Source organism: Chelonia mydas, chromosome 1 (assembly GCF_015237465.2).
Source record: "Chelonia mydas isolate rCheMyd1 chromosome 1, rCheMyd1.pri.v2, whole genome shotgun sequence".
Classification (NCBI taxonomy): Eukaryota; Metazoa; Chordata; order Testudines; family Cheloniidae; genus Chelonia; species Chelonia mydas.
The window spans coordinates 122,183,512-122,255,600 of NC_057849.1; the positions used below are offsets into that span (position 1 = coordinate 122,183,512).

Sequence of the window (72,089 nt, forward strand, 5' to 3'; positions counted from 1 at the left end):
ATGGCAAAAGCAGCAGGAGAGCCAAAGAAAACTCCATGGCTTTGACGCTTCTTTTGCAGCCCCTACACTGAGACAGGTATAGAAGCCCATGGAAGTGGCAGTGTGTGTGATTTTCCAACCTTACAGCTATTCTGAGTTCCATGACAAAAATCTCTGGATCTTTGGACAGCTGTAGATGGCCAGGGAGTTCATGTGGAGGGTCACACACTCTGTACATTCCCCAGACCACCTGTATGGCTCATCTATTCTTCTCTTTACCTACTTCAAACCTCTGTGTGGATTTGAAGGCAAGGAGTGGGAAGCTGCACGATACAGACGTGGTCAACATTAATTGCCACAAGCATTTCTCTATGGATTTGCTTGGGGCTGACGCTGAAAATGAACTGTTTCCCAGAGTTGTCTTCAACTTTCAAATTTGGTTACTTAGTTTTAATTGGACTCATAGGCCACATTATATTTTTGTTTCCTGCTGTTAACCCCGTTGAAAAGTGCAGTGTATCATTGTGTGGGAAAAATAGTTTTGGGTGTGATTGATAAGTGGTTCTCATCAGTTTGCAGATTCAGTTTGGTTTGCTTTGGATGAACATTCAATGATTTCACCATTGATCTGAAGCTTACCTAAAACCATCTGGCCTAGAAATTGGCCTAAAATAGCTGTCCTTTTCTGGTTTTGGCCAAGTTATAAGTCCTGCAGAAGTCTGGCAGTAGGTATTTCATTGCCTCTACTGGTCCAGGCTAGATTAAGAAAGTGCAAAGGCTTAATGATTATTTTTTAAAGGAAAAGTTTACCAAATATTTGGAAGAAAGTTTGGGTTAGTTCTTCTTTTATCTGAACCGGTTCTATTAGCCCTGTTAGGGGCTCTCAGTCCATTAAAGGAAAGGAACTGTGTCTCTATTGAATTTGTTAATATATTATGAACTTTTGTATTAGCTAATCTCTTTTTACAAAAGTTTGAGACCCTGTACAAAGGCTCATAGTATTATATTATTGATGTTAATTGTTTCCCTAATTCTGCTCTAATGTAGTATAGTGTATTCTCAGTGATACCAATCAGTGATTAGTTTCTAGGGATTTCCCACAATATAAAAGTGGACAGATAAAAACCCCTAGGATTTAATTCTTCATACTACCTTTTGTTAAACTATCATCAGGATATCAACAAAAACAGTTGCAGTAATGATAATACACTGAATAATAGGGCTAGTGACTGTAGGCATGGGGGAAAGGTTTCATTCATTAAAAACAGTGTATAATTTTAATGTAGTAGTTAACAAGCTGATGCGGAAATACAAAGAGAGCTATATATTATCTACAGATCAGTCAATTTATAAATTCATTTCTATTATGTACCCTTTCAAACACAGCAAGGCATAAAGGGTCAGTTCACTAGCTATAGTATGAGGTTGCCATGTTTAAATCGCTCATTTAACCTCCATTGTTATTTCAACCATACCAAAGTGAGTGCTGGTGTTCTCTATTGTGACATTCCCGTAAATGCTACTCTAATGCTCTCACTCATCATTCAGCTTTGATTTGGTACTCGGAGGGCAATTTTCATTGGATAAGAGTCAGTGAATATGGCAGTAGTATATGGAGGCACTGGGCTGAGCAAATGGATGGATGGCTGACGTACCCAGAAAGAGGGTACTGCAGCTGCTCCACTCAAGGATTATGGTTGGGCAGCTACGTGGCATGTATTAATGAGCAGTTTTGCAGAATTTGGTGACTAATACCAGTAAATAAGGTTTTAAAATGCTGCAGCTAGGAGAGGCGAAGATGCCGATATGCCGAATGTACTCCTGTTCAGGCAGTCTATTAGTTTCCAACTAAATATAACGGAAGTAGCTTAACTCATCCAAGGCCACTTTACACTTTCACACTGTGTCTGTCTTCTGCAATACACTGTTACATGATCTCGGTGGGTTAGCACAGCCGTGCAGATTCCCTGGAATAAGGACACTGTCATGATCTCAGTTTAACGACAGAACAACATGTACTTATTACTGTGAGATGGCACAGATCCAGCTCTCCTCCTGCTGCTGGCACAGACTATTTCCCTCTCTCCCCAAGGCAGAAAGCACACACCCCTCCGCATCCTCCCAGAGTTGCTTCCTGAGGCAGGGTCCCTCCTCCCTGGGAGAAGCTGTTAGCGGCTGTCTGTGGATGTGCCACACACACAAATCCAGCCAGCACAGTAACTGTTTCTATATTTCAGTGCAAACGAGCTCAGCGTCCAATATGGTGAGTTCTTTGAAAATCTGACCGCTTAGTTTGGTGCCCAAGTGGAGCTATATCCTCTTGAAAATCTGGACCCAATTGTGGGTACCCAACTAATTTGGATATCTGGCCCCAGATACTTCTGACAGGGAATGATTTGAACTGTAGCAGGAGCTCCTACCAGGCAGATTGCATGCAGGTGTTTTGTTAGCTTCCCTTTCACACTGCAGTCCTGACCTGAGATACTTTGTCTCATTCCTTTCTAATTGTTTTTAAAGTGGCATAGCAATCTCCCAGCTTGTGCTGGGCTTGGGGAATATTGGGAAGCATCTCCAAGGGGAGAGACCACCAAACTCATTTTCACTTGGCAAGCAAAGCAAAAGTTCAGCTCACATCTCCAGAGGTGAAAGGCCAGTGCCTTAACCCATGTCTACTCTTTTAAACCATAAACCAAATGTCTGGTTACAGAACCAGCAGTCAAACATGATCAATCCACCATTCAGCTACTTTAAACATTTGTCACACTCTCCCTTTTGATAGGTTGTGTAGTAGACAATGGAGGAAAAACTATACAACTGTCAGTCTGAATTAGAGAGGAGAGGGTTTTGCTGCACAGGTTTCTAACTTACCAATTACTGACTAACAGGCATGTCATTGTTTCCAGTTGATGTTTCTTGCTTCCTAATGAAGCAAGTATGTGCTCACAAGCTCAAGGGTTTAGTGTGCATGCAGGCACCAAGGGTTTCATGTCTCGCAAGATAGACAGGTACAAAAGCAGCCTCATTGCCTATGACAGACAGAGACATGCACTTGTATTTAACTGGAGGTTGCCCATGTTCACATTGTAGATAAATAGCAATGCACCTTTGCATACGATTTACAAAACACTGTACCCAAGAGTGTCGCCCAGCAGATGATTTCTGAATGGAGTGCTGCCCAGCAAATCTGTAGAAGAATTGCTGTACTGTGTTCATTTCTAAACCTCAACCCCAAGTCAATAACAGCTATCTCGAGAGAGCTGGTAATTGCAAAATGGGTTTTAGACAATGGGAGATAAAATGGTCATTTGCATGCTATATTTCCAATCAGAAGATTATGTGGTAGTGAAATCCTGAATGCTTTTTAGTGTTGGTGGCCACAGTTCAAACTGAGTCCGAGCCAAGGCTAGAGGGGAAAATGCAGTTCTCCTTGCTAAAGCAATTATTTTAACACGAGTAGGAAGAACAGAGGGGGAGTTTCTCTTTGTTGAAACTTCAGTCAAGTCCTGTTCACAGGTGCTGAAAAAAGTTATACTAGCTGCAGATTAAAGAAATAAAATAAAATTGAATAGTTTGGTTCAGTGACAATAGGACTCACTAGTTGCTTTAATACATGTAGGAAAGGCAACGTTGTCCAATGATTAGGGAGCTGGTTGAGGACTCAGGAGATCTAGAGGCTATTTCTGGCTCTGCCACTGACCAGCTGCAGGACCTTGGGCATGTCACTTCACCTCCCTGTGCCTCAGTTTCCTTTCTTGCCCTCTTGCCTCTTTAGATTGTGATCTTTTTGGAGAAGGGACTTTGTCTCACTATGTGTTTGTACAATTGGGGCGTCTAGGTGCTACTATAATACAAATAATAATAAATCTTTCCACAAAAACTTTTGGGAAGCTGTTCAGCTGGCAGTCAGGAAATGCAATGTGTGGAGGAAATCACATTAAAAATAATCCTTTAGTTAGGTGACAGTAACCACTGTAACGTGACCATATAGTAAATCATAGAATCATAGATGTGTAGGACTGGAAGGGACCTCAATAGTCATCTAGTCCAGTCCCCTACACTCAAGACAGGACTACATAATAACTAGACCATTCCTGACAGGTGTTTGTCTAACACATTCTTAAAAGCCTTAAATGACAGAGATTCCACAACCTCCCTAGGCAATTTATTCCAGTGCTTAACCACCCTGACAGTTAGGAAGTTTTTCTTAATGTCCAACCTAAGCTGCCCTTGCTGCAATTTAAGCCCATTGCTTCGTGTCCTATCCTCAGAACTTAGGGAGAACATTTTTTCTCCCTCCTCCTTGTAACAACCTTTTACGTTCTTGAAAATTGTTATTATGTCCCCCCTAAATCTTTTTTCCTCCAAACAAAACAAATCCAGTTTTTTCATTCTTCCCTCATGGTCATTTAATTATTTTTGTTGCTCTTTGTTGCTCTTCTCTGGACTTTCTCCAATTTGTTAACAGCTTTCCTGAAATGTGGCACCCAGAACTGGACACAGTACTCCAGCCGAGGCCTTATCATCTTCAATATGTACCAGCAAGCAGGGGAAGAAGGAACCAGTATCGGAAATGGAGAAAAGTTAGGTTTGGGAAATTCAGCTGAACATAATAGTACCTTGTCCTACCCACCCTACATTCTTATTTGACTGGAGGTTGCTTATCTAATAAACTGGACAATTGTTGATGTTGGTGCTAATACAGAGCACTGGGCTTTCCCACTGGTGTTAGCAGATTATGACATAGCTGATTTGCTCCAAAAAGTGATTCTTAGTTCATTCTAGTTACTGTCTGTAAGTCTGTATTCTCCTATACTCTGGAAATGGGGAAGTGTTTTTAGTTGCAGTCTTAGGAAAGTGAGACATTAAGTGGCTCCTTCCAATTGCTAGTTATCAGCTAGTAACAGTGCCATCTGCACAGCTAAAATACATATATTCAGCTCTCTGTGTTTTCAGTATGTTTAAAGTGTTTGATCCTCTGTGCAGGTGGAAAAACCACCTGTGAAGAATGAAGAAACAGAAATATCCAAAGGCAGCAAGCAAGAAAGACATTTTTAGTCCTTTCCACTTGCTCTGAAACCTAAGATGTAGTTGTGTTTAGAGTGTCAGTTTTGCACATGAGAATGATAATATTTTTGGTTGCAGGAGATCTTCTGAGATGAGTATTTACTAGATATGGTCCTGAGATCTGGAACTCTGAACCGTGCCCAAATTTCTCTGAAGCTTGAGGTGGCTTCAGATCTGGGATTGTAGTTTAAACCTTCCTTACAGTTAAATTATGCCTCTAAGAAGCAGAGCTGCATAGGGAGTGGTAGGTCTGCTGGCCACTGGAGAAGATTGGGATTAAAACATAATCCCTGTTGGGGTATGGGGCAGGAGCACAGTGAAAAGTGGCTTTTGCTACACTTTTGAAAAGTTCTGTCATGCACTTAGTCTTCTGCTAGTGCTGTCTGGTAGATGGGGGGTGGAGCCCTAGCATCAACATCCCAACTAAACACTGTCCTGGTTGCTAGTGTCGCATGCAGCATGAGACTGCCTCCCTTAGTGCAGCCAGCCAAATTATGGCTTTGTCCGGGGTGGGAGTGCTTGCTGACTGAGTGGCTACTTATGTCCCCTGCTCCCTACACTGTGCCTAAGCAGCATCAGCCATAAACTGACCTGAAACATTTATTATTTACTACTTGAGAGAGAGAGAGATTTTGTGGAGAGCAAAAGTAGTACACAGTTCTACATTTTTTGGTTTTTGTTCTTTAAAAATCAATAATTCTGCTGCTAGGCATCTGCTGGTATTGTCAGTGAAAGTTAGGTGTATGGAGGCACTGAGTTTCCAAGTGCCTTTTTGAGGCCTGTTCTAGCTTTCTCTGCATGTGTATTTAGTACAGTGCTTAAGGCTTGCATTCAAGCTCTTTTAATGCTTGTGAGAGGTGTCAGATGAACATCACTGGATATTGAGAGCATGCTTTAGCCCTCACAACAGGGACAGCAAGGGCAGCATCATTGTAACCTTCCCCACACTCCTGACATAACTGTTCTGGATTGATCCCTGCTTGGGGTGAGACTGCAGATTAATCTCCACGCTCACAAAGTCCTTGACCTTTCTGCTAACAATACCAGCCAGGGTGCCCTTTTACTGACAGTTGTAGCAGCAGAGTAGTTTTGTGGGATAGACCCCATCCGGTAGGATCTGGACTGAAATCACCAACTCCTTTTCTCTAAGCCACTGTGTAGCTATCAGAATGGTAAAACATTTTGGCCAATCACAGCTGCTCAGGGTTAGCGTGTGTCACCTAGAAATGGGGAGCTCGGATATCCTATTACCAGTTCCCCAAGCCATCTACCCCTCAGAACACATGCACACTTAAAAAAACAACTGCAAACAAATGTAAATGACCCGCTAGTGCCAAGTGATAGAGACATGACCTTCATCTGGGCAGGCTGAGACAGAATGAACCTGCAGTAACCTGACACCTACAGTCATGTTGTGCTGGCAATTTGGAGAAACAGACTTTTTCCCCCAAGAGAACAAAAGTGAGACATAATACATCACTGCTCTGATGGGCCTATTTTCAACTGATGTGGGAGATCAGTATCCTGTAAGTATTCCTGAGATTTATATTCAACCACAGTGATGTTGCTAGGCTGTAATTCTGGTCACTTCAAAGTGTTTTTCTTTCATACAATGAGCCAGATCCTCAGATGGTATAAATCAGTGAAGCTCCACTTAATTCAATAGAGCTGATTTACCCCAGCTGAGAATCTGGCTCAGTATCATTTGGCTGATTTTATTTTTTAAGTTAAAAATGTTATAATGCTGCTTAACACAGTGGGTCAGGCAGATATAATAGCCTCTGTGGGACCGAAGGAGACCGAAAAGTCCTTTTTCTGCCAGGCCCTTGCCCTTCCTTTATAGAGATATTTATAGAGAATTACTACGATATAATGTATCCCTTCATTTTCTTTGGATTCAGCTCTGAAACTTTAATGAATATCAATGAGATATGCACAGTGAATGCCCTGCCCAGCACTTTGAAAGTCTGTCCCTTAGTACTTACTAAACTGTGATTGCACTGTCATATTACTTCCAGGAAGTTCTCTTTCCTTCTCTCTCCTTTGCCTCCTGGCCTCTGTCTCCTCTCTCATTCTTTATCTGTTGTTATGCATTGCCAAGAGACTCCCAACAGGGACACATTGTACAAAGTGCTGTATGAACATACAGTCAAAAGACAGTTCCTGTCCCAAAGATGTTACAGTCTAAACAAAGTGCCCCTTGTGATCCTAGCCACTGTATTCTCACCCTACACACTACTGCACTAATATTTGTACAAAATATGCTTTGTGAGGGATTGTATGAAAGCTAACAACACACTGGTTATTAATATAATTGTAAAATGCATGTTTTAATGGTGTATGTGAAGTTATGAATTCCGTTTGCATGAAGTTAATAGAACACATTTACATCCAGACAGCCTAGCTTAGGTAGAGGTGATCAAACAGTCTGCCCTAGACAAGGAATGTGGGCTTACCTTAACTTAATATTAGCAGTGAAAAAGCCTTTGAGCTAAACTGGTGGGGGGTATCCTTGGTGGAGGTTAGCATGAGCCTGAACTCGAGACAGAGAATTAACATGGCTCCTTCACCAAGAGAGACACAGGAGACTGAATGCCCAGGAGGCCTCCCTGACTTGTAAGACGAAAACATCCAAAGGGATATAAGGAACGGAGAGAGACTCTGTCTTGATCCTTCACCTTAGAGGACAAAGGAACCAAGTGGTTTGATCTCCAGGCTGGCCAGTAAAGGGCTGGAAAGGAGAGTGTGGGTGAGAGAAACTAGCTTAAGTTTTAGTCTTTTAGGTTTGTGTTTTCACTTTTCTTTGCTTGTAACAATTTCTATCTTTATCCCTTCTACTGGCATCACTTAATCCATGTTCTTTTGTTAATAAACCTGTTTTCTCTCATTATAAGTGCTGCCTAAGTTCAGTCATGCGTGTGCTTCTAGAAGGCTGACAGGTCGGAGTGTTTTACTGTCTCAGTAAAGGCAGCTAACCTAACATTTTCTCAGTGAGGGTTCAGTGAGAGGGACTGGTCTCTGCAGCAGGATGATTTGGGGGTGAATGTGCGGCTGGAAGGGTACTAAGCTCAGCCTGCAAGCAGTAACCATGTTGGGCAAAGCCAGGGTAAGGCTTGTGGGCGGCTGGTAGGTCAGTGGGGTCAGAGGTCTGGACTCAGGCTGCACAGCCACAGGACACCCAGGGTTACAAAGCAGACTGTGACCAACCCCCTTACTGGCCTGCGTGAACCCCAAAATGTCACATCTCTGCTAGCGCCTCACTTTATTGCTCAGCTGAGTAAGCGCTCACTCCCAACACTTCTTTGTGTTGTGTCCACTGGCTGAGCATGCTGCCGTCTGACGTAGTTGAGGCTCGCTTGCTTTCCCAGTCTGTGCTTCTCTTTGTGCTCGATGGGTTAGCTGTGGAAGAAGGAATGCTTTTCCTTCGAACACCTCATGAAATATGGACTTCAGAAAAGTTGAATTATCTCTAAATATTTTGCACGTCATGGATGTATAATTCCCAGAACAGGTTCTTACATGCAATGACATACAGCACCGAATCCAAAACATTTATAATGAACTCCAGTATACATAGCAACAAGGAGTAAGGACACGTATCATTAATAAAATCATAACACATTGTTATACTGCTCACAGAAGAAAAGCATCATCTCCAGGAATTTTTCAGTGTAGAACCAGAGGTATAGCCCAATTTAAGAGACAGTTGGGTGGGGCTGGGGATTCACCTATAACTTTCATAGGTGGAATATGTTTGTTAGCCGAGCAGACACCAGTATTGCCAATCCCAAATGTTCAAAAATCATGAGCCAGGCTCACCAAAAATCCTGATATTGGCTTTAAAATCATGAGATTATGTAAATATAATGGACTTGTTTTTACGTGTCATCTGCTTTTTGAGCCTATTGGGTGCACTGAGGTCACATTTTGAAGCTTTCTGCACAGCCATGAGGGGCAGAAATGTACTTTTGCTTTAAGAATGAAGGCTGAAATCATCACAAATCCACTTGATTCCAGAGCTTGGGCTTTAAGGAAAACAATATTTATCATGAGACTCATGACAAAATAGTTGGTTTGAGAGACTCTTCATTGGGAGTTGAGGGTACTGAGGACCTAAGAGAGCATGCTTAGTAACTTGCAGGACTGAGCCCTAAGGGAACGCTGATTAAGTTATTTCTAAATAGACACAAAAGCAGGTTGAAAATGCCCATTTTCTGTGAGGCAATTTAAAAACTTGTAATTTAAAAACAATTTCTTTTAATTTTTTTAAATTAAAAATGTCTGATTTTTAAAAATAGAAAAAGGAAAAAGGGGGGGATGACTGAAAAACCAAAATTATTTTGATTTTTGGCAGCTGAAAAAAATTGGTATTCATTTTTTCATTTTTTTTTGTTGAAAAACAAATTTTTTAAAAGAAATTAAAATGTTCATTTTGGGGGGAAAAAAAGAAAGAGGTCATTTCCTGTCAGAAATATTTGTGATATAAGTTTTTTTATTAGCTGTAATAGGCACGTGGCATTTAACTGTTTCTCACAATGTAAACCACCCCTTTTAAATAAAAAACAGGGGCAGCCCAGTCTTGCCACTTTGTTGCTAAGTAGCTATGAAAAAACATTTCACTGGCATGTCTAAAAGTTCAGCTAAAAGCCTGCTTGAGAAAATGTACCCTGAAGCCTTACAAATCTGTGATTCCACAAGAACCTCTCTCTCTTCATCCCAAATTGTCAAAAAGTTCACAAAGCTGGAGGCCTGATTCATTTCTCACACTGTTTTACATTGGTATAGCTTTATTGGCTTCACTGGAACTGCTCCTGATTTACATCAGTGTGAAGAAATAATCAGGCCCTAGGTTTTTAACACTGAACTGCGCATTGTTTTGGTGCTGGAGAACTACAGGAACCTCATTTACAAAATCTGCACCAGTCTCAATCTAGACATCAACTAATTTAGCTCCTTGATACCCCTTGCTTTTAGGTACATATTATATTCTCCTCCCCTTAGTACAGACTGGGAAAGTGAGACACAGATATGTTAAGTAGATTGTCCTACATCACACAACAAATTTGTGTCAGAGCTTGGACTAGAACCCAGATCGCCTGACTTTGTGAATATACTGAAATAAGAGATACCAATATAAGCACCTTTATACGCATATAACTATGCCCGTGTTAGAAGGTTGCACTGATTTAAATGTGTCAGTTTCTAAACCTATATAGGTGAATCAGTACAAAAACTTGTAAGACCGGCCCTCGGTTCAATTTTTAACCACAATAACATGCTCCTACTACACTTCAAACATTCTTCATTCACTTGATAGGCAGAACACCTTGTACTTGACTATTGCTCCCAACTCATTTCCAGTGCGTATGGGAGAGTTTTCTATATATGTGGCTATGTGCTTAGATTCACTTTTACAGAACTTTTTATGTCCATCTGAACCTTTTTTTAAAATGTATTCTTTTAGTACCATTAGAACAGCAATACAGTGCCATTTTTCTAGGGTCCTGAATGTTTACCTCTCCGGGTAGGGCTATTATGGGGATGATGGAATGCTGTCTTTAGTCAAGTGTAGCTCTTATCTTCCCATGTAACAAGGTAGCCTAATGAAATGAGTTTTATTCAAAGAACTTGTCGCATAACGCTTCAGGAAAACATGATAAATTGAATGATTCTTTTAGCAAATGCATCACACAAAGCACTGGCATATTGCTTATGAAGTTTAATTTTGTAATAATTCATGGGGGATAATATACCTGGAGCCATTTCAGTGGAATGAATCCTACAGGCTCATTACAAAGGCAGAAGTGTTGTCCCAAAATATTGCTTTCCTTGTTGCACTGTAGCTGGGATGCAGAGCAATTTGCATGTTTAACCTCTGTGGAACCATTTGCAAAAAGAACAGGTGTACTAGTGGCACCTTAGAGACTAACCAATTTATTTGCGCATTGAGATACCATTGTATCTCACTTTTTAATTTTTTTCTTTTATAGCACTGTTGTTATGAACTAGGGTAAAACACTATTTTATGTAAATGGTAGAAGTCTAGATATTATAGTGGTTCTCCTGACAGAATTTGGCAGACCAAATCTAAGGTTCAGACTATTTATTTAGATATTTTCAGCACACTAAGGAAGGGTTTGGTTGTTTACCAGTAATGGGAAAGCAAACTAAAACAAAAGGAGAAATGTTGTGGTCTGAACACTTTCTTATACTCTTATAATATACTCTATATCTCAAATCCAATATTGTTTACATTTTGTAAGCCATTTATTCACATTGTCGACGCGCTGCACAGAGCACTGGGGGAGGGGAGGGGCAAAAATAAAAAAGAGAAAAATAACTGAATAAATTTGGATTAAAAATATGAGACAAATGTGCTGCACTGATGCATGTATCTAAGGTACTTAACATGGCTCCCATTCCTGTAACATCTGCGTGCCTAACAACTGTTCATGTACGTTTCTTCACAGTAGCCCTGTGAGGTAAGGAAGAGCTATTATCCCCATTGTACAGATGGGAAACTGAGGCACAGTGAGACAGTGACTTGCTCAAGGTCGCACAGGAAGTCTGTGGCAGAGCAAAGACCTGAAAGCAGGACTCCCAAGTCCTAGGCTAGTGGTGTAACTACTGGACCTTCCAGGCCCGGATTAAAGAATTTTGGGACTGCGCGCATTACGGAAATCACTCCTCCTCCTTAAAGCACCCCCACCCTATACATACCCCACCCCACAAAGACTCCCAAATGCCCCTTACACCCCACATATATTTCAACAACCCTCCACTAGCCCCAGCTTATCCTGACAGCCCTCACACATATCCCAGCAGCCCTGACATACATTCTGCTCACGGCTGCCCCCCACACCTCCCACCAGTCACAGCCCCCACTCACCCCTCACCCTTCAGCCCCTTAACACTCCCCACTCACCTCATAGCCTACTCAGCAACTCAGCTCCAGCCCCTCATCTGCTGCCCTGGGACCTTCCTGGCCACTCACCAGCAAACCCCCAGGCTCAGTACTCCACTCTTGTCTTGGGCTAGGGAAGCGTCTCTTGACGCTGCCCAGCTGTCCAGCTCCTCTTGCTCCCATTACCTGCCTCACACTCACATGCCCCTGTGCCGTGCAGGTTTGTTCCAGATGCCCCTCCAGCATTCACATTGGTTAGCCCTGGCCTGGGGCCATCGTTCTTTTCTGATATGTGAGACTATACGACCTCTTTGGTATTAGTACAGTCTCCTGCGTTAAAAAAACAAAAACAACAAAAAACAAAAAGACACTTTCCCCAAAGTCCACTAATTTACCTCTGACTTTTCCCCTTTTACATCCCACCCACATCCCTGGAAGCAGAAAGAAGTAGAGACAGAAGGATGAGGCCACGGAAACAGACAAGAAGGACCTGATCCAAAACTCACTGAAGTCACTGGGAGTTTTCTAGGCCCAGAAAGCGGAACCTGCCCTATTTAAAGGGTGCTGGATGCTATGAGATTTTACTCATAGAATTCTTTTTCTTAATTGTTTGACAGCATAGCACAGCATAGATGAGACTGGGGCCTCAATGCGGTAAGCATTGTGTATACACATAGTAAGAGACACTGGGACAGATCCTCAGCTGGAGTAAGTCAGGGTAGCTCCCTTAACTTCACTGGAGCTCCTCCAGTTTATACTAGCTGGCAATCTGGTCCAGTCCTTGCTGTGAAGAGTTTGAAAGTGGCTGTATAGCATCCAGCATAATGAGGTCTCAATCCTGATTAGGGCCTTTGGCTACTACAGGCAAAGAGTAAAGGGGAAACATAGATGCAGAGAGGTTATGGAACTTGTCTGAAGTCACAAAGCAGGTCATGGGTAGAGAGAGCCACGTAACCTAAGTCCCAGTCCTGTTCCCTACCCATTGGACCATGCTGTGTCTGACGTCTGTATAAGGGATCCCTGTATCTGAGAACTGTGCTTTTTAAGAAGCCAGATATAAAATTAGCCGGTTAATAATAAGATATGTTTTCATTATTTCCTGACTTATTTTCCTTGAAAAAGAATGGTTGCTGTAACCTGTTCTTGTTTTTGGCCCCTGAATGAGTAAAACAAATAAGTGTTCAATATATTTAATATTTGAATAATACAAATAGTCAGGTATGTGTTTTAAAAATGATTGCTTTTCAAATAAATTAATAAAATGTTTTGCTTTGAGAACAAAACTTTTTGAAATAATCTATGGGTATGTGACAATGTGGGAATTTTTAAGATTGTTCCATCTCTTTGTGAATTTGTAAATCTTGTTTCAAAACATATTTCTTCATGAATTAAAAGATCTGTATCTTTTACAATTTGAAATCTATTTCTCCTGCTCTTCCAGAAGGTTATTGGTTAAGATGTCCATGAGATTTAGCCTATAAATCTTTGTTAGTGAACTTTCAGTAGCACAAATTGTTGCTGAATTTATCACGTGATCATGAAGTTCAAAGGGCTCTATGAAATTGAATTTGCAATCTATATAATACGTGTATAGTATTGTACATACATACCACAGTCAGTGTCTTTAATCACATTTGGTGTTTCTGTCAGTCTGCATATGCTTCACAATTTTTTCTTCTGTAGCTTCAATTAGTGTTAATGAACTTAGAGAGAGTTAATTATTAAAAAGTGACTTCAGGGGTCAATCCTTTTTTTACCAAGATCCACAAAGAGTCTTCATGAATCCAGTTTTGCCTCTATAAAAATTGCAAAGAAAAGTTGTTGTTTTTTAAAATCAAGGAAAAAGGTAAACATTTCCCCATCTTATATTCTTGAACAGGGCTTAATTATACTACCAATATTAATTATTACTATATATATTTATAAGGCAACAATGCACAGTATATGTGTGCCATTAATATAAACTTAGCTGCCAATGTTCATTTAAGGTTGACACCATGTTATGCTCTCCTTCTTAGTGATTTAAAAATGCAATAAAATAAATGCAGACTTTGATAACTATTATAGTATTCAGAGTAGCAGCTGTGTTAGTCTGTATTCGCAAAAAGAAAAGGAGGACTTGTGGCACCTTAGAGACTAACAAATTTATTTGAGCATAAGCTTTCGTGAGCTACAGCTCACTTCATCAGATGCATTCAGTTAGCTCAACAAGTAAAATGTGGTTTTACATGCCCTGCCTCAACAGGTCATGGTAACCAAATATTAGGAATGGAAGCCAAATGCAATCATTTTTTCAACTACCTTATATGTCCACAATATTCATTAGCAATGGGCCAGAGTCAGATCCTGGACATGAAGTTTAGACTTTGAGTGGAGTATACTGATCATTCCTCTGCTAGCTCAGAGAACTCTCTGCTCTGTCAAGATCTGGTAATTTTTTAGTCACCAGACCCTCCATTCACTCCTCCTGAAAGAAGAAGACCCTCTTACTCTGTCTGCTGTAGGGACAAAGGAATGCTCCTGTACTCCTCCCACATCTCTTCCATGGGAGGAAGGGAACATGCCAGCAGCCACGTAGTCTGTTCCCTCCATGGGGGAGGGAAGAAAAGAGCCTCTGTCATCTCTTAGCTCCTCCCTGAAGTGGGGAAGTAGGATATGTCAAGTGGCTGGAATGTTCCCTCTCCTCCATCCTAGGGGTGAGGGAACATGAAGAATCTACTGCCCATCCACCACCATGGGGCTAGTGGAGATGGTAGGAAGAGAACAGGGTCATGTTATCTCATGAGAACCAGGTTTTAATGTGTCAACCCTGCAACATTTTTCCTTCTGTAAATGCCACCTTAGATGCTGGTGTAGAACAGGAATCTGACTCCTCCCCTTTTTCTTTAACATTTTAATTTGGGCATGTTCAAAAAGAGCCCTGGATTTCACTACATTTTTCAGTAACTAATTAATGACTGGATTGTGTCTTGGACTATATGCCCACACAGGAGAATAAGAATCCTTGTTATACCCAAACACAAAATACCTGGGTCTTGGGTCTGGGCAGACAGCTGCAAGCAGGATTTGTATGGCTGCAAACTCTTGCCCTAGAGCAGGTAAGAAGGTGAGCAGGGAAAGGGTCGGGTTCCATTCACACCATTTGCTTGCCATCACAGATGAGCTGATGTAATTTGGCCATCCTTGAAGCAAGAAAGTAGGGAAGGCATTGTGACACATAGGTGTGTCTCCTAGTCACAATGCCTCCCAGGGTGATGCAATTTAGCCACTGCCCCTTGTAGAGGTATATGCCTACAGTCACAATCTGGCCCTAACTAAACAGGAAATGTTGTTTGGCTGGTAATAACATTTGAGACATTCAGATTTAGGTTACTGCTCTCTTGATATTCTGCTAGAAACAATAATATTAGTGTACTGAATGTTAATATTGACTAGAGATATCTGCAACAATGAGCTGTGTGTCCTTGATATTCAAAAGGGTCAAGCTCTCATTAATCTTCTGATGTCTTCAGAGCTCTGTGTTGATCTCCATTTGAAAGACCTGCAGCTGATAAAGGCAGAAGCAAATAACTTCGACAACCAAAGAGCCATTTGGGTGATGCACAGAATTGAGACACTTACCTTTTACCCTTAGGTCATGTAAGTCACATTTCATCTTGAGTGTCCCAGTGATAAAGATAAAGTCACATTTTGAGTTTATTATGATGTTGTAGGTGCAACTCATTCAGACGGATGGTATGTGTATTGCAACAATAGTGCCTCAGTAATTTGACATGAATTATTAAGCGCTGACATAAATGAGCATCAATATGCAAACAATTAAATAATGACAAGAAAAGGAAAAAAGGAAAAAAAAATGGCAGGGCTTCCAAAGCTTCCTGAGGAACAGACATTGATGTTTCTCTGGGATTATTTTGACTGGTTTCAACTCTTCTTGTTATTTCGGATGCGATTAATATGAGAAAACTTCATATTTATTAACTGTTAATTTTACCCTTAGGTCTTTTGAGCTAAAAGTTCAAAACACAACACTGGAAATACACAGGCTCCATCTGTTCATTTCCCACTGCATGCTTTGAAAAGTTCACCCAAAGCTTTTATCGTTATTAAAATGATCATTTCAGGTTTTGTTGCTTGTTTCAATACATATAAAATGCACAGTAACTAAGTATGCATTCATCCACACGTATTCATTGTAGATCAGGGGCATCATACCATTCTAGGGAGAGGGAACTCCATTAATAATTATGGCTTGTGGGCCAGGGTCTAAATTCAGGATTTTGTACTCCCCTCAAACCACAGCAGATCTCCCACTGGTATCACTGGGAGATTTGGTGCAAAGGTCAAGGCTAAGAAATGTCCTTATGTAGTAACTAAACTTGTAGCTGTTACCGTTATTTAAGTGTTGTACTGTGACATTCAGCCTACTCAATGGGAAACATGCTCACAGTTAGGACCACCACTCACTGTGCCCTTTTGTTTCTCTTCCTGCCCCATTCTCCTTTCTCAGTGTCAGTCCCACCTCCTATTTTTGTGTGTTTCCTTATGTCTTCTCTCTACATGTTCCTCTGGGCAGCAACTCTTAATTCCTACCCTAGTGGTCCTTCCGCACCGTCTCCATACCATCTGCTTAAATGATCAGCAATAGAATAATGAATGCTGACATTTAAAGGATCTTTGTTAGGGGTTAGACACAACACTCCCATGAAATCAGTGGGAGCTGGGAGAGTTCATAGCTCACAAACCCATTGTCTGCAGACTTAGAAAGACAACACTGCAGGGGTCACATTTTTCTCAGGTGTAGGAGGGTCCCTTTGTAATCATGAAGGCAATTTAAAACAGTGGTGCGCGAACTTTTCCAGTTGCACCCCTCCCTTACCATTAACTTAATCTGTCTCTGCCCCATCTCCATTATTGCACAGCCAAGGCTTCCTCAGCAGGAAAGTTTGAGAGGAGGGACGGAAGCCAGGCACTCCCTCCCCACCCCCTGTGGGGGCTGGTCCGGGCCTCACCATATGCCCCCAAATATTCCTCTGCACTCCCTTAGGGGGGCACACCCCATAGTTTGGGGAACACTGGTTTAAAGAGGAAGAAAGATTATGTTCTGCAGACTCTTGATCTGTTATCCAGGTCACATAAATATACCAAGCAGGCCAAAACTGATCTGTGGGCAGGGTGTTCCTCTTATTGTTGAATAATGTTGGCAATGTTTTTCAAAATGGGGTGCCCCATTGCAGTAAATGGGAGCTGTGGGTGCTCAGCACTTCTGAAAACCAGGCCATTGATTTAGTTGCCTAAAGAAAGATTTAGGTGCCTAACTTTAGGTTCGGGAATCTGAAAATGTTGGCCTTAGCCTCCTTGTGCCTCTTCTTTTCTATCTGTAAAATGGGAATAATACTTCCCAACCTGCATGGGATGTGACTGGCTGTGGATGTTTGAAATTATGTATATTCTTGGATTTTGCATATGGTGATAATCATTCTCACTATTGTAGAGATGGAAATCCTGAGATTCATTCCCACTGTTTAACTCAAACTGTGGGTCGCATACCCTTCCTTGAAAATGGTACAGCAGAGCACAGAACACACAATTGGGAGGCCCGGAACTGCCAGCACCACCTCCAAAAGTGATCGTTACTGGCCAACCAAGGAGCATGGCCTGGGGACCAAGGAGATGTGCTAATTGAACCTCCACTAGTGGGCAGCCACCATCATATTGTAAACTGTGCTCCAATGGTGGAACTCCAGGAAAAGTGGCAGGCTAAATGCCATCACCTTCCATTGGAGCATAGTTTACAATACGATCCCCATCTTCAGTGCTGCTTCCCCTTCTGATGCAGGGCATATGTGTGCAAATTTCACCTTCCTGCACTAGGAGGCTGAATCAGTCTCATTAGCTACTTCATAAGAAAGGTGTCTTTTTGCTGGGGAGAACTTTGCTTTGATTTTCAGTATCCCTTTTTATAGTGTGCAGCACAATGTCGATAAGTCAGATTCAGGTTATTGATGACTATTAATCATTTATATTGCAGTAGTGCCCAGAGGCTTCAGCCAGGCTGGGGCCACATTGTGCTAGGTGCTATACACACATATAAGGTTCATATTTAACACCTATTCTTTTGAAAATCTGGCCTTAAGTGTCCTAATGGGAGCTGCAGGGCGAGGAACACTTAAAATTCTTGTCCTTATTTAAGTGTCTAAATGGGAATTATACATGTCAGTCAGTGGTAGAACTGGGAACAGAATCTAGATCGCCTTATTCTGAGTCCATTGATTCAACCATAAGACCTTCTTTCCATCTTCATCAATAACAACAACAACAATAACAATACATATTTTATCATAATTTCATCTTCAGAATCAGTGGTGAGAACATACAGGTGAAAAGATACGAGAACAGGTTACCTTGACTCTGGGGGAAAAGGCTGCCTCAAAGCAGATTTTATTTAAGTACCATAAAAGCAAACACATGTTTTTCTTGTATAAGAAAATATTTTATTTTATTAACAGAATTGTAGTACTGTGTATTTTATTTCTGGGTATGGAAGCCTTTCTCTACTTCTCAACCACCATAAAGACATGACAATCCTGTTCTCTCTGCTGGCCCTCCTATGCCCCAGTACCACCCCCCACTTTCTCCTTCCCCGTGTGATGTGGTAGCATATTGAGTTACCAGTCAAGCTGTTCAGCTGGCTGTAAGTATTTTTATCAAAATACCACAAAATGATAGAAAAAATATTTGAAGGATGATGATTTGATCGTTTTACATGTATTAGAGATTCTGAACATGATGCACAAATGGTAAATTCTGAAAAGTGATCTTCCATATAATGTCATTTTTGTAGAGCTCTCTTGCCTCAGGGTTGTGAATTATTGTGCTGTGAACATTATAGGAGAGATTATTTTCAATAAATCGTGTAAAACCCCAAATGTTTTGCAATCAGAATATGTCAAATGCTGAAGAATGAGAAACCCACTTTGGTTTATAACTTCCTTCAAGTATGAGCCAAGAAAACTACAGCACAGTACCTAATGGAAAACCATTCAGACCGATCTCCATAAATATTTACCACAGTCCCATAAACTAACCTATTAGAAGTGTCTGACATTTTCATTTATATCTGTAAAAAAAAAAAAGTTACAGTGGCTGAGTTCTTTAGTGCCTTTTCACCATCTCTCATGTACAAAATATCTTGTACTGTACTCTAAAGAATACAAGATAGTTTGACCAACTAACTAGTATCTGAAATACAGTTTATCTGAACAATGGGGGCTGTGATTCTCTAAGGTCCCAATTTGGTCTGTTACATGAATGCCTGTTTATCTCCCTCTTGCAGTTTGGTGTGCTGCAGTGGTGGATGAAGCCTCCAGATTCAATGGGTGCACTATGAGAGAGCCCACTGAGGACGTGTTGCGGGAGGCAGCTCCGCTCAGCATCCAGATCCAGCTACTCAGAGGGGATAGAAGCACCGCCCTGCTCCATTTCTCCGCTGCCTGGAGACGGGGACTTAGGGGGGCATTGTCCTGCCACTTCCCCAGGCTCCCTCTGGCAGATTTTGCTCTTTGTGCCTCCATAGCAGCACATGACTCTGACATCACTGTGCAGCAATATGGCCCCAGAGCAGCACCACCATGACACAGGAATCAGGCTATATTGCTGTGCCCAGTTTCTCAGCAAAGGAGTGACCACAACTTTCCTGTGAGGTGTTACTGAGCCCTAGGTTTCATGATTTCTGAGTACAACTGAACCCATGAATTCAGGCTAAAGCTGCCCCTGATGTGCTGGATATACAGTAAAATCATTCTATACCATTCCCGAGGTATAATGTTCTGGGGGTAAAATGTAATAATAACAATACCTCACTCTTATATAGTGCTTTTCACCAGTAGATCTGAAAGAGCATTATGAAGGAGATCAATATCTTTATCCCCATTTTACAGACTGTAATATATAACACAATGTCAGTCTTCCTAACTATGGTCGCATTCAAGTAACACAGAAAGTTACATTAATGTCATGTTAAGGTTACTTTTACAAATATTCAAATGTCAGGAAATGAAAAAGTTACAGGTTCTCATTGTAATGGTAGTTCTGCTGTGTTGTACATCCCCAGTAGTTTATAGTATGCATTCAACAGAGATCATAGATTCTAAGGCTAGAAAGGACCACTGTGATCATCTAGTCTGTCCTTCTGCATAACACAAGGACTTCCATAAATTCCTGTTTTATAGACTATAATATGTAATATGAGACCTGTTAATGCAAACATTCATGTTTATGTTATGTATTGACATACACATTGGAAAAGAGAAATAGAAAATAGGCTCTGCTGGAAAGGATGTAGGCAAATAAGTCAGCGCACACATATTTTCTTGGACTGCCCAAAGGTGCAAACACTTTGGTCACACCTACGTAAAACTTACACAAAGTCTTTGGGAGAGTTTTTGATAAAACACTCAATATGTTATGTTCTTGGAGCAACACCCCCAAACCTCCAAAAAACAACAAAGACAGACATCAGTTCAGAATATTAACATGAGCTGTAAGAAAGTGCATAACAATACATTGGATCACAAATGAAAACCTTGTGTTATTGTTTGCCTAAACAAAATATGAGAAATCTGACATATGGCACAGATCACAGCTCATATTATTAAACCCCAGAAACATTTTGGGGAGCATTGGGCTTTAAACCAACATGCAAAAAAACCCCAAACAAACCCTGCTCTGCTATGAGAACCCCCACTCTGTTCACGCACAGCGTCTGGAATGTAAGCTGCTTGGATTGTGCAACCAAATGACACTAGCCAATATCTCCGACCCTAGGAATCTCCATCTTGCAGTGTCCAGTTATGCCTGCTGGATGCTGCAAGCTTATATGAGTTTGTCAATTTAACAAAGAAATTGATATGTACCAGGCTTGTTATCTCCAGGGGAGTCTCTGATATGCTTCAGACCAAACACACTGCTTCAGGTAGAATAAACAAACAAATTTATTAACTACAAAGATAAATTTTAAGTGATTATAAGTCAAAGCATAACAAGTCAGATTTGGTCAAATGAAATAAAAGCAAAATGCATTCTAAGCTGATCTTAATACTTTCAGAGCCCTTACAAACTTAGATGCTTCTCACCACAGGCTGGCTGGTTGCCCTTCAGCCACGCTCTCCCCTTTGATCAGCGCTTCAGTCGCTTGGTGGTGGTGTCTATAGATGGAGGTGGAAGAGAGAGGAAGAGCATGGCAAACGTCTCTCCCTTTTATCATGTTCTTTCTTCCCTCTTGGCTTTGCCCCCCCACACTCCACTTTAGGGTCAGGTGAGCATTACCTCACTGTGGTCCCTGACTGACCATGGGAAGGGGGGTGACTCACTCGAGAGTCCAACAAATCCTTTGTTGCTGCCTAGGCCAGTGTCCTTTGTTCCTGTGAGGCTGGGCTGAGTTTGTCCCATACATGCCCTAATGAGGTGTGAACTGCCCCTCTGTTCCTGGAGAGTTTTGCCTGGGCTTGTTTTAAGCCAGGAGGACACATTTTCAGCCTCATAAGTATATATATAAAATTACAACCTATAACATTACTATAACAACACAGCTCAGTGCATCATGAGCCTTCCGAAGACACCTGACATGACAAACTTTGCATTGGATACCACACAGTCATATTGTAAAGATGAACATGGGGGTGCAGGGTGTTCCCCGAGATACAGTGTCACAATCACACACATTGTTCTTACATTGGAATCAAGAAACTAAAAAACAGAAATGAGACACCTTGACTTGTATATTCTGTACTATTTGAATATCGTTGTGTGTGCAAACATAGCAGCATATCTAAAGGAATGGTCTGGGTGTTAATAGGTCATACCCTTTTGCATAGTCTCTGGTTGCAACTTGGCCCAAAACACTCATTTGCAATACAATCTTTTATCTTAATCTTTCTCCAAATCTGCTAACACTAACGGGTTGGTTTGGAAGTGTGTTACACATGTCATTGTGCTGCAGTACAATGAAAAATGTCAATTTTTGGAGAACTGATAGTGGCTTGTCATGTCTATATACCCCATGCTGTTTCAGCAGCCAAAGGGTTAAAAAGGCAACTGCCTGCCTGCTCAGCCAGAGTTGATTGACAGCCCCACAGCAGCTGTGAAGATAAAAGAGCTGCAAGGCAGGAGCGTGGGGTGGCTGCCCTGCCAAAGAGACAGGGGAGATTGCAGAGAGAGAATCCTCCAGCAGAGGGGTGAGAAGCTGCCAGACCAACCAACCCACCAAAGAGGGAAAAGCAGGGCAAGAAGCTGGGGAAAACTACAGAGGTAGGCAGTAGCTGACGGAACAGCAAGGGACTGAGGAAAATTGGTTCTGGATGTTCCAAACAAGGGCCCTGAGCTGGAAGCCAACGCAGTAGGTGGACCTGGGCTTCTTCACCTACCCCAGGGACTCTTAGAGAAGAAGTTCCTGTGCTCTGGAGAACTGATTCGCCCCCACTGGAGCCACAGAACTGCTTCTCCATTATCCTAAAGGGGACAGAGAATATTAAGGACCTGGCCAGGAGGCGTCAGTCTTTGACAAGGACTTGACCAATGCAGAGTCAGGTGCGATGGCAAAGTGTGCGTGTGTGGGGGCGGGGGATGGAGCCAGGTTGGTGTGGCTCCCTGCCCTGCCAAAGGGGGACACTAACAGATAAAGACTCTCATATCACAGTGTCCTGTTTAATTTAGCATGCCCAATTCTGCATCTGAGTGCCCAGATTAGCTCCTAGATGCCTACACATGAGTATGCAGGCACGTAATTATCAATTGGAACATCTCGATGCAGAACTGGGAGCTTTAAGTGAGGCATCCATATTGGAAAAATAAGCTCATGATCTTTATTTATATCAATTTTGTATCGTTTCCAGTGGAAAATTCAAAAATCAGGTTTGGTACGAATGTACTAGCCCATGCCTACTCTATGTACATATTCATGAATGCATTATGAATGAAACATAACTGCCAAATTGTACTGTCATTTGCCCTGTACAATCCCATCTGATTTCAGTGGGTATAACTGAGACGAGTGTTTGGTTCAATATTTTTCAATTTCCTGGCCTCTCTTTTGAGTCCCACATTTCAGACCCCTACTAATGAGCCAGTACAGAAAAATTGAATAAACATGCAATTAATATGTTTTAGTAGAGGGAAGAGGTGCACACACACACTGAGGTCCTGGTATATTGATTCCTCTTTGTTCTGTTATTTCACATGACAAGCCAAAGGGCAAATGCCAGAATATGAACATATTTGAAAGAGAAGAGTACACTGTATATTGGCAGTCATTGCTGCAAAGGTCAAAACAGAGTTATTTCTGCTAGGTAGAGCCAATAATCACTAGAAAAAGATTTTGTGAGCATTCTAATAAAAAGAGATTGCCTCTGTTTTCACTTCTTTTCCTTTCCTTCCTGAGCTGTCCCATCCCAAAAGTAATCGGAGACCGAACTTTGGCACGATTCACAGATTTTAAAGCCAGAAAGAACCATTATGATCATCTAGTTTGATTTCCTGCATAACACAGGCCATAGACGGAGCTTACTCAGTGGTTCCTGCATCAAGCACATTAACTTCTGTTGGAACTGTAGCATGTTTTTTTTAAAGATATCCAGTCTTGATTTACAGACTTCAAGTGATGGAGAATTCACCACAACCCTTGATAAGTTCATAGAAATGTAGGGATGGAAGGGACCTTAAAAGGTCAAGTCAAGCATCTTGTACTGAGGCAGGACCATGTAATTCTAGAGCAGGTGTTTGTCCACTCTGTTCCTAAAAATCCTCGAATGGTGGGGATTCCACAACCTCCCATGGAAGCCTATTCCAGAATTTAACTACCCTTATAGATAGATATTAGTAAAGTATTTCTAACCTAAATTTCCCTTGCTGCCTATTAAACTGATTCGGCCAAATTCATCCTTGTAGGTTCAGGTTATGCAGATTGCACTCACCTCTACCTGTGGGGACAGCTGTAATGGAGGTGGGGATAGCACTGGCTGTCTTCCCCTGGGTTTATGCCAAGGGAAGGCTGCTTTAAAATCCAGGCCTGTCAATGGAGGCTCCCTTAGGAGATGCATTGAATCAACACATCTCTCAACTTGCCTAGTCCAATCCCCTCCCCAACTTGGTCCTCCCGCTTTTTGGGTAGCACTGGCTGGCTCTAGCTCCCCTATTGGTGTTAAAGAAATTCTATATATGAGAGAGATGGTGTTGTATATGTAGATAGTTAATCTAAAGAGCTCCATCTACTGGCACCTAAAAATATGTTGCATTGTTCATAAATTTGTAGGACTGATAAAGTTGTTGTTGTTTACAGCACAGAGGGTTTACAGATTACTCAGCACTTAATTTGAGGAAAAGAGTTGTAGGTGGCTTGCCCAACTATGTCATCCTCTCCAAAAGAATTTCCACAGCTGGTGGCCCCACGTTTGGCCTATCAACTGTTTTGCCGAAGCAGGAAAACATTACTTATTGTCTCTGCAGATGCTCCAGACTGCTATGGCTCTAAGTGGTTTCTCTGAACGTGCTTTGAAAAATGGTTTCAGCCCTTTCAATCCTTTTTGAAAATGGTGGAGCAAATGCAAAGCTATGGTATAAAAAACATACTTTACATTCTCTGTTTGGAAATTTATTCCAGAGACAAGATATTGTATATTTGTGATGCAACCACATGCTGGGCTCTTTACATTAAACATTTGGTGGGTCAAGTTTACTTTTAGGAACAGCTTTCTTTCTTTTCCTTTTTTGTGTTTTTTTTCCTTTTTAAAACCACTGGTTTGCTTTCATTACATCTTGTCCTTTTAAGAAGCATACAAATCTTCTTCCAGCTACTACTGTTTATTTAATGTTTCATGGAAATATATAGATCATTGTCACCCAAATCCCATCAGCAGCCTGTCTGGGTTCTCTTTGGCACCATAGCGTTTAGTAGCATGATCTTAGTTCATTAAGAGTTTACATAGTTTTGAGTCTTGAGTGTAGGGCTGAAAGGCCCAAATGCCTGAATTTTAATCCTGGCTCTATAACTGGCTCATGGGGTGGCCTCATGCAGGTCACTTAACTTCTCCAATGTTGAATGCCATCTATCAATTGGATGATAAAACTTATCTGCTCCGTTGGGGTTGTAAGGAGCAATCTGTTAACATTTCAGCAGTGCTTTTGTACTGTGAAGCACTGTATAATTGTTTCATATTCAAAATTATTTTTATTATATTATTATTATGACTGACAGTAACTTGGAAGGTAAACATCGTTGGAGTAGTTGTGAGCACGGCCATTTGGAATTAGGTTCTGATCTAAAGCCCATTGACATTAATCTGCTCTCCTACTCCACACTAATTTACCTGTACTAGATACATTTATTCATCACCTCTCATTTAACTTACTCCACTTCTAACAAGTAGGTGTTTGACCTTTTTGTGATTTTATTCTGAAGTTGTCAAGAGGATCAGAGCTCAGAGCTGGCCTTAGCATTTTGGCACAGATCTGTGAAAAGACTCTTTGGTGCTATCACACCGAAAGCAACTGATGTCTATCCACCATCATCACAGCACTGTGCACAAATTTAGGCCTCAGGATTTGGGGGAGAGTGATCTTTTAAAACACACCCCAAACTGAACTGACTAATCTTACCTAAAATGTCTCTATTTTTTGGAAGGGAGCTGTCCCTCCAGCCTCCTGTGGCAGAAGTGGAGCCAAAATGCTAGTGATTGGTTTATATTATCAGGGTTATTGTCACAAGGAAAGGCTAGAAACTTACTTTTTTATAATCTTGTCTCCACACAAACTTGCCCTGTTTAGTGAAACTGATGCAAACTGAATATAGACACGTGAATTTTGACTTGACTGGTTTATTGCAGTTTAGCTTGAACCTATTCCTACTTGACTTCAGTTAAACCAGAATAGGCCTCAAATAAAATTGTTCCAATGGCCTTTTGTACCAACTTACCCCAAAAGGTGTGATTTTTTTCTAAAAAGTGCTTTTACTTAAACCAGCACAACTCTCAATGAAAGCTCAGGAATCTCCTTTATATGTCTAATTTCCCCATATCAGTGTGCTCAGGGACAGAGCTGACTCTCCTGGAAGTCCACATAGTTCTAATCTGTTTTTCTTTCTCTAAACCATAAGCACTATACTTGTTTTGCAGTTTCACTAGTCCAGATTATTTTTGTATTATAGATGCTCTCTTGGGATCAGCAAAGCAGCATGTGAACAGCATTTCTAGGTGCCTTAAAGATATGACAGGTTGCTCTGCCACTGGGAGATCTGGGAATGGATCTCAGTGCATCATGGGGGCATGCTCAGCATCCCATGATGAAGTTCTTTCTGTCCCATCAATCCAGGGGTTTCTGACTTAGTTTCACACAGTTTTTGAACAGCCCCTGTAAACTGTGTGCTGCCATCTCTGCCTGAAAGTATGGATCCTGAACTGCTGACCAGTCTGGTGATGAGCGTCATGAACACAGTGCGGCTAGTCCTGCAGTATTTCATGAGCTGGGAAGCAGAAAGTGAATCTGTGATGCCTGCCATGCTGTGTGCAATGGAAAGGAACAATTCATTATTGCTGCTGGCATTCACAGAGCAGCTGCACGTGGTGGACCATTGGTACTGGGCTTGGGAAACAAGCACTGGGATTGCATTTTTACGCAGGTCTGGGATGACGAGCGGTGGCTGCAGAACTTTTGGATGCACAAAGCCACCTTCCGGGAACTGTGTGAGAGATCTCACCCCTGCCTTGCAGTGCACAGACACCACAATGAGATCTGCCCTCACAATGGAAAAGCAAGTGACGATCGCTTTGTGGAAGCTGGCAAATCCAGATGGTCAGTAGCAAATAGTTTGGAGTTGGAAAGTCCACTGTTGAGCTTGTGGTGATGCAAGTGTGCAGGGTCATTAATTGGCTCCTGCTACGAAAGACTGTGACTCTTGGTAATGTGCAGGAAATAATTGATGGCTTCGCGGCAATGGGATTCCCTAAATGCAGTGGGGTGATAGATGGCATGCATATCCCAATTTTAGCCCCAGACCATCTTGTGTTGGAGTACATCAGCTGAAAAGGCTACTTCTCCAAGGTCTTGCAGGCATTCATAGAATCATAGAATATCAGAGTTGGAAGGGACCTCTGGAGGTCATCTACTCCAACCCCCTGCCCAGAGCAGGACCAATCCCCAACTAAATCATCCCAGCCAGGGCTTTGTCAAGCCTGACCTTAAAAACATCTAAGGAAGGAGATTCCACCACCTCCCTAGGTAACGCATTCCAGTGTTTTACCACCCTCCTAGTGAAAAAGTTTTTCCTAATATCCAACCTAAATCTCCCCCACTGCAACTTGAGACCATTACTCCTTGTCCTGTCATCTGCTATCACTGAGAACAGTCTAGATCCATCCTCTTTGGATCCACCTTTCAGGTAGTTAAAAGCAGCTATCAAATCCCCCCTCATTCTTCTCTTCCGTAGACTAAACAATTCCAATTCCCTCAGCCTCTCCTCATAACTCATGTGTTCCAGACCCCTAATCATTTTTGTTGCCCTTCGCTGGACTCTTTCCAATTTCTCCACATCCTTCTTGTAGTGTGGGGCCCAAAACTGGACACAGTACTCCAGATGAGGCCTCACCAATGTCGAATAGAGGGGAACGATCACGTCCCTCGATCTGCTGGCAATGCCCCTACTTATACAGCCCAAAATGCATTGGCCTTCTTAGCAACAAGGGCATACTGTTGACTCATATCCAGCTTCTCGTCTGCTTTCACCCCTAGGTCCTTCTCTGCAGAACTGCTGCCTAGCCATTCGGTCCCTAGTCTGTAGCAGTGCATTGGATTCTTCCGTCCTAAGTGCAGGACTCTGCACTTGTCCTTGTTGAACCTCATCAGATTTCTTTTGGCCCAATCCTCCAATTTGTCTAGGTCCCTCTGTATCCTATCCCTACCCTCCAGCGTATCTACCACTCCTCCCAGTTTAGTGTCATCCGCAAACTTGCTGAGGGTGCAATCCACACCATCCTCCAGATCATTAATGAAGATATTGAACAAAACCGGCCCCAGGACCGACCCTTGGGGCACTCCACTAGATACCGGCTGCCAACTAGACATGGAGCCATTGATCACTACCCGTTGAGCCCGACAATCTAGCCAACTTTCGACCCACATTGTAGTGCATCCATCCAGCCCATACTTCTTTAACTTGCTGACAAGAATACTGTGGGAGACCGTGTCAAAAGCTTTGCTAAAGTCGAGGAATAACACGTCCACTGCTTTTCCTTCATCCACAGAACCAGTTATCTCATCATAGAAGGCAATTAGATTAGTCAGGCATGACTTTCCCTTGGTGAATCCATGCTGACTGTTCCTGATCACTTTCCTCTCATGTAGGTGCTTCAGAATTGATTCCTTGAGGACCTGCTCCATGATTTTTCCGGGGACTGAGGTGAGGCTGACTGGCCTGTAGTTCCCAGGATCCTCCTTCTTTTTTTTTTTTTTTTTAATGGATCTGTTGAGATACTTGATGAGGGTGGACCACTGGGGCCATTTCACTGACATCAATGTGTGTAGGTCAGGGAAAGTGCACAATGCATGCATCTTTAGGAACACTGGACTGTATAGAAAACTGAATGCTGGGACTTTCTTTCCAGGCCAGAAGATTCCAACTGGGGATGTGCAAATGTCCATAGTGATCCTGGGAGACCCAGCCTAGCCCTTACTCCTGTGAGTCACGAAGCCTTACACTGGGAACCTAGACAGCAGCAAGGAGTGCTTCAACAACAGGCTCAGCAGGTGCCGAATGACCATTGAATGTGCCTTTGGCAGATTAAAAGACCTCTGGCGCTGCCTGTTTTGGCTAACTACATCGCAAAAAACTCCATGCCGCTCATTTAGGTGGTTTTATTTTGTTGGTGTAGCCAGGAAGTTACGTTGGTGGGAGAAGTATTTCAGTGTGTACACCTCCACTGTTTTGTCAAAAAAAGCTGACTTTTTTTTTTGACAAAACTGTAGTTTAGAAAAGGCCTAGTTCTTTTGTCCTTTAAGGTCCTGTACCACCAGAGTTGAAATTTTGTTGCTAACTTTTATTTTCCATTTTCAGAGTAAATTTCAGATAACTGTATTGTACAATTAACAATTCCTACACTAGGTAACATTCTGGGTTTTTCCCTTTTGTTCCTTCAATTAACTAACCCTGTCCAATACATTTTAGAGTTGTGTAAATAATAACTTATGAAGAACAAGTAACAAAAGCTGAGAGAGCATCTGTACTCACTAAAGAGTAGGATGAAACTAATTTGCATGTCTCATGAAGCAAGCCACCATATACAGGAAGAAAAAATGTCTGAGGTGACATACATTATTCATTAGATCCAAAGCTGGATTTCTACTATGGGAGTCCTGGATTCTGTAACTTCCATGTTCTAAAAAACTATGCATGACTTGATATATTATATTATAAATTCTTCTGTGTGTAAGTGGGTGAATGTTGCATAAATTTCACTGAGGGCTGGAAACTGAAATCCAAGGCCAGAAGGGACTCCAGTGGAGAGCAGGAGCTCAGCAGCAAGACTGTGGCAACATTAAGAGAAACAGCAGTGGATTATCAGGGGCCACAGATTCATATAAATGAGAGAGGGGCAAAACCTTGTACTCCGAGGTGGGAATCTGGGGCAGGAACAGCAGATTCCAGGAATCCAGAACCCAATGGGATGAAGTGAGAACATCCTTCCTCTCCCAACTTGAGAATTTTGCTGCCGCTGGCTATCACTCCTGTCCCCCAAGCTGTTGCTGGAGCCTACTAGAACATCTGCAGCAGGAGGGTCCACCAATGGTGGAGCCAGATTTTGCAGCCAGGGAGGATGGTTGTTGGGGGTACTACTTTCAGATATCTCTATTGACTTTCTAATTTCACACGTTATCATGTCTGTGTATTATGACCACCAAATTGTGCATGGAGCCTCCCTAGTCAATGGGTGCATTCATCCTCCTCCTTGCTGCATCAAAAGGGCATTGACGACCCACAGCAGTATCCTGCCTGCTGCACCACAATCCTAATCCTGGCCCCGAGGGGAAGGTTGAGGGAAGGGAGGGGAAAGGATGGAGAGTGAGCACACCCTGCTCTCACCTGGCAGCAGTGGCTCCTGTCCCACAGGGCTAGGCCCGGCCGGCTCCCCACTCTAGGCATTGTAACCTGCACACAGGGTCAGAGTGCCATTCAGGAGGAGTGGCTGGGCCAAATTTGAGTGGGTGGTGTTGCAACATGATGTGTGGGGTCACAGTGCCACATGACCTGTGTGCAATATCACGATTAGGGTTGCCAACTTTCTGACTGAATAAAACTGAACACCCTTGCCCCGCCCCCTTCTCTGAGGCCCCACCCCACTCACTCCATCCCCCCTCCCTCCGTCACTTGCTCTCCCCAACCCTCACTCACTCGCTCATTTTCACTGGGCCGGGGAGGGTCCCTTTCCGAGCGGGTGTTCGGTTGAAAACTGGACACCTGGCAACCCTAGTCACAACACCTGGAGTGGGGAGCCAGGCTCAGCTCTGAGCTGCAGGAGCCACCACTTCTGGGTGAATGGAGGGTGGGCACATTTTCCAGCCCCTCTGACCTCTCTGAGGCGTTCCTTCCACACCAGGCTCAAATTAGGGTTGTGGTGCAGGGGCACAGGGTGCTGCTGTGGTTGGTTGGTGCCCTCAGGTCTCAACACTGAAGCGTGTGAAAATTTGTGTCTTGAACCTCCTTTGTCAATTGCATAATATGCTTGCAGTGGCATCATGCATATACCTAAAGGCTGCTGTGGGGGGAAGTGCCCTTTCTGCCCCCACCCCACATGTTAGGATCAACATCCCTATTCTCCACAGCATGCACCCTGGCTGGTGCTGCAGGGTTATAAGTTCTTCTCTCTCCTACTGTTCCCTTGTAGGTTCCCTGGTGAATCCCAGCTGACACCTGCAGAAGCACTCTTCACCCACCTCTGCTGCATAGCATGGATGTTCCAGGTGGGGGAACAAAGATGGACCCGATCCTTGGCAGTCACTCACTCCATCTGTAGATGGAATGAATTCAAGTACGATGAGCCCAGATGAGTTCTTCTGGGATTGGGGTAGCTATGCAGGCAGTGGAGCTGAAGAGAGAACATGCCTACTTTCTATGGATCATATCCCCTTTTGTCACTGCACTTAGAAAAAGACAGATGTGAGAATTTGCTGTATTCTGTTTGTATAAATAAAAACAGACCTTGCACAGTTGTGGAGATATGCCCTTTTCCAGAAGAAGTGCTGGGTTAGAATATGGTCTTCTGAAAGAGATTCCTCCAGAGAGAATGAAGTGGAGTGTCAGGTTGGGTTTACTCAGTTGGACTGTGGAATAAAAGCCTCACATGCAAAACTGTTCACACAGACTATGCACTGTTCCAGTTATCTCCATTGAATCCAAACTGTGTAATGATACAGTGATATTTATGTTGTCTACAAATCACGCTATCTGCCTTGTAAAGCTGGAATCCTTTACTCTCATTACTCTGGGGATTATTTATTGAGTATGGTCATCTTCTTGACTGGACAATTCCCCACATAGCTGTTTATACCTGAAGCACTGGCCAGAAAGACTCTTCTGCTTTGGTATTGTGATTTCCTCTTCGCATCAAAACATCACTGCCAACATGCATTGCAGAACCCCTGAGTAAGGGCCTGATCTTGTGTTGATCATCCTCATGTTCCATTGAGTTCAACAGGACTTGAGGAAGCTCAGCAACTCAGAGCATTGCACTTAAAGAGTTCAGTTTAAATGAAAAAAAAAATCAGAAAATTGAGAGATCAGGCTGATTACCTACACACTGTTAGGTCTTTTCCCCTGAATATAACACCATGTGTTAAGAATTGGGCATCAATGTTCACACAGCCTTTATATTATTGCAACATAGGGCTTGGGGTTTTCATTTATAAACATAAGAAAAAGAGCTGCTAGTAACATACATAATGAAGCTGTCTCATGCTCTGTGACACTTGTCCGTTGGCTACCTTTTAAAGTGGCTGTTAATCATTTTTGTTTGTCTTGTTTGTTCCCAAGGTTGGGGTTTTGTTTTGTTTTAAGATGTCAGTTCAGCCAGATTCTGAAATCACCAATACTGTCCAGGGCTAACCTGTACTTTGACTAATGATAGTTTGAAAATGGCTGGTGCTCCCAGGAACATATGTTTTGTATTGAAGAACAATGATACAGTTTTGTTTGCGCTCATAAATAATGATTTTTTTCTCAGACCACAAGTAAAGATTGTCTGTACTAGTCTCCCCAGTTCAGTAATTGATCTGAAGAGTATGCTGTGTTAGTGCTATCAAGATACTGATGAGTACATGCCGCATAGAGAGCTGAAGGGCATTATAAAAAAATAAAGAGGGGGTAGAAATTAGCTTTGTGGATTATCTTCAGTTAATGGCAAGGCAAATGTTGTTTTATGGACCTAATTTACTGAACATTAATAATAGTACAGTTGTGGTAAATCATTCCAATGGCAAGATTTATGTGAATGGCTCTAGCACTAATTTACCAATGGAATTTACAAAATCCATTTAGCTCTCCCACAGAGGTGCTAAGTGGATGGCAGGGCTTGGTTTTAGACTGACACTATTGCAGGAGCAGGACTGCTTTGTGTTTGTCCACAGCAATAGCCAGAAAGATGGGCTCAGCAATATCACTTTGATGAGTCCCAGGTTATTGTTGAAGAATCTCTTGGGTTTCTCAGTGCACCTACCCAATGGGATGAAAAGCAGCTGCCTGAGGAGACGCTGATGGGAAGAGAGATAGCTCTGGGAAATTTGCCTCCTCTATAACATTCCTCCCCAATCAAAGGCAACTGCCCTCTGTTTATTAAATCAGTCTGCAGCCTTGGACTCCTTTTGGACTCTTCAATGGTACTGGAAGCTCAAAGTAGCCATAGATGCAAAAGACACCCATTTCTATTTGACTGGCTAGAAAATCATACTCTCTCCTGTCAGACACAGAACTGGCCTTGGCATCCATGGTTTCATGATCCATGTCCAGGCTTGGTTATTGCAACTTATTTAGATGTCACCTCAGCTGTTGAAATTCAGTATGGTTCCACTGAACTACCTAGGAATGAAACCCTGAAAAAGATAATCTGGTACAAAATACAGCAACCCATCATCTTCGGAATACAGGTCACCATGAACTCATCATGCTGGTGCTCTGCACTGAGTCCAGACAGTGCAAGGTTTTTATCCTGACATTGAAAGCCCTCCATTGGGTAAGCCTTAGCTAGCTGAGAGATCAGTTCTCCCCCTGTGACCATGACCTTGCATGACAGCTGCCTTCCACTGGAACAATGAAACTGTTCTCCAATGGAGAGAAGAGGCAATTCAGAGTGCAGGAAAGAGACCTTCCACAGGAACGGGACTATGGAATTCACTGCCACTAGAGGTAAGGATGACAAGTGAACTAACCATTTTCAGAACCAAAAGCAAGACTCCTTTCTTCAACTTAGCTTTCCCACAATCATTTCCATATGCACCCATCCACAGAGACACAGCTCACACACTTATCCATGCACACAAATCTGCACAACCAACCAACCTATAAAAGAATCAAGCTGGTTTTCCTAGTGGCTGGGAAAAAGAAAGAAAAAATTGTTGTTTCTATTTTTAAATACATGGAAATTCTTTGCATCTTATGGTGATGGGGACCACATTAGTAGCAGATAGATGGCTTCTGACAAGAAAAAAAAAGCATGCAATACAGTGTTGGCTAATCAGATATCCAAAGTAAGCATATAGGCTGATCAAATAGATATTCATAATTATCAGTTTAAAAAGGATTACATGAAGCATTTGATTATTAAAGGAAAGCTATGGGCTCAGTTGGGTGAGAGATTTATGCGTCTCTGTTGGAACTGGTTGTTTATGTGACACTCTATAATGGTAAAATGAAAAACGGCACCGTTCTGTGCCAGGATGCAGGAGGGTCATGGGGAAAATGCATATTTATGAGGCAAAATAAATACAAAGATGGAACTTCCAAATCCCGTTCATTTTTTTAAAATGCAAGGTAAATTACATGGGATTTATACAGCCTTGTACTCACTAAGGAACAGATGGAAACTTTAGACTCAGCCCTGATTATGAGGAGGCATGTAGATGCCCCACTCTTGGAGAAGCCCTGGAAAGAATTGTATCTCAGAGAGTGAACACTCTTGACCAGGGTGTGTTGGAGGGGTGGGAGGTGGGGGAATAATTTAATCTCCATCCCTTTATGGGGAATACATCTCTCCCCCCCCCCCGCCACAATGCTATGCAGTAAGCCATTTTTACAGAACTAAAGCTCCACACAATCATCCATCTTAGGTAGGCTTATATGGCTGCAGTACCATAATTTCTGAGCACCTCACAATCTTTAACATATTTATCCTCACAACGCCCCCCCATGAGGTAGGGAAGCGCTGTTGCCTCCATTTTACAGAGAGGGAACTGAGGCACAAAGAGAACAATCAGCACACATGACTCAGCAGTGATTTGAACCTAGATCTTCCAGGGTCCCACACAGCAACCTAACTACCAGACCATCCTTTCTCTCCATGAGAATGTTCTCTCAACAGGGACCACCCACTTCCTGCCTCCTCCTCATCCATTTGCTGATGTGGGATAGATTATTTTACACACAGCCCCTGCTACCCTGCCCAAACTCAGAGCCCTAATCTGGTCTGATTCTATGTGGCTCCACTGGAGGGCGGAGGGGAGGGGGCTTTAATCTCCCTGGATACCTTGCATGGCCTTGTAGGAGCAGGACACAATCTAGCACTGATGTACAAACAGAAGTGCCTTTTAAAAAAGTTAGTATGGAGGGGGACTCAGTACTGCTTAGACAGATTCATTCATGGAGCATTGTGCAGCTCTGCCAACACACATCAAAACTGACCTTCCCAAACTCGGCTTTTTCAATCCTGAGCAGGGACAGTTGCCAATTGTCTCATATAATGAGGTGTTTTTTGTGATGTGCACAAATGAAGATGAGAAAAGGCCTGTCCTTGTAAATACATTAGCCGGGGGGAAAGGAAACCAGCAGCCTGAGTGAGACACAACACCTGAAAGTACTTAATCTGACTCATGTTACCTCTAGCTCATCATCACCTTCCCCAATAAAATCAAGCTGCTTAAAAGTGTGTTGAATATTTCTTCCCAGAGAGGAACACACAAAGAACAATATCTCAGGTAAGACAGAGAGAAAGCAGTAGAAGAAAAGATTTCAATATGAGTGAAAGATTACATTTCTACTCCAGAGTTCTCTTCAGTGCCACCTGGCTTCTTCTGCATTCCTTATTGGCTGTGTTTCTAAGGAATAAAAACAAGAAGCAAACGAATTTCAAAGACAATCTGATAAGTGACTTTTCAAGCAAGCAAAAAGAAACAGACTCCACCTTGGAGTTCTGAATATCTGTGGATTAGCAACATCTCTATTCAGAGAGTTCCTACCAATTAGAAATAGTGCTGATGAAATCTCAAAGAGGAGACAAAGGACACATTCTGGAAAGAGCCTAGACCCATACTGGCAAAGTCAAAAATAACTCTTTTCTAATCAAGGTCCACCTCACTGGACTAAGAAACTCTCTTAACACACTATTTATCTATCTTTTGGTCCATTAGAGTTACTTATGTTTACAATGCTATTGAGAAATAAGAACCACTGTCAATACATTATTTTTCCAACTGCAGCTATGAAAATCACATCCTATAATAATTAAAAAGGACCAGACTGTGTCTGACCCATTTGTAAACAGGCCAGAAGGAGTCTTCTTTCTGTTTGCTCCCAACTCCCTCCCGCAGAGAGGCAAGCACACTTGCCATCCCTATCGGCCATCTGCACTGCCCAGCAGAACTGGCCATTTGAGCAGGGTAGTGAGTGCATGCCGCACCACACTGGCCCTAACATAGGGTTGTGACTTAGGGCTAGTCTACACTAGAAGTGCTACATCAGTGCAGCTGGTGAAGACGGTCTATGCCCACAGGAGAGCGCTCTCCTGTCGGCATAATAGCTTTCACCTCTCATGGAGGTGGAGTAATGTCAGTGGGAGAGTGTCTCCCTCCAACAGAGAGCTGGTGTCAACAGCACTTAGGTGGCTGTAGATTGCGTCCCTCAGGGGGGTGCCTGTTTCATACCCCTGAGCGACGTAAGTTAGATTGACTTAAGCGGTAGCATAGACATACCCTTAAACCCACAATAGAGCCCCATGTGTCTTCTGTTTTGGTAGAAATATGGTATGGGCCAGAATTCAGAGTAATATGGTACAACCTCAGTTGGCAAAAACCTTCAGAAAAAACAGGGCAAGCAGGTGTGCAACACATGGTAGGTATTACTGTCAGGAGACAAGAAGGCCCTTTGGGTAATGGAGAGTTTTGTTTAAATGGGGGTTGCTCCGTACATTGCTTCATTCCTTTGGAATGAACAGGGATAATTCACTCATGGCTTAGTTTTGTTCTGTCATCAATAAGCAACAATCACCCTAAGACAGGCGTTCTCAAACTTCATTGAACCGCGACCCCCTTCTGACAACAAAAATGACTACATGACCCCAGGAGGAGGAACCAAAGTCTGAGCCCTACCGCCCTTGGGAGGATGGGGGGGGGAGGCAAAGCTAAAGCTCAAGGGCTTCAGCTTGAGACAGCGGGCCTGTAACCTGAGCCCTGCCACCCAGGGCTGAAGCCCTTGGGCTTCAGCCCCAGGCAGTGGGGCTTGTGCTTCAGCCCCAAACCCCAGCAAGTGTAAACCAGCCCTGGCAACCCCATTAAAATGGGGTCACGACCCACTTTGAGGTCGTGACCTACAGTTTGAGAACCGCTGCCCTAAGACATAAAAAACAAAGGACATGGCTCTGTCCTCTTAATTGCACATTAGGCTATATGTACACAAAGGGCTTGGATACTGCAAGATGCTGAATGCTCTGTCCCCAATCCAGTGAGGCACGTAAGCATGCTCTTTAAGCATGTGCATAGTCTCACTGAAGCCATGTGTTTAAATGCTTTGCTGGACTTGGGTCAGAGTGCTCAGCACCTTGAAGGACTGAGCCAATATTAAGGTAGGTTTAGGTCTGTTTGTTACATTAGAGTGGCACAAAGCAGCCAGTGCCTAGTGATGTATCTGGCCCATTGTTTTCAATTCCACGTATACATTAAAAAATTTCATAGATGGAAAGATTATACAACAGAAAATCCTGGAGAGAATTAACATATTTTAGAGAAAATGACAATTATAGTTTAAAGAATGAAGGGAGAAAAAAATTGATAAACAATTTTAAGCCAACAAGAGGTGTATTCACATGACATTAGCTATTAGTATAATTTATGTCATGTAAAAAATATATGCCCAGAGAGAAGCTACAATATAAACAAAAATGAGGAGGAGGAGGAAGAGCTACTGAAATTCTGTGTCAAAGAATACCTTTTGGAAAACGTAATGTCAACTGGATCTGTCAACACATCGTCCTCCTCTGCGTGGGCTGGAGAAGCAATGTACTTAGCTTCTAAACACGTTTGTACCTCATCAAAATGAAAAATAAATTGAAATTACCCTCAATTACTACTCATGATTTAACAGGATAGAATCCAGCGAGCATTACTCAGGGTGAGTATAGGTGGCAGAAGCTAGACTTTCATTTGTAAATTTCAGTCATTCTGCACACTCACTAAATGCCAAGTTGTCACAAGTAGCACTTACCATCTGCACCCATTTACACTGCATTGTGTAACACACACCACTGCTTAAGTCACCAATGACTAGAATGTACCTTTGAAGCCACTGTCCGTTGCAATGAGCTGTGTAAAGCTGCACTGCCACAAGGGAAGCACAGGGAGGATTTATCTGCAAATCTGTCTTAGGGTTTTCCACTGTCACTGCAGTTTCTGAGCACCTTCCATGTAGAATCAATTATAGTGAAGTGTCGGGTGAACTTCATGGGGTCTCTGGCCCTTCTCTCTTTTTGGGGTATGAAAACTCTGCTTGGGTTATCTTGTTGGTTGGCTGGTTTTTTGTTTGTTTATTTTTATGTTAGTTTTGGATCTCTGTCTCAGAGATGCACAGTGCCTCCTGGAGATCTCTGAGTAGCTTGCCACGACCTGTTAAGGAGTGCAGCATGTCCCCCCTGTGAGGCTGGACAGCTCTACTGGCTGGTGTAGAGAACAGTGGGTGGGTGGACAGTGGAGCTATGGCTCTTTCTACTCTCCACCAGTTCTTGCTCCCTCTTTTGGCAAGTTGCTCTCAGAGCAAAAAGAATTTGGAAGCAGATCCTGTGCTCTCTTGGCAGCAGGGCCTGTTAGAGTGGATTTTGTATGAGCTATGCAATGGGTGGGGGAAGGTTATGCTACTTATGTCCTCCCCACTATGGACCACATGAGATCAGGCCATGATCTTGTTCCAGTGAATCTGCTCCAGATATTTCTGTGGGAGCTGTACCTGCTTACTGATGGACTGCATTTGGCCAGGTATGTCTAAGAACATAAGAATGGCCCTACTGGGTCAGACCAAGGGTCCGTCTAGCCCAGTATCCTCTCTTTCAACAGTGGCCAATGCCAGGTGCCCCAGAGGGAGTGAACAGAACAGGTAATCATCAAATGATCCATCCCCTGTTGCTCATTCCCAGCTTCTGGCAAACAGAGGCTAGGGACACCATTCCTGCCCATCCTGGCTACTAGCCATTGATGGACCTATCCTCCATGAATTTATCTAGTTCTTTTTGGAACCCTGTTATGGTCTTGGCCTTCACAACATCCTCTGGCAAGGAGTTCCACAGGTTAACTGAGTGTTGTATGAAGAAATACTTCCTTTTATTTGTTTTAAACCTGCTGCCTATTAATTTCTTTGGTGACCCCTAGTTCTTGGGTTGTGAGAAGATGAGTTGTTTACCACCTTGTATACTTTCTCTACACCAGTCATGATTTTATAGACCTCGATCATATCTACCCTTAGCCATCTCTTTTTCAAGCTGAAAAGTCCCAGTCTTATTAATCTCTCCTCATACAGAAGCTGTTCTATACCCCTAATAATTTTGTTGCCTTTTTCTGAACCTTTTCCAATTCCAATATATCTTTTTTGAGATGAAGCGACCACATCTGCACACAGTATTCAGGATTTGGGCGTACCATGGATTTATATAGAGACAACATGATATTTTCTGTCCTATTATCTATCCCTTTCATAATTATTCCCAGCATTTGTTCACTTTTTTGACTGCCGCTGCACATTGAGTGGATGTTTTCAGAGAACTATCCACAATGACTCCAAGATCTCTTTCTTGAGTGTAAAAGATAATTTAGACCCCATCATTTTATATGTATAGTTGGGATTATGCTTTCCAATGTGCATTACTTTGCATTTATCAACATTAAATTTCATCTGCCATTTTGTTGCCCAGTCGCCAAGTTTTGAGAGATCCTTTTGTAGCTCTTCGCAGTCTGCCTGGGTCTTAACTATCTATAGTAATTTTGTATCATCTGCAAATTTTGCCACCTCACTGTTCACCCCTTTTTCCATATCATTTATGAATATGTTGAATAGGACTGGGCCCAAAACAGACACCTGGGGGACACCACTATTTACCTCTCTCCATTCTGAAAACTGACCATTTATACCTACCCTTTGTTTCCTGTCTTTTACCAATTACCAATCCATGAGAGCACCTTCCCTCTTATCCCATGGCAGCTTACTTTGGGTAAGAGCCTTTCGTGAGGGACCTTGTCAAAGGCTTTCTGAAAATCTAAGTACACTATATCCACTGAATCCCTTGGTCCACATGCTTGTTGACCCCCTCAAAGAATTCTAGTAGATTGGTGAGGCATGATTGCCCTTTAGAAAAACCATGTTGACTCTTCCTCAATAAATTATGTTCATCTATATGTCTGACAATATTGTTCTTTATTATAGTTTCAACCAGTTTGCCTGGTACTGAAGTCAGGCTTACAGGTCTGTAATTGCTGGCATCACCTCTGGAGCCCTTTTTAAAAATTGGCGTCACATTAGCTATCCTCCAGTCATCTGGTACAGAAGCTGATTTAAATGATAGGTTACAGACTACAGTTAGTAGTTCTGCAATTTCACATTTGAGTTCCTTCAGAACTCTTGAGTGAATATCATCTGGTCCTGGTGACTTACTGCTGTTTAATTCATCAATTTGTTCCAAAACCTTCTCTAATGATACCTCAATTTGGGAAAGTTCCTCCGATCTCTCACCTAAAAAGAATGGCTCAGGTTTAGGAATCTCCCTCACATCTTCAGCCGTGAAGACCAATGCAAAGAATTCATTTAGTTTCTCCGCAATGGTCTTATCGTCGTTGAGTGCTCCTTTAGCACCTCGAAAACAATGAGGAGGCCGGTGGCGCCTTAAAGACTAACAGATTTATTAGAGCATAGGTTTTCGTGGGTAAAAAAACCACTTCTTCTGATGCAAAACCTATCCCAATTGTTGGATGAAATGGTAATCTTCCTTCCAGAGAAACCTTTCAAAAGAGTATTGATGATTTAGGCCATAAGTAGTCCTTCCTAGTGGTATTTGCAGCAAAAGAGTTCTGTACATAGATGCACTGTTGTTCTAGACCCTCTTCTTTTGCCATTTTAATCAGCACATCTTGTGTCATAAGGGGATTTTGATCTCTTGAAGTTTCATCGGTCTTCTTTTGTATTTGTAGTACCCTTTGTTAATCAGACAATCCAATAATCTTCTCTGTGATCCAAGTCTTCTTTAGGACCTGTTTCCCCAGGATTTCATTCATGGTCTCTGCAATGTAGCAGGGAATGCTGTGCTCTATCTGATCTATGCTACCCCTGCAGAGGTCCACAGCTTGCAGCTTTTGTTCAATCGTCTTTTCGAATTCAATTACATTTCACAGACTTTCAGTTTGTCAGTGCTACAATGGACTCTGAAGGTACTTGCTCATTGTTTCTTGTTTTCCAGTTTGATCTTTGTGTTGGCTATTACTAAGTTATGATCGTATCCTATGTCAGGCTTCTTCATGGATCAGCTCCCCATCACACCAGAACAAGATCATTATGAAGTTGATCTGGTTCTTAGTCTGCAAATCCAGCAAGGTCCAAGTCCATCACTTTGACAGTTTATGCTTGAACAAGGTATTAATTAATACTAAATAGTTTTCACTCACAAGTTGCATAAATCTCAGTCCTCTGTCTTGCCAAAATCTCAAACTCCCCAACATGGCTGCTCTGTTTTAGGAAACTCTTGGGACCAATACATACATTCCAGTCATCTTGTGCAATTAAGGCTTGTCTACATGGCGGGATTAAACCAGCCTAAAATGAGTTAAACCGGTCTGAAAATGCTAGCGTACGTACAATGCAATTCATTATAATGCACTAATGCTGTATCTATCACAAACTCTGGGATTCTCTTTTAAAGTGAACTATGATTTAATGTGAATTGAGTTAGTTTGGTCTCTGCCTTCTAGTCACTCACCTCAATAGAACAGCAACAAAAGTCCAGACATCCTAAAGGGGATGTAGAGGGGATTACTATCCAGCTCAACCCCTGAGGCCTCCTGCTAGCTCCTCTGACACCATATAACCAAAACTGCAAACCCAAACCAAGAACATAATTCCCGCCCACCCCCCAGCCTCCAATGCATAATGCTAAACCCAAGCAAAAATCTCAATCCAGCCCTCCCCACGTGCAAACCACTTAGCAGGAGAGAACGGAGCACAAACTTTCCTGCAGCAGAAGGCTGCAAGGGGGCAGACAGACTCCAGAGACCCCCCTAGACTGGGGAAGTCCAGACCCTTTAGTTACCAGAGGCCTGAGGGCCCCAGAATCCCACTTCTGCACTTCCTTTTGTTTTGTATTTGAGCATAACTGAAGCCCTCAAACAAGAGCTACCAGTGGAGCTAAGTGTGGCTGATTGTTTGTCCCTGGCTGGTGATCGAGTCCTCCAGCCTAGGGTGCATTTCTAACTTTCCCTCCCTGAGTTGCTTTCCACTCCTGTGGCAACCTCAGACATGGTAAGGGCTGTGAGAACAGCTGTACCTCAGAGCCGAGCTCTTTTGAACCCTCTAAAGCCCCTAATAACTTTACGCCTCACCAGAGAGCACAAGAACAAGAAGAGGCACGGTATATACTTGCCTGTGACTTGAATTCCACCTCCCCTTGTTGTGTTGGACCCTCCATTGCATTGTGGCACTTTGAATTTTTGTTTCAGAACGGTTCTAAATAAAGGTTTATTTCTATTTGCTGTATAATACATTGTTGAATAATAAAAAGCATTCCTTTTTTATAAAGAGTCATCAGTGCATTTCACACAGAAACTCTGTGGAGTATAAATAATTAATATGGTTTTACAAAAGTGTCTAAGCACAGACACACGGTACAATAAGGATTGCCAGAACATTCCACTTCACTTCCACCAGCAACACTACACTGCTTGGAATCCATCCCACGCCTCTCCCCCATGGCTTAATGGTTGGATGCACAGCTGCACATTTTCAGGCCTGGGTCTCAAAGGAAGAGCTATAGGTACCCTTCACACCATTGCCCAGACTGTTTCCATTTTGTATTGGATGCCTTGCTCGCTGCTCAAACCACAGAGTAAGTCTCTACACCTCAGTCTCCCACCCATCGCTAAGGCTTTCTCCCTTACTCTCACAAATATTGTGCAAAATGCAACGTACAGCTATAATCTTAGACACACTTTTTCTGAAGCTTCCAATCTATTCCACAGACTGCAACACCTTCCTTTCAAATGGCCACATGCACATGCCACTGCTGTTCTTCAACTACTGAGCCAGTAGTTAGACAGTTCCTTCCTTCTGTCCAAGAAGCCTGTGAATGACTTCCTTAACCAGGGGAACTGAGAATAAACTGGGATTTCCAGGATAACCAGAACAATCTCCACATCATTAATGTACATTGGGATCCTCGGAGCAAATTGTCCATAATCCATTAAGGTAAATAGAACTGAGCTCCATATGATGCTAGCATTATGAATCCCTCCAGACCACTCTGCACTTATGTTTGTAAACCTGCCACAGTGGACAATCAGCCTGTTGAGCACCATGGAGAAATTCCCATTTCTGTTTACAAATTCTGAATCCTCATGGGAGGAGGGAGAGTCAAATAATAGGCCCAGGGTTCCCATGAATTGCCCCAATACAGTCTAGGAACCCCATGCATGCAAAGCCATCAATAATCTCTTGAGTATTATTGAGCTTTATATCCAAGTGCAACAGTACCTTTTCCATGGCATCACACACCTGCATGACAATGACCCCAACAGTTCATATCCCCATGCCAAATTGGTTGGCTTCAGCCTGGTAGCATGCAGGGGTGGCCAGCTTCCAGAAGGCAGTGGCGACTAGCATGTTGGCATGCGTTCACTTTAGCTTCAGGGTTAGTTTGGTACATAGCTCAAAAAAGGTTGCCTTTGCCATCCTGAAAGTCTCCTGAGCCCAGAAACAAAGCTGCATAGTGTGAATCTGCTCCTGCAACCATTCCTTTAGTATCAGTTACTCAGTGTTTTCCGCTTTTCACTCCTCCTCATCCCTCTTCCTCCTCTGCTGCTGCTGAAGCTGCTAGAGGAGTTGATGCTGCCACCATATCTGTTTGGTGATGTGGCAGGTGAAGCCTAAAACCAAATTCATCTAATGTTGAGTGCTAAAATACAGCCCAAGTGGCCTCTGTGAATTCACAGTTGCCGGCATAACAGAGCAGAGCATTCTCAGGTTCATGCTTGCTGACAGCAATTCAAAAAGGGCGCTATCCCACCCAGAAAGGAAGTGTGGGGAGGAGACAGCAGAAAGATGGGATTTTAAACTAAAATTTGAACCCACTTGGCTTCTAGTATGTGTCTGGCAATGCAGAGCGAGAACCCTCTGTGTAAACAACCCCTAACATGTACATATGGTGAACAACTGTAACTCCTTGATGTTGCCATAGAATTTTTCAACCTCTTCATCACTGTCACTAGTTGGGGTGTAGTGCTGGAAAACAGTTACATTATAGGGATGAGTTGCCAATCTGAGGGTCATCACCTGCTGCTAACCGGTCTACAGGTCATTACTAGAGGCTGATCTACTTTCTGATCTGCAGCACAACCCCGTCCTGTCTTATTCTGTTGTTGCCACTCCAGATCAGAGTGTTTCCCTCCACAGTAATCATCATTCCATTCCTGGTCTCTCTGGACTCTCACAAACCAGTCATGTCCAACATATCTGATGAGAGCTCATTTTATATTGGTTGGAGATATCCTGCTTTCAGGGTACAAATGTGCTGATGGAAAACACTTGTGTAGTCATTTTGATTTTTATCATTATTTCAAGAGAAAGAACATTTTGAGATGCACCTTATAAACCTTTTATGGACTGAGAAAGTCAGCAATGTTGAGGATAGGAGAATATGACATAATTTTAGTTCCTATCCTGTATTGTTTCCATGTTTTTGAGTCCCTGTGGGATACTTATTTTGTGGTCATGAATGCATTAAGTATTATGCATGATGCTATTTTCATTGTAAGCATTCTTTCCTGTGTGGTGGATAACAGCCCTGTATATATTTGGAAATTAAATTTTAATGCAACTTTTACCTTCATTGGTAAAATAATAATAAAAATAAGATTAGTGCTTCCTTTTTGCCTTAATCATGGGGTATTATTTCCAAAACACTTATTCTAGTGTGTGATATCTAGATTACGTTTATTACTGTAATGGTACGCAGCTGTTATAACATTAAAATTGAATCATATTAATAGTTATCCCTGAGATACATGTGTTCTCTGCTACTCATGGTATCTATTCAGACAGGAACTAGTACTGTGTGTTTCTAGCTGGCAAAATAACAGAACAAATACCTTTGGATACACCCATGAGTTTCCCGAGAGTGGTATAAGGTAGCTAGAGCATATCAGTGAATCAGGCTGATTGATATTTCTATTTGTAGTACTCAAGATCATCTCAGTAGAAACTGAGACGGAGGTCATATAAATACCCAGTTACATCTAGCTGCAATATGGCAACGTTTTGACACAATAATGTTTTTTCATTGAAATGCCATCACCACAATGGAGCACGTGGACTTGATATCACAGTATGCTGGGTTTGGTCTGTTGGACCAGTTCTCATAAAATTGTTATATAATTCCCTACTGTGATCCAGGCAGAAACCTTGTAACTAACACACAGTGAACCAAGCAGTCATTCATTCACTTTGTTTGTCTGTGGCACTTCATTCTCTGCCTTTTGAGTTTGTCTGCTTAGCCTGTATGCTCTTCAGGAGAGGGATTTTGGGTTCATACTTGTCTGTAAAGTGCCATGCACACCAATGATGCTATGCAAAGAAAGCACACGCTCTTTAATTCTAATTGCGGCCTCAGACCACACCTCTCTCTAGGGAATTACAAATCCAAGATGAGTCTCCTGCACTGCAGCAAAAAGCAATACCAAGAGGTTAGCTGCTTTTTATTTTTTATAACCCCCTCCACCACACACACACTTTAGAGAACCCAGCAGGATATACCTTCTTTTGTCTAATTTCAGGGTATGCAAAACAATCTGTCAGGTGACGATACAGGTAATTTTGGCAAGCCTATTGCTGCCGCGACCACCGCTCAGGACCCCTGTGTGAGCTCTTTTACCTCTTACCATCTCTCAGTCTTTAATAGTTAAAACAGTGGAGAATGAGGAGGCCTATGGGACAGACTGCACATTGGTGCTGTTCAGTAATATCACTACTTATTTTTAGATTAGTAACTTGCACTTCTCTAGTGTTCATTAGGGAATGTTCTATTGAGAGGCAGTCCCATGTTCACCGTGATAATAACCGAGGTCTGGATCTTACCTCCCATAAACATCCGCTCGGTACCTCTGGGATCTAAATCCCCAGCTGACTTCAAAGAAGTTGGGAGGGCTCAGTACTGCTAAAAGTCTGGTCACTTATTCTGTCCAAGACCCCAGTGACCATAGCGTCGGAATGCCTCACAATCTTTAGTGGGCTGATCTACACAACACCCCTCCAAAGTGGGTGAGTGCTATGGTCCCTGTTTTACAGGCAGGGAACAGAGGCACAGACCGACTAGTTGTGACTATCCCAACCAAGTCACACAGGGAGTTATGTCAGAACAGGGACTTGAACCCACTTTTCCTAGGACTTAGGCCAGTGTCCTAGCACTGGACCTCTAGCTGCTTAAATATGGCATTTGGGGCCTCACCTGAGGTTCAAAAATTGTAGCTAGTATAATTTAACACCCCCTCCATCCCTGTGTGGCTCCATCCCACAAGAAACATACCTGAGCACATAAAGCTCGATTTTGCCCTTATCTACACAGGGTGCAACTCCCAGAGCTGGACCCACATTGCTTAGTGCTCTCCTTATAAGTAGAGTCCAGTCCAGTCCATCCCCCAAATTCCCACCCCCCAAATTCCCACCACCCTTGAAAGAGGTAATCCAACCTCTTTTATATCTTGGTTGGAGTCAACAAGCTGCACCTGCCTCTTTGACTCAGAAGTAATTAACCTGCACAGTTATGCAGTGTTGAAGCCCCTGACACCAGGATGACTCAGTAGACAAATGTTGCATTCCCGTGCAAGGTCTCTGAACCCACCCCCATGTTATAGTTCCCAGTAACTTTCTAAATCTGACTTAATATATCTTTAGGGTACTCACTTTTGTTTCCCAATAAATATTCTTTTTGCGACCTCCTAATTAATAGGATTAAGGGAATTTAGCCTGGCATTCTGACAAAAGGCAGTATTCTAGGACCCTTACTGAATATTAATATCCATCTTGTAGCAAAAGCAGAACACTTGTTTGTGTATATTGGAGCCCCACTGGTTTAGGTCTTTAACAGAAAAACAACAAAGACGAGAAAAAAATTACAAATTACAGCTGAAATAAATCATTGGCATTGCTGTTTTCAAATTATTATATTTCAGGGGAATTTCAGTCAGTTACATGAAAAAGAAGACACTAGATTCAATGGAGCTTTGATAGTCAGGTTATGTTAATAATGGGGACTCATGTAAAATGCATAAGGTATACCTTACAGATGAAGAAGATTGCTAATAATTATTCTGTATGCTAAGAGTGTAGCTCTTTCTGAACTGATACATAAAGACTCCTTTACATCCCAGCCTAATTACTTATAGACAGTTGAGTACAAAATTACTTTCATCTGTTTGAACATGTGGAAGGAAAGAGATTAGAGATGTACCTTTCAAAACAGCTGGTTGGCATGTTAAAGAAGAAAACCTACTGGTTCTTTGGTACTGATTGAAAAAGTGCATTTCCTTATAATTAGACCTATTAAAGTAAATGTCATGCAGGGGGATTTTCAAAGGAGGCATCTGGGGTATGCAGCAGGAAACTCAGGCACTCTGGGCTGCTCTGGAAATTAGAAGAATTTTCAAAGCTGAGGAAGGGTGCTACTAGACTTTTGAGAATTTGGTTGCTTTTCTAACCATTCCTGCTTTCTTGGTGCTCTAGTTTCAGCATAACACCCAGGCTTTGGCATTTTCAGAGGGTAGCAAACATTATCTGGCTATTGTATGCAGCCATTTCTATGCCCACTTGATTGCATATACCAGAGCATTCCCCTATTGCTCAGGGCTTCTAGCATTCAGGAAGAAGCCATGCTTGGCCATGTGATGAACCTGAGACCCAGTAATGATGCAAGACATCACAAATAGCTGTTATGCATGTATGTGCTCTATGAGAGTAAAAAAGGACTGTAAAACCTATGCCTGGGGACAGTACATACACATGGGGAATAGTGTTTTGATATAGCCAGTGGACTATGGGTGGGAAGTAGCGGGGCTTTATAAATAGCTGACACTAAGTCATACAAAATGGAGATCTTATTACTGCAGAGAATAGCAGATGTCAAAAACCAAAGCTGAAAAAACACTGCATTTGCTGTTTTACCAAACATATCAGGGTGCAGCGGCAGGAATATCCCTCACAAAGCACCCTTACATTGCACCCAGTCTACAAGGCTATTCCATTTTGCCTCTGGGTCATACCCCTCTGCCCCCAAACGTTCAGCAGACATGTGCCAGGATGATTTATAACAAGCAGGCATAAGAGCTACTAGGCAGAACTGCATACAGCTGTCCTGCCTCTAATCCACACATAATCTCCCCCTCTCTGAGGCAAGGCCAGACTCCTTTTCCTCACCTGCCTCCAGCCATACCAGTGTGGCATGTTTGGGTGTTCTGCTGCAGCCAGGAGCAGATGCAGCCCCATCCTATGTACAAAACTCTAAAAGCCTTGTCCTTTTGGCCCCATCCCATCCGTTCCTGTCCTTTCCCTGTAACTATCCTGCCATCCTCCTCCAGCCCCGCCTTAACCCCAAAGGCCCCTAGAAAATGTTCGCTCTCTCTTTCTCTCTCGCTGATTGTCTCCATTGCTCTTTCCCTCTCTCTCCCTCCCTCTCTCTGTTTCTCTCTAACACACATTGTCTCATGTGTTTGGGAGCTTTTTATTCAGTTAGGAGTGGGTCACTGGATGTACACTGTGCAGTGCAGCCAGTGAATGGCCACTGCCTAAGTGGCTTAATTTAAGCCTTGAGGTAGCTGTGTCACTGACATGACTCAGCCAGATGCACCTAGCTGAATATGTAAGGGCTTTTGAAAACCCAGGTTGAATGGCCAGTCCCAACCATATCCCTGACCCACCTTATTGCAGCAGTCAGCCCTGACAGTGCTCAGGGGACTTGGCTGAGCTGCACCCCCTGTTTGGAAAATCCCTTCAGCAGTCAACTATGCAGTGAGCACCAGCTGGCCTCTTCAAGACCCACCTGTGCCCACAGAGGCTTTTGAACATTCCAGAATTAGTCTCAATTTTTCAGCCTTGAAAATGACACTCTACTGAGTTACATGCACATAGTTTCTTCACAAAAAAATGCCATGGAAAATAGGACAGCGCCTGCTGCATGAAGTTTTTGATACCTTAGTGTTTTGTTTGCCATAGGGATACTACATCACAAATTAAGTTTGCAGTGAGACGCAAATGAAATACAGAGCAAGTGTATTCTTAGGGTGATTCTATACTGCAACCAGAGGTGTGACTGCAGCACGCATAAATACACCATTGCAATACAAATATAAAACAATAATAATAATAATACATGCTGTAGGAGGGACATTAACAAAACGTCAGAATGGGCTGAGCTTTGTTTTTGTTTCTAAACCAGTTTGGACTTGAACCAATTCTGAAGTCTTTATGGATAGAAGATACTTCTGATTAAAAGATACATCTTGATTTAAAGGACAGCTAGTGTGTTGTACACATAATACATGGCTACCAGGAGCTCCATTGATTGCTAATAATTTAATTTCTATAACAGACTAGAGAAAGCTTATTACCTGGCAGCCAGTATTCAATCACTATTTTCCAAAATAAATAGCCTATTGGACAACTAACTAGAGAAAAAGCAGCCACAACAGCCTTAATTTTGTGTATTTTTAAATGTAATATACTGTACTAACACAGACATCCTAAAAGCTGTCTCCTTGTTAATCCTACTCACTGGCTTTTTCCTGTACTTGTGGCATGGCTATTTAAGTAAATGATATTGTTACATTCATTTTAAAACCTGATGTATGGACAAACTAGGATAGAATAATAGGGTTTGAAACACAGTAAAAGGTCATCTTAGACGTTACACTCATGAGGTTCATGGACGGATTTTTGAGAATGGCTCATATTTAAACAGTCGCTGACACAACTAATTATCTACTCCTGCCTGGTTTGTCCCCTAAAACTAAGAGGATTTCCCAATGCGCTCCTCCAACAGCAAAACACACAAACAAGGCCTGCATTACAGAATTCATAGTGATCACCTGAAATGTATTCAGTAGAATATACAGCCTTAGCACACAGATTTACTGGAAATATGTTAGCCTTTTTACAGAATACTCCTTTGGTTCAGCGAGCTGCCTTCTTTTGTCTGATCTTGTTGTTCATGCTGAGGTGTTATGTACTGTGACTCTGGTAAATCAGGTGCCATCTCTTATCAAGGCTGTAGATGTCAGCTGAGCATTGACACATTCATAGCTGGAAACCAGACCAGCTTACCTGTATGTTAGTTCAAGACAGGTATTGGACTTGTAAGGATGTGTTTAGACTCAGTAAAATGTGTATAAGTTGCTGCATGCATTAATCTTACTTGTAATGTCTGTATCTCATGTTATAAGGTAATATAAGTTTTGCTTTATAACTGTAAAAATACCTGCTCTGAACTTGTGAACCCAGGCAGGAGAAGTGGTTCCTCCACCCATCAAGGAGGACTATCAAACTAAATGGACCACTGTGAAACATCAGGATACAAAAATTGGGCTAATAGCCCTCTCACACCCATAAAGGTGCTATGTGCAAGGAAGCTTGTCAATTAGCTTGGATTGTGGAAGAAGGCAATAAAGATAGCTGATATGTAAATTCTTCATCTCTTTGCTGTTTGGATTCTCACAGGGCTGGAGCTAGAAAACAAAAGCTGAGATCCCCAGTGTCAACCTGGGTTAGCTCTAAAAGACATTCAGTGCTGACAGATTACTACAAATCAGCTACCTTTTGAAACCCTAGAATGTAACTCATTTGTCATATATGTTGTCTGCTTTAACCTGTAAATTACTTTCTCATTTCTTTGTCCTAGTTAATAAACCTTTAATCAATTTATTACAGGATTGGCTACAAGTGTTGTCTTTGGTGTGAGCTCTAAGGTACAAATTGACCCGGGGTAAGTGACTGGTCTCTTGAAACTGGGAGCAACCTGAATATTTGGTAATCTTTGGAATAAGTGACCATTCAATACTAAGTCCAGCTTGGCTGAGTGGCAAGATAGACTGGAGTGTCCCAGGAGACTGTCTGTGACTCCCTGGTAAGACTGTCACAGTGCTTCAGGAGTTCACACTTGTTACTGGGTTGGTGAAATCTAATTATAGAACTCACCACCAGTTTGGGGTGTCTGCCCTGCTTTTTGACAATCTGCCCTGTGGTTGGCACTCATGGTCCTGAGCCACTCCAGACAGCGTGACACGTACATTTACATTTCTCCTCAGTTATTTACAAAATTCCCTCTTTGCTTTATTTTGCTGCTATCCTTAACCCCTCTCCCTAAACCTTTGATGTGAGGTAAATGAATATAGGGACTCCAGAATGACAAAGAATAATAAACTGCCCCAAGTGTTTATATAACTTGTAAGGTTTCAAAGTACAATGCATGTTGCTTACTCATGACCAGCCTGCCAGTGAAGCTGCCCCTCCAGCAAATAGGTAAATTACAGCTGGATTAAGTAATTCATGACAAATACCCAATTTTGCTTCTTTTTCTGTTTGCAAATTGTTCTTGAACAAATAGCAATTTTCTTGAATGTAGTCATTATTTCACATAACTTATCCAACAATTTCTACAAATGGTTCCTGGCCTGAAGCTTGTTCATGAGCTGCAGTTCACTGCAAATTTTCAACATTTGAAATTCAAGCCCTTGTGATTGGGCTCATGTGTCATGTACAGTATGTTTCAAGACTGTAAAAGGTAACTCTTAAGGCCTCACTAATTCTGGATTAACATTGGTCTAATTATTGACTACAACGCAATTATTCCTGCTTTACAATGTTGTAGCATTAAGAGTATGTCTCACCTGAGGCTGGGAGGGTTATTTCCAGCCCAGGCAGACAGACCCATGCCAGCTCTGCTTCAGCTAGTGCACTAAAAATAGCAGCGTGGAGACTGCAGCACAGACTAGCTGCCTAAGTGCAAGCCCACCTGAACACTTTGGTCTGAACTCAGGCCATTAACTTGAGCTGATGCCGCCTGAGTTGCAATGTCCACACTGCTATTTTTAGACCGTTAGCTCGAGCCAAGCTAGCACGAGTGTGTGTACCCATGCTGGGAATTACACTTCCCAGCTGAAGTGGAGACATACCCCGAGCGAGAGGAGAATCAAGTCCTTTGAAACAGGTTTCAGGTATGAAATCTCATGGTTTTCAAATTCAGAATTCACTAATATTCTGCCCAGCACACGTACAGTTCTCTGTTTCTATTAGAATGACTTCTGGTAAACTCCCTTGCTAGAATAGCCCTGCAAAATTAACACAAAGGGATGTGGATGTGAAAGAAGAAGCAAATTTATTTTAAAATGTGAATGGATATTTGTGGAAACATTTTTGTAGTGTGCTCTAAACAAAATAATTTTTAGAACGAAATGAATTCTACTGACTGAGCTTATTATCATTATTCTTTATACTGTAGTAGCACCTAGAGGTCTCAATAAGGGCTCAAGGCCCCATTGTCCTGGGCAGTTTATTAACATGTAATCAAAATGTTGGTTCTCTGCCCCAGAGAACTCAGTCTAGGATTATGACAGAACACAACTAGTGGATAAGCAGATATATGGAGGTGAGGTAAGGGACAAGATAACAATAAAGATGGGTGCATTTGCATTAATTAATAATCAAACTGTAGCAGATCTATGAAATAGATAACTGTCAATTTATTTGTGTGTCTCACCTGTAGGGAGATCAATAATACCTCATGACATTGAGGCTATAGGTCAAATACAATGTGGCTGGGAATTTTCCATCAAAACATTTTTTCTAAGGAAAATGAAGTATCTGCACAATCAGATTTTTTTATATTAAACTGTGTCCACATGGGCCGCTGTGGTGCTTCACTGGGTTGTTGTTTGGGTACCTCAGGCTCCCATTCTCTCTGACATTCTGTACCTGACTGGACTACATTTCCCAAAATGCATCACTGTTTCCCCTCTAGCTGAACTGCCATGGTATATCATGAGATATGTAGTTCAAAAAAGAACGCTTATTAAAAATCTAGAGAAATTTAACTTTAGAATGATGTATGTCATGAACTTCAATTGCTAATTCCCTAGGAATTCAATTCCAACAATTCTGACTTTATAATTTGTTGTTCTTTTTACAGTATGCACAATATACAATGAGAATGCACAAATTTGCCTCGCCTATTCTTGAAACTACTGAAGTGTTGTGGATTTGAAAGCTGGACTTGAAGTCAAACATTAGGGGGGTTATGTCCTGCTTATGAGAGTCAATGAGTAAATAGAGAAGAAAAAATGTGACAAGAGAAAGGAATAGAGAGGTAGGGAAAAAACAAATAGAGACATGCGATGGGCTAGGTTTTAGGAGGCTCCCAAATGGGTATATAAAATCAGGTAGGGGTCCAGTCATCTTCCCCCTTTTGCTTCTGCCCCTTGATTCAAGGTCTGTTTGAGGCTAGTGCCCCAAGTGTGCTAACCAACTCCAAATGTAGCTGAGAGAAAATTGGGTCAAGGTCCCAGTCCACAGAGATGGATTTAGGGGCAGGTGACTCAGGTGACCACCCTGGGGTCCTGGGCTTGGGGGGCACCAGATTCGGGGTGCTGTTTTTGTTGTTAGTGACAAAAGGGAAAATAGAACGTTTGAAGTAAAATGTTTCAGGCATTCCGTGTGTGGATTCATTGTTCACTAATCTCCTAGATGTTCTGGACCTTTGTAGAATCTCATGGAACCTTCCAGACTTTTTGAAAACTACGTTTTCCTTGAACCTCCTAGAATGTTGTCAGCCATGCCCTCGTAGGTATATAAGGGGAGGGCATTGCCAGTCAGTCAGTGAGATATAAGAATGAAGTAAGAACTCAGCTGCGATATTGTGAACCTTGTTTTATTGTGTAATTGTGGATAAATCATGCATGCAAATCAGGCATCAAAGTTATGAAATGGGCTACAAATGCAATAAAAAATAAGGTATTCAAAAGTTTAACAAATGGGTAGGGGGGGCCGAAGACGCTCCTTGCCTTGGGCATCATTTGGTCGAGGGCTGGCCCTGCCAATCCCCTCCTCACTCATCAACAAAGCTGATCAGTTACAGAAGGAGAACATGCAACAATCTCCTAAGAAATGAAGCTGCCAGCTATACCTCTTGCATACTGAGTGATGTGGCTCCCCATAGTTCCTATTTTATTTTACTGCAACATCTAGCCCTATCCAAGAGCAGACCAGGACTGAAAGAAAAGTTCTAATGAGAAAACATAGTCAGCATAATCCAATATTTTTGTTTATCCTTCTTTATCAATGAGTGGCCCCAGGCTTTATGTATTGCACACCATTCAAACTCTGATCTGAATACAGAATTATTAATTTCTCCATGGGCTTTTCTATGGTGCTCATCCCTGTATTATCTGAGTGCTTCACAAACATTAAGGGATTTATCTTTACAACACCCCTGTGAAATGAGGGGATTATATTATCCCCATTATAATTCACCTGGGTGTGGGGGAGAGAGACACATTAATCTGGTAAGAAATGCTATGTTATTTTACAGAACATTTATCTGAACTAGATGGAGACATTTTACTACCTTGGGCTTTATAGAGTGTTTGTAGACCAAAAGTGCTCTCGTTCTGAATTAGATCATTCCATAGGGCTGTGAACAAAGGGTTTTGATAAACAGCAATGTGTTGAACTAGGAGGTTGTGTCCAAAAGTAATGGACAACCCTCAGAGGTTCAGAATTTGGGTTCAGTTCAGCTAAGTGTCCAATAATTCCGGGAGAAGATTCACTAGTATGCTTTGGCTGCTTTGTGCTGCTCTGGGGACGCGAAGGAGCCATAAAGCTGGCTTAACTGGTTTACTGCTGCTTTGCGTCACCATCACCGGAGTGGCCCAAAGCAACTGGAGTGTACAAATGAATCTGGCCTTAGATGTTTTTCTGAAGCTTATACAAACTGTTCCAACCTCTTAGACTGTGAAATTAAGCTGGATATCTCATGAGAATAGGCTCTCTCACAAGTATTCCTTCTTCCGCTCTCAACCAGAAATACCATGAGTACAGACAGTCCTTCTATGTCAGCACTTTTTGGATCTGGGTGAGAACAACAGGTGGAAAAATCTTTTCTGAGTATTTCAGAATTTCACAACAAAATTAATTTGGTTTTGGTTCTAAAAAGGTCCACTGTGTATTGATGGTGATAATGTATTCTTAATATATCCAAATCAGTGTACCCATCCCTAGTATCGAGGGATGTACTGCAGGGATCACTGAAATGAGTCTCACATCTAATAGCCCTGACTTTTACCTGAGCCTCAGCTGAGCCTCCAATATTGCAGGTACAGTTATTTACACCCTCTACTACTCTCATTTAGGGCCAGATTCTATTCTGTTATACTCTATCTAGTACTTCTATGGCCCTCATCATTACAGTATCTGAGCATCTCACAATTGTGATGCCCCTACTCACATTAAACACTGCCTTATTCCACAAGTGATCTTATTGACTTCAGTTCATTATTTCAGATACTATTCAGTGTGCATACAAGTTTCACAATCTGGCCCTTAGGTGCCAGGGGTGAAAGTAACTTAACAGATACGCAGGGTGGCTGGGATCCTGGACAAGGTGGGGGTGTGTGTGTGGGGGGGGAGGCAGTTCAGGGCCCCTGGAAGGGACGGAGCTTGGGCGGAAGGGGCAGGGCTGGGGCCGGGGTCAGACTCCCCCAGCCAGCCCTTCAGCACTGTCTGGGGCTGGCATGGTAAGGGTAGCGGCGGCCAGGAGCCCTGGGCCCTTTAAATCGCTGCTGGAGCCCGGCGGCAGCTGGGAGTCCTGGGGCTCCGGTAGGGAATTTAAAGGGCCAGGGCCTCCGGCTGTGGCCAGGAGCCCTGGGCCTTTTAAATCGTCAGGCCCCGAGGCAGCTGCCTCTTTTGTCTCCCCATCAGTGGCCCTGCTGGTACAGTCGGCTGTGAACTGGCTTTCTTACCAGTACGCCATACCGTACCATACTGGCTTACTTTCACCTCTGTTAGGCGCAGAACTACCTGACTAGAGGATGGAAATCAGGTAGTTTGGTGGATGCTGATAACAGTAATCAATATTCTGTGCCTTCATTTACATGCATTTGCATAACAGCAGGAAGATGATAGTCTCTCTTTATACAGCTCCTTTGAGGCAGAACCTGAATAATGTGTGCACTTCTCAGTAGCTCAATTCCAGAAACACATCAAGAAATTGACAGCAATTTAAAGAGCAACAAAGAATGGTTAAAGGTTTGGAAGAACTGTAATAAGTAGAAGAAGGTAACCCCCAAACCATTTGGATTTGGTTTGTGGCTTTGTTGAAAAGTTCACTAAACCCAATGATATAATGATATGGACATTATTTTTTAGTGATGGTAGGTCACAGTGTCACACCAAAATTATGTTTACTTTGGGCCCGCTGTTTCTTTTCATCACATTTAATAGTCACATTTAACCATGAGCAGGCCCACTGAAATCAAGTAGGCTATTTATGGAGTAAGGTACTACTCATTATGAGCTTGTTTCCACTTACCGGGGGATCGACACACGGTGATCAATCCCACCGGGGGTCGATTCAGAGGTTCTAATGGCTAAATCGACCACCGATTGCTCTCCCGTTGACTCTGGCACTCCATCGGAATGCGAAGCATAAGAAGTCAACAGGAGAGTTTCTCCCGTCGATCCAGTGTGGTGTAGATGCCACAAAAGGTCGACCTAAGCTATGTCAACTCCAGCTACGTTATTCACATAGCTGGAGTTGTGTAACTTAGGTCGACTGAGCCCCATAGTATAGACCTGCCCTCGGAGTATCACAATTTGCTCCACAGTAGTGCTAGTTCAGGAGAGCCAGTGTTCTAGTAATCAAGTTGAAGTGGCTGGGGAAAACCAACCAAATGTGTAAGCAGCCAGGCTGCTCTGATCCACCACATGCTTTCAGAGCACTGTGCTCTTCAGGAACGTCCTCCTGACATGCCATCATGACAAAAATGTAATCCTGGTTCAAGGGTGTTTTTTCCCAAACGTTGGGCTGGCCCAACTTAATGAGAAAAAATATTTCAAAAAACCAGCTATGTATTGTTTTGCCAGCCAACTGAGGGTGGGAATGAAATTGTAACTATCTAAAAGTAGTTTAGATTTACACCTTTGAAGAAGGGAGAGAAATTACATATTGTTCACAGGCTATAGCTCAGAGTTGTGGCATATTAAGTTGTATAGAAAGTTCCTGACTCCCCTTTGCGCCTTTGAAAATCTCCCCTGTAACTGATTAGACTGGGGAATAATCCCAAAGGAAATGGTAGAAGTCTCCTGGGTTAAGTCATTTAAAGCTGGACTGAACAAAGCACTGGAGAATGTACTGCAGGGAACGGTCTTTTGCTGGCAGGTTGGGAGCGGGTAGATGACCTAATAGTTCTTTTCTATCTCTAACATCTTTGATTCTGTGATTAAGAATTCCTCAAATTATGGCACATGTTTATACAAATATTGATCTTTCAGTTTATGCTTTATGACATCTTTGAAGAAAAGTCCTGCAAACAGGACTTTGCTCCAAATTAGAAACATAGTAATGGATGGAGAAACTGCTGTCTTTTTTTGACCAATACTGCAGCCAAAGTAAATATTGATTAGAAGGCTGTATATGCAAATACTCTGAAAGAGTTAAATAAGAACTTTCTTCAGTGGGAATATGTAGCCTAATCCCCTTTTTATGTTGTGATTAGTTGCTACACTTTTATTTAATGTGTTTTACAATAATAAGCTTTTTGTGTAGGTTGCATAGCAATGCTTTCAAATAACCGCATGAAAGGCATGACCCCTAAAAAGGAGGCAAGAGGGGCAGAATGGTTGAATTGTTAGCAAAGGAATAATTTGTTCTGAGAAATGCCGTGCAGAGCCTGGCAGTCTACACTACAGCCATTGCAGAAGAGGGAAACAGAGGCAGTCTCTTTGCTGCAATTATACTTGCAACATTCAGAGAAAACTTTCCAGGCAAATAATTCACACATCTAAGGTCCACAAGACTATAGTAGGGAGTGGACCGAGGCTGATGCTATGAATTCAGTGATGCACTGCACAGGATTTATTAATATTTTAAATGACTATATTTGATTAAAATAAGCATGCCCCTGAAACAGAACCCTGGTCCTGAACACCCTCCAAATTTGGGAAAGTTCAGCTTTGGGTCTTAACTTTGTACCTTGGACCCATTGCTAATTTGATCAAGTATAGAGAAAAAACAATAGCACTCATGTAACGTTTGTATGCCCACTTAACTCCAGTTATTAATGTAAAGTACTAGCCACCTTTTTTATTATTATGGTAATGCCTTGAGGCCCCACTGAGATCAGGGCCTCACTATGTTAGGGACACATAGACACAAAGTTCCTATTCCAAAGAGCTTACAATCTACTTTGACAAGACAAACAAAAGGTGGAAGGGAAAACAGAACAGTGAAGTAGCTTGCCTGCATTCACACAGCAGAACTGGGAAGAAATCACCTAGCATGTTGTCCTAATGAGTTACACCACACCCAACTAATTACCTTGAATATAGCTAAGAATACAACACAGAGAAAAGAAATTTGGATTACAGAACTCAGCATTTCATAGAATCATAGAATCATAGAATATCAGGGTTGGAAGGGACCTCAGGAGGTCATCTAGTCCAATCCCCTGCCCAGAGCAGGACCAATCCCCAACTAAATCATCCCAGCCAGGGCTTTGTCAAGCCTGACCTTAAAAACTTCTAAGGAAGGAGATTCTACCATCTCCCTAGGTAACGCATTCCAGTGTTTCACCACCCTCCTAGTGAAAAAGTTTTTCCTAATATCCAACCTAAACCTCCCCCACTGCAACTTGAGACCATTACTCCTTGTCCTGTCCTCTTCTACCACTGAGAATAGCCTAGAACCATACTCTTTGGAACCACCTCTCAGGTAGTTGAAAGCAGCTATCAAATCCCCCCTCATTCTTCTCTTCTGCAGACTAAACAATCTCAGTTCCCTCAGCCTCTCCTCATAAGTCATGTGTTCTAGACCCCTAATCATTTTTGTTGCCCTTCGCTGGACTCTCTCCAATTTATCCTCATCCTTCTTGTAGTGCGGGGTCCAAAACTGGACACAGTACTCCAGATGAGGCCTCACCAATGTCGAATAGAGGGGAACGATCACGTCCCTCGATCTGCTGGCTATGCCCCTACTTATACATCCCAAAATGCCATTGGCCTTCTTGGCAACAAGGGCACACTGTTGACTCATATCCAGCTCCTCATCCACTGTCACCCCTAGGTCCTTTTCCGCAGAACTGCTGCCTAGCCATTCGGTCCCTAGTCTGTAGTGGTGCATTGGGTTCTTCCCTCCTAAGTGCAGGACCCTGCACTTATCCTTGTTGAACCTCATCAGATTTCTTTTGGCCCAATCCTCCAATTTGTCTAGGTCCTTCTGTATCCTATCCCTGCCCTCCAGCGTATCTACCACTCCTCCCAGTTTAGTATCATCCGCAAATTTGCTGAGAGTGCAATCCACACCATCCTCCAGATCATTTATGAAGATATTGAACAAAACCGGCCCCAGGACCGACCCTTGGGGCACTCCACTTGATACCGGCTGCCAACTAGACATGGAGCCATTGATCACTACCCATTGAGCCCAACAATCTAGCCAACTTTCTACCCACCTTATAGTGCATATATCCAGCCCATACTTCTTTAACTTGCTGACAAGAATACTGTGGGAGACAGTGTCAAAAGCTTTGCTAAAGTCAAGAAACAATACATCCACTGCTTTCCCTTCATCCACAGAACCAGTAATCTCATCATAGAAGGCGATTAGATTAGTTAGGCATGACCTTCCCTTGGTGAATCCATGCTGACTGTTCCTGATCACTTTCCTCTCGTGTAAGTACTTCAGGATTGATTCCTTGAGGACCTGCTCCATGATTTTTCCGGGAACTGAGATGAGGCTAACTGGCCTGTAGTTCCCAGGATCCTCCTTCTTCCCTTTTTTAAAGATTGGCACTACATTAGCCTTTTTCCAGTCATCCGGGACTTCCCCCGTTCGCCACGAGTTTTCAAAGATAATGGCCAAGGGCTCTGCAATCACAGCCGCCAATTCCTTTAGCACTCTCGGATGCAACGCGTCCGGACCCATGGACTTGTGCATGTCCAACTTTTCTAAATAGTCCCTAACCACCTCTTTCTCCACAGAGGGCTGGCCACCTACTCCCCATGCTGTGATGCCCAGCGCAGCAGTCTGGGAGCTGACCTTGTTCGTGAAGACAGAGGCAAAAAAAGCATTGAGTACATTAGTTTTTTCCACATCCTCTGTCACTAGGTTGCCTCCCTCATTCAGTAAGGGGCCCACACTTTCCTTAGCTTTCTTCTTGTTGCCAACATACCTGAAGAAACCCTGCTTCTTCATCTACCAAACCTTTCTGAGGACTCAAGACCTCTTCTCTTCCTGCTCATCTTTCAGATTCCCCTCTCTCTCTGCCCCTGAAATAAGTTTTCCTCAGCTTGTTCTGGACTGATGGTCAACAGGTTCCCCCTAGCTCAGAGACCATGTCCTATTTTAACAGCAGCTTCTATGCCTCCCTCTTTGCTCCACTTTTCTGCTGGGGAGTTTCCATTGCTACAATCCTCTTCCCTGCAGACAACCAGGGGAGAACCAGCTTCCTTTAGCTTGGCCAATATCTTTAGCATAATCATTGTTCTACTGTAGCAGAGTCATTCAATGTTACTACGCTATTGATTATCCTCTGGCTGCTCCCAGACAGGTTTTGTGATATAACCTGGCCAGTCCTTGCTAGCAGATCACAGATTCAATACACACTGAGAGTTAGAGTTATACACAGAGTTCATAAAATCCATCAGAATTCATAAACTATACACAGCTTCCCCAAACCGTCCCAGGGATAAACATAACTTCCATGACAGTGACCCATGTAAAGAAACTCTGCAGCATTTCTGTACCTTCCTTCACCGTGCCAAGAGGAAAGCAGACATGCAAGCATGTGTGTCTAGTCATGATTATTCTTTATTGCCCGTTTGATGCTATCTACCAATTTCCCTTAGGAATATTGCATTATTCCTACATAGTGTTGGAAATGGGATCTTTGTTACCTTTTCTGTATTTCTGTTAGGAATTACTCCTACATTCATAAGAGAAAGAAATTGTAATTTAAGTTCATTGAGATTTTACTAGCTGTGCAATAAATACAGCAGCTACAGATGTCCTGAAGTGCTTGGAAATTATTTGACTACACAGAAAAGTGTGTTTTATCCAGTGGCAGATTACTGCATGGGCCCATGGGGCCTGTGCCTAGGGGCCCTGGCCAATTTGGAGCCCCCAGAAAAATCTCCCCCTGCCATGGACCCAGGGCCGGAGGAGCTCTCGTTTCCCACTGTGGCCCCAGGGCTGGACCACGGCGGGGGCACAGAGGTCCTCCAGTCTCGAGGCTGCGGTGGGGGGAGGAGGGAGAGGGGAGAAAGGGTGTGAGGGCAGAAAGGAGTGAGCGGAGGGTGGGGCCATGGGGAAAGGGGCAGAACGGGGTGGGGCTGTGGGTGGAATGGGGGCGAGGCTGCGGGGAAGAGGCAGAATGGATGGAGCCATGGGCAGGGCTGCAGGCAGAAGGGGTGGAATGGGGGCAGGACTGTAAGTGGAAGGGGTGGGGTGGGGCAACAGTTCTGGTGCCAGGTTCCCCCCCCCCCCCCCATTTGCTCTGGCCCAGGGCCCCAGGAGACCTTAATCCACTGCTGGTTTTCTCCAACTTGTTTACAGCCATTCCACCAAAATCTGTCTCAACAGAATACTACAAGGATACTTTAGTACAAGGTTTGTAACAGATATGAAAAGAGTGGGCTTCATTTTTTAATTTCTAATTAATCATAGTCTTACCATGGCTTAGGTCACTTCATATTGGGTTATATTAGCTGGTGCAATGCAAAAGAGTCCAGTGTGGAGAGGCAAAATAAGAAACAAAACCTTTGAAGATATGGATAAAGTCTTGGAGATTAGATTCCAAGTAGGTTTGCTGGATCTGCACTTCTGGATCAGCTCACCATGAACAGGGAGAAACTAAAATTCCATTTGTTTCTCTCGCTTGTTTGGACCTCACGATTTTTTATTTCCCGTTCACTCTACGATAAATGTAGAATCTCCTTCTGTACACTTATGCTTTTATTAGAAATATGTCTCCCACTTATGTCAATGGTAGGAATGGTTTGCCAGTTGGCAGTGTTTATATCTCCATTCATCAGAGCTTGAAAAACTGGCTGAAACTAATAGTTCAGTCTCTAATTATTATAGTATACTTCCAAAGTTCAGAGACTTCATGGCATTTTCAGTTTTCTGTTTCCTAAGAAAGATGACCAAAATACTGGATATGACTGAAGGACCTAATATTAAACTTCCCTTTTTTCACCATTATTTATTACTCACTGTCATCACAAAATAAGGCCAGCATGTTGCTATATTTCACAATTCTAAAATAGAATTCAGTGTTATCTATATAAAAGGATGTATAATATCTGTAGCTGAAAACTACATCCTGATGATTTCTGGATTTAAAGAAATAAAAAGAAAAATAAAGGGGATATGAGTAATTTGGAAAATATGTGGAAGATTCTGGATTATGGGGGTTTTAGATGCTCATAGTAGGACAAATATGCATCCTTTTAGCTTATACTTTTTATGAACAATAATCAGGACCTCTGTTTTGTTTAAACTAGTTGTTTGTTATGTTTTATTTTTAAAACCAGGGAACAATAGACATTAGTAAACAAAGAAATATAAATATAGATCCTGATTGTATGAACATTTAAACATGTGCACAACTTTACTCACGTGAGTAACCTCATTGATTTAAATTGAACTACATATGTGAGTAACCTCATTGATTTAAACTGAACTACACAGGTTTGGTGTTTGCACTATCAGGATCCCATAGAACAATCTAGTTTACTTTCCACTCTTACCAAACACATTGCAATTGGAAAGAGATCGTAAATTCAGTCATATTCAAATGAAATTAGCAAAACCTCAAATAGCTAGAGGTCAAAATACTGTCTACATGACAAAATTTTATATTTGTAGGACCTAATAATTTTTATATTAACCAACTTACTCCCAATAGAACACTAAAATAGCTATGTCATGAAGTCAGTAAAGCACAAATACGCTCTAGTTCTGATATTGAAGTGCCACAAACACAAAGGTCTGGTCTTCAGTGTTCTTTGGGTATTATTATTGTCCTCACTTCTGGGGTTATGAGGTGAGGGGAACAAGATTAAGTCATATTGACAAAGCTGAACAGTGTCCTTTAAGTGTTCTAATCTTCTTGGTCCTCCAGTTTGTCTCTGTCAGGGCACTGTGATTTTCTCAAGACATTCATTGTGGCCTTCAAGTTCCAAAAAGAAATAATGCTTGGTAGCATTTCTATAATAATGTTAGAGTCCAGAATAAAGCCATTGTATTAGTTAATGTCTTCCCCCAAACTGATCCTGTCTGCCCCCACCTTCTCCTTTGACTAATTCTTCTTCAAGACTCGCTTCTTCTGTAATGCCTCAAAAACAATTTGGACAGCTAATAATGAACAGGTTTTGGGACAGTTTAGTGTAACTGGCTGAGGTACAGAAAACAGGAGAACAAATGTCATACTGATTGCCTGTGATGGGATGAAATTAGATCCCTGTCGATTGTATCTGGGATACACAGATAATCTAGCCTGTTCCACAGTCCACATCACAGTCTTACAGTAACACAAATATTGTCCTGTTACTCCACCAAATTGTTTTCACTCCAACTCATGGCTATAAAGCATGGTCCAAAAAGAAGCTCTATCAAAAGTCAAACGTAATGAAAAAGCGCAAATATATATATAAAAAGAAAGTTAATGGCTAAAACTACTGATTGCCTCCTAAAGGCTTTTTGGGCTTGTGAACCACTAAACCTCAGTTAGGGTCAGAGTGCTTATCAGGGCTTTCCATTGATGTCAATGAACTTTAGATCAGGCCCTTAGAGAGGCAGGATATTGTTTATATTTCCTCTGCCATTCATGTATATCTAGAATTGGTGAGATCATTTTTGCTTAAATGAAATGTCATGAAAATAAGCTGGTTTTTTGAAGCTGAAATGTATTGCAGAGATGTATTGATTTCAACAAAGTTTTTGTCGTAAGGTTTTTCATGGTCCAGGGCGATGAGCGAGAGAAAGAGAGAGAGAGATTTCAAAAACTTGAGTTTTCCATCTGAAAAAACATCCATGTCAACACAATTCCATGTCACGAAAACATTTGAAACGTTTTGTTTTCATTCCAATGCAAAATTAAAACAAATTTTGTACTGTAAAAAATTTGATAGTTGTCACAAAGTGGAATTGTCGTCCTCCAGACACCTCTATAAATATCATTAGGGTACTGTCCAGCAAATGGAAATCTCTTGGAGCAGAGCATAATACTAGTGTTAAGTTATGGCCCCATTCTAGGTACATGCACTAGTGCAAGCTACTGTTCAGTTGGTGTTATGCATCCCTCTCTGTACATGATCCTAGTAGGGGACTAGTTTTTTTAGCACAAGCTACAGAAGCTTATGTTTTAGCATTGGAGCAAAGCCTATGCCAATCTAATTCCAATTAAGCCAATCACCTGCATGTTTGCAAAGGATTGAGAACTGATCATTGTTTCATGTTGGTCTGAGGGTAGTAAGAACAGAAGCTCTGGCTTAAGAAATATTATTAGTAATATTAGTTTCAAGGCAACCCGCCCAATCCTTTCCTCTTCTCTTGCTTTGTAGGAGATTTCCTTCCCCTCTCCTAACGTCGCCCTAGTTGCTTCTAGCTAGCTTTTCTGCCCAAAATCAAATTTTCGTACCATATGACACTGATCCCAGATTCACTGAAGTCTCTGGAAGTTTTGCCATTGACTTCAGTAGGAGCTGGATCAGGTCCTGTGGGCAGAGTGCTCTATATACGAAAGGACATCCATCTACAAAACATACCACTTTCTTTAGTTAGAGAATAGTTGTGTGTGTGTGTAGTGGTGACTCTGGTAGTAAAGTTGGTGGCCGCAGAGAGAATGTTCACCTCCCATGCAATTTTCTTTTCTTTTATTACAGCCTTTCTTTGGTCTGTCCTCTAGTTTATGCTCTTTCCTTTCTCTGTCATCTAACTTTATTTTAGGTCTGCTAAGCTAGTGGGCTTGTCTCTGCTCATCTAGTTATCACAGCTCTAATTGTCTCTCTGTGCCATGCCACATGAGATGAGACCATACCTCACAATGTTAGATGTGTTACATGGAGAAGCTAAAGCTGGACTATGGAGAAACAGCTGAAATAGTACACAGGCATCTTGAATATAGAAGTGATATGCAGCACAGTGTCTCCATACTGCTTAAGCAAATGTCCTGTTCTTGATTTAACATTCTTATCCTGTCAGAAATGAGTTACTTTGCTGAATCCATGTTCTTTGCATTTGAACTCTGAAATGCCATTGGTAATGATTTGTGCCTAATCATATTTAAAATTATGCATGAAAAATATAAAAGACCTACAGATCAACTACAGGCATGTGGTCCTGCACTATTCTTTGTGATCCCAAGCTCCTGCTGATTTGAGTGGAAGTTTTGCATGCCCAGTGAATACACGTTTGGGTCCTCAAAGGGCTCCCATGAATTTAAAATGGGACTTTTGAAAGCACCCAAGTGACCTAAGAGCACAGTCCCATTGAAAGTCAATAGGATGCCGGTTCCAAAGTCACTTGAATGCATTTGAAAATCCCACCCTTGATTTAAAGGTCTTTGACATATATGCTGTACTTATTGGTGTTCAGAATAGCGAATTATTTGCTAGAGCACTGTGAACCTGAACTGCTGGTTGGTTTATTTGTTTTTGACAGTGGATTTAATCCATATGAAATATGGCTACTAGCACTGGCTTGAGCCAGGAACAGCGTGGGCAGCCACTGTGAAAATTTCCCTGCACAGCTCTACTAATGCATCTCAGTTCTGATTTGTAGATCTGCCACATCTCACTCATTTGGAGAGATACTTCCTCATCTGGGAATAGTTTTAAGGCATTTAAAAAAAGTATATCCTTCTTGTGATGAAATATTTTGCTGTGCATCAATGTAATATACAAAATCCTACTCTGAAGGCCAGATTCATCCTTGGTGTCACTTTAGGGGAATTCCCAGTATTCCTTGAAATCTTCCTCATTCAAAATTTTCATAGCACGAGAATCCTGAATACTTCTTCAGCTCCATCCCCAGATCTTCAGCACAGAGTGCCAACCCTGCATTGGTGTCCTGATGCATTCGTGTGCCAGGGATGAGAAATCGTTTTAATTTTTTACCTAAGCCAGGATTTGATATTAAATGTCTAGAGGTGAAAAGTATGTGACTTAGTTCCCAACTATTCATATACCTAATAGTTAATATCACTGTTTTCCCCAGGGCTCGGGCTATTGGATAATTGTTAGACCTAACAGACCTATAATTTTGTGCATGTTTAGTGATTTCCTAATATCCTAAGTGACAAATCAAATAACTGTGAAAATATTCACCTTACTTCCTTCCTTCTTTTCTTTCTATAACATGTAACTTGTTTTTAAAAAATCAGAACAGTTAGCTAAGAGGTGCAATGCTCCAGAGTAAAGTTCATACAGTCAATGTAACTAAGACATACTACCTATCTGAAAAACAAAAAAACCCCCTTCATATTAGATGATAGTATCACTCAGATCCAAAGACTCCTTTTGACTTCTGTGTGATGCTAAAAAACTCTGAGAGTGATAAAATCAGCAAGGACAGGACAATTGTCATTGCTCACTTTATGACCTCAGGCATTGCTACAGTGCCTCAGACTGCCTTGGCACCATTAATCCCTAGACTGCTTCTGCTGATTTTAAAGAGGCGTTTGCAGGTAATCAGTACAGACTTTGAAATCCCAGGACACCCATACTAGCCACACTGAGCTAAACTCATAAGGAGTGCAAGCAGTAACAAGCACCCTGGCCTATGTTGACCCTTAGCAGCTGTTTATATGTAATCATAACTGAGCAAATGACTTCCAAATGAAAAGGCATGTTTTTGGAACTGATAATAAATCAATCTTTGAAGAACTAGAAATATTTATTAGTTTTATTCTCTGCAGGTTGTAAAAAAACCCGAATAAGTACCCCTGCTTTAGAGCCAGATGACTTTCACATATATAGAGAGATTTAAAGGGGTTATACATCAAAAGGGGACATTTTTAATAGCGTTCACATGACAGAGGAACACTTCATTTTTGAAAGTGATATTCCAGTTTAATGAAAACTAACTTTTGGAAAAGTAGCTAAAAAAGCAGTAGTAATGAGTAAAAATAAAATCTATCTACTCTTAATAGGGATAAGGAATAATACACAATGTAACTCTGATAGTGTGAATTTCAACAGGATGAAAAAAATATTAAGATTGTCCACATTGCAAAAGGTCTGAATATAATTATTAACACAGCTGAAGGAAACTAATATGTTATTTTTTTTAGTTGCTGGCAAAAGCAAGGAGAGAGAACCCCGAGGATTCCATGCAAATTAAAATACGATAATTATAAAAAATAAAATGCTACAATGCTACAAAACCTGCAGTCACACAAGGCCCAGGCCAGTTCCCATTGGGGAAAGACTTTTGTTGACTTCACAAAAAGAAAAGGAGTACTTGTGGCACCTTAGAGACTAACCAATTTATTTGAGCATAAGCTTTCGTGAGGTACAGCTCACTTCATCGGATGCATACGTGCACCCGGCTTGCTCACGCCCTCTCTCCAGCGCGGGTCCCCTCTGGAGCCGGCTGCCTTAGAAGGTAAGGTAGAACCTAAGGCAGCCGGCTCCAGAGGGGACCCGCGCTGGAGAGAGGGCGCGAGCAAGCCAGGTGCACGTATGCATCTGATGAAGTGAGCTGTAGCTCACGAAAGCTTATGCTCAAATAAATTGGTTAGTCTCTAAGGTGCCACAAGTACTCCTTTTCTTTTTGCGAATACAGACTAACACGGCTGTTACTCTGAAACTTGTTGACTTCAGTGAGGATTGGTATAGGCCAAGAAACAATTGTTATTCCCCCCCCAAAATTGGGGTGATGCACATGGCTGTGCAAGAGAATGTTGCATGCCTATGCAAAAGACAGTCCTACTGCCCATCCTAATCCCTGCCAGCTATTTTTGGTGAGGATCTACAGTCACGCCTCCAAATGTGCAGAAATAACTGAATCCCCTACAAAAATTGGCTGCTAAGCAAATGGAATTTATGAGGGCCAGCCATAAAGAGGCCATCCTCATCTTTCGTTCACTCCACACACACTCTCCCTTGTTACAGGCCAGGGTGGAAGACATAGGTGGGGAATATGTGCTCGGAATGAACAGCGATAGTACCGTGCCTACGGTGTATCTTTAAACACCTGCTGTGGTATGCAAAGCCTGTCTCCTCCTTCCATAGAAATGCTGACTGACACAGAATTGACACAATAACTAAAATAAGTCTGATTTGGTGTCAATCCTTTTGATAAAACAAACAAGGAGTTACTCAGATATTTGACTTGCTAGTCACCATCTGAAGAATTTCAAAAACTGGTGAAATTGATCTCTTAGGAATTACTATTTTTATAATTAATGATGAGGCTTAACTAAAACCGTGGATCTGATAACTCCAAAGAGAATAGCAACAACACTTTGCATTTCTATAGCTCTATCTATTTAAAGATGTCAAAGTGCTGTACAAATGTTGCCTGATCCTGATAATACCACAGTGATTTAGATGTATGTTCTTATCCCATTTTGCAGAACAGGCAACTGAGGCAAACAGAGGTAAAGACTGAATTTCCAAAAGCTTGTGCAGCTGCTAAGGGCCATTTTCATGCTTATTGTGGGGTATAAGTGAGAAAAGGGAATGCTCACAGTTTTCAGAAGGGGTGGTTTCGTTCACCCAGAGCATGTGCACCCTGAAGCATGGGTGCATAAAGATTGGCAGGGATAACAGGGGTTATCCCATATCCTTAAGTCGGGGTTAGGCACACAAAGCCTCTGTTCTGAATCCCTCAAGACCAACATAAATTGGGCACATGCGGGCTAGTTATGGGTTGGGTTAGGTGTAAACCAGAAGGTAGTTTTTGCAGGGAATCTGGTATGTGTTTGCCCTAAAGTGAATGATGAGAGGAGGCAGAGAGAGAAGGAGAATCACTGGGGACACCAATGGAGTGAGCTGGGCAGCTGAATACACTTACGTTTTCCCTGGTATAGTTTGCTGTGGGCACTTTTTCATGCACAGCAACGGTTAGGATATATTAACTAACAATGGGGTATGCTAATGATCTACTAGCATATGCTAATAAGACTGGTTGGGATGAGGCCACACAGCTGTGCAAGTACAGTCGGAGGAGTGACACAACATTTGAAAAGTGCTCTACCCTGAAGCCATGTAGAGGCACAGAGCAGAGGAATAGATAATGTGTACCCCATGCTATGCTAGTCCAATGGTTTATTCCAGTCACTGGTTCTGGCCTGCCTGGGAAGGCATACATGCATCCTCAGGGAATATGCCCTCACAGCACTGGATAACTACAATGGCCTAGAAGGGATATCTCCCAGTTGCTGGGGTGTGTGAAAGCCTGGCCCCTGCTGTAGTGAAAACAGCCAGTTCAGAGGGTGGTGTGGTCCACATGAGAGGTGCCAGGTTTTTAACTTCTACAATAGTTATTAATGCTGTGTTCTTTTTTCATTTTTCTGAGCTGAGACTAGGCTTTCAAATAGATTTGAGCAGAAAATGATACATTTTCTATTGGTTATTTTTACCGATCTTGTAGAATTAATTGGAGAATTAGAGATCTGCCATGTAATCTATCGATGGCTGCAAATAAATATGAAAATTAAACCTTTCTTTATTAGATTTTCGAAAGCACATAAGGGATTTAGGAGCATGAGACTTTCAGTGGGACTTGCGCTCCTAAATCCCTTTGACCCTTTTGAAACATTCTCTCTAGAATAATTTCTATAGAGGCCTGTTGAATTTCTATGCAGTCCTATTTGGTTAATCCTTATTAGTGTCCTGGGACTTTTTAATACATGTGTAGTGCACACTTAGTTCATTTACTCTGAGTGGGGAATTTTCAAAAGTGCCTAAGTGACTTAGAAGCACAAGCTTCATTGAAAGTCAATGGGATCTATGCTCATAAATTCCATAGGTGCTTTTTAAAATCCCATCTGAAAGCTTCAGGTCCATTTGATAGTATGGTGGAACATTTGTTTTCTCTCTCTTCTGTCTCCCTCTGTGATCTTCTCAGAGTGTCAACTCTTTGAGGCATTGGCCATGTCTTGCTGTGTTTGCACAGTGCTTCATAAAATGGGACGGTGACACTGGGGCTTCTGGGTGCTATATATTAAATAATTATACTGTACATAATAAGATCCAGAGATGAGAGAAGGGGAATGAACAAGCCTTTAAGTTGCAGAGCAGGGCCAGGTGAATTTTAAGCAACTGTGGGTGGATGGTTGTGGGGATGCACATGGGGCATAGCTTAGCACAGTGTATACATCCTTCTACTTGCTGTTTTCAGGGTGATTTTTATAAACGCTGTAATGTTCCCCCCCCCCTCTGTTTTTTCTTGCAGGGATCCAGCATCTGGGAGTCTGAGCTCTAGCAGCTGCCAGAGCGTGATGCCAGCTGAGCTCCATGATAAAGTAAATACTCTAATTTAGCAGTTTAGGTCTAGTACAAGTGTTAACAGTTAAAATATGTATCATTGTCTAAAGACCTTTTTCCTGTGTGTTTCTTTTTGCTGCAGCTGAGAAAAACTGGCCCGCCAGATTTTACTTTTTAGTTACTTATTGTTTCTTTAGGTAGAATGTGTTGCGTGACTTGTCCAATGTCTCAGCAGAAGTGTGTGACAAAACTTGAATCAGAACTAGAAAAGGTATTCAAAATCTGGAAACTGAGGAATACTGTAGATAGGATAAAAAACTTTAGGCAAGTTATTTAACCTAAGTCAGTTGTGGAGTAAAGAACAGACCACAGCTGACAGTAGGTCTTCTTATTCCCAGTCATACTCTGCTGTTTATTACTAGTCTTCTCATCATGGAAAAGTTTACCAAATTCATTAAAAAAATAAAGAAATAAAGTTTGAAATATTAAAAAACTCATAAAATTATTTAACTTTTTAATTATTTGTATATATATCTATATGTTTTGGACAAAATGACTTTTAATTCTGACAATTATAGGTCAAGCTGAATTCAGGAAAAAGATTCTGGTACTTGAAAACTGAAAAGATACACTCTCATTGATAGAGCACTAGAGTATAGTTTGGAGGGCTTTCATTACTTCTTATTGTGTTAGTGGTTAGTATGAATATCATGTTTTTGCAGTATTATGTATCTGAGAAAATGTAATTTTTTTCTATTCCTTTTAAAATCAAATTACAATGTGACATTCAATAAAATATCTTTTGTGCAGCTAATAAAAATGAGCTCCCATCTCACTGCTTTGACAAATAAACCCCACAAGTCAAAATACTGCCTCTGATACAGTTTATAGCTTAAGCTTTCATGTCAGCCTTTCCTATAAAAAAGCCCCATTATTTATTAATAGCCTTCTATGTTTTAAAAGTTTCTTTTTCTTGTGTGGAGAAAAAAATCATTTGCCTTTTAATGGGGTGTCAGATTTGTTTTCCAAACCTTCTAAAAGGTTATCGTTGTTACATATGGACAAGTGCTTTTTTCAGAATCAATGTAAACTCTGTTACCAGGGTAATTTACTGCGGTCCCCTGGTAGCTGTACGGAAAACTTAATTTCACCATTTTGCAAAGTGGAGGGGTGGAACCCTTTCCATGTGGTTAACTATTTTCACATGGAGCAAAAAAGAAAATGCAAACTTCTAGCACATACTAAATAACTGATGGGCTCTTACCTTGTATTTGAGTTCAGGGCATACTGGCAGTCTGGTTGGGTTCATGGTACAGAAAGATGACTGAACCAATTAGGTGTATCATAAAACCTTTTGCAATTAACTCCCAACAAGCCAAGAGATTCAGGCTAATGCTAACAGTGAATGATAAAAGCTTGTTAAATTGCAATCCAATATATACTGATCACTGAGCCATATTTTTGATGTCAGGGAAATCTGTACGGAGAGTGGGGAAGATTATTCTATGAAAGATCCCGAGGTGTCTGGTTTGAGGCTGTCTTGCAGTTTGAGCTAAAAACAACATTAGATAATAACAAATATCATATTCAGACTCGTACATTTAATTCGGACTTGTATTAGCACCTAGATTTTCATATTTCCAAACAGCTACAATAGGCAGTGTTTTTCTCAAATACGTGATACTTGTCTTTATT

The 72,089-nt window shown here is 42.1% G+C and overlaps 1 long non-coding RNA gene across 1 annotated transcript; it reads right to left on the reverse strand.

The window, feature by feature from the left end:
• Positions 1 to 4,190: 4,190 nt before the first annotated feature.
• Positions 4,191 to 27,503, reverse strand: LOC122464003. Its single transcript, XR_006287822.1, has 3 exons — positions 27,461 to 27,503; positions 11,969 to 11,976; positions 4,191 to 4,374 (listed from the first exon to the last, which is right to left on the reverse strand). It is a non-coding gene; the product is annotated as an uncharacterized LOC122464003 (long non-coding RNA).
• Positions 27,504 to 72,089: the final 44,586 nt, after the last annotated feature.